Below are 72089 nucleotides of genomic sequence, written 5' to 3'. Positions count from 1 at the left end.
CTTATCATTGAAGGCCTTATAACACCAATGACAAACATACGAACAACCCAAAAAAGCCGTCAAACTCTTTATTCCAAAGTAATGACTATCACTTAGGAAGAGAAACAGTGTCTGTGTATGGGTTTCAGGATGTGTCTGAAATTTCACAAATACTTCCTTTACCTCACAACGGTACCACACAACAATTTTTAAAGACAACAACTCCTCAAACATGGCAATGTCTGAAAAGGCAACCATCTGTTGAGAGTTTAAGCCGGCCCTCTGATGAAGCATTAAAGCCTCTTGCATAGCTTGGGGTTCAGGCATGTCGGGGGTGAGTAGTTTTATTAAACTGTAAGCAAAACAGAGCTTATTGTCACCATTGGAACTCACCACTAATTGCCTGAGCTTGTTCCTAATTATGTCGTTCTTCAAGCATTTCGACAGTCTTCTAAGCGCCCCACCCTCAGGGTTACGAACCACATTCATTACCAGAGACAGACTTTCATCAGCTAAGATGGATGCGTTACTTTGCAATAACGCTTCGATTTTAGCCAGAAATTCATCAACATCTAAATTATCTCCACTCAGCATTACAGATAGGTTGCTAAACAAATCATCCCCTCTGAGTTCTAACTGTACAACATCTCGAGGTCTGACCCTTTCAGCAACCTGTTCAAGCATGTTTTGCAAGGCCTCGTGTATGTTGACAAATATTTCTGCATAATTGTCACAATTTAAAAGTTCTGCAAAATTAAAACGCTGAATCATTTCAAAATTGTTATAGGCCGGTCTATCTATAATCACGGGATCACTGGTACTCTTGGACACATCATCATTTTGAACAAAGCCTTCAACCCCTACATTCTCACAGAGCATGTCATCCACAGCCTTATCAGTCTCAGAACCCTCCACATTCCGAACACCCCCACCGCTGACATCTACAAAACCCCCTTTTTGAGGAGGCTCATTTAAAGCCTGTAAAAGTCCTTCAAAGATATCCACCCGGTTAATGTCAAGACCCTCCTCTATAGTGACGGCTGCTTCTGCCGCCGTACTGTGTTCTAATGGTCTCAAATCATTTATAATAGGGGCAGAATTTGGTCGGGGTAGCGTCTCCAAAGCCTCCACCATTTCAAACAAATCGGGGTGAACTAGGGGTTGAACCTCTATAAGCGCTACCGTTGGGAGGTGGTTATTTAGATCATTGACCATCTGTAACAGGTCGGGGTTCACCGGTAAGTCTGGTAATTCACATTCTATCGGTGGTGATTGGGGGTTATTTAAATCATTTATCATTTGTAATAGTTCCTGGTTCATTGGGACATCAGAGGAGTTCACAACAGGGCCGGGGGTGTTCTCTCGGGAAGGTCTTTTTGGGGCCCTAACTTGTTCATAATCCTTTAGTTTGTGAGTTCTTTTACCAAGTCCGGACATTTTTTTTTATTTTTTATTTTTCCAACAACCCACAATAGTAAGGCGTTTTGTATCTATTAAAACATTAAATACGGTACAATTCGTTAGTAAGGGTATTAATAAGGGTGTTTTGACTCTCTATCACAAGGTTTTGCCCCACTAACACAAGTCTTTGATTTAGTAACAAGGTATGTAGCAACTCATGCCGACCTTCAGGAAGTAGCTCCGGGGGATGGTGTCCTGGCTCAGCTGCAAAGGATGGTCGCTCCGGTAAATCTCGGTCGAAGGAGGCAGGGAGCGAGCGTATACTCACGGACGGAGACCAAGAAGGCCTTTGCGGTGACACCCTGGCCAATCGCGGTGTACTGTTCAGCGTTTCTGTAGCCAAGAAACGGGGCTGGGGGGACGATGTTGAAACCAGTCCGTCGTTGGGTGGTGTGTCAACCCTGACTGACGGCGACCCCTGAGGTTGTTGGTTGCCTGTATTTGTTCCGCCCGACAATGCGGCGGGCTGAATCTGGATTGTTGAATTACCCCCAGAAGGCTGTGGCCTGAGTAGATGTTGGGGGGTCTCCAAGACCACCGTGGGGGATCCTCTCGGTGATCTCTCCGGGGAAGATGTTTGATCCCACTTAGACGGGGTAATTGTCCTCAATAGCTCATCCACAGAATGACTATCCCAAGAGTCTTGGGAAGAATAAAAATATACATTACATTTACATCTTTAAACGGCGACAGAAATCAAACTTAAAACAACATGTCCAGGACCTTCAAAACCTTTAGCTTTTTTAGACCTTTGAAAATAGGCTTAGACATTCACTACAACGCCTTATTATTTACAGACAATATATTTATTAGGACTTGATAATAAATGTAAAACAGAGAAGCCTCTGTAAATAAACTGTTTCTTAAATGTAATATTGTTAATAAAACACTTTTTATACACACACACACCACATTTCATTTTTAAACGAACCTTCCAAGTGTAAACGCTTCCTGATCCCGGGACTTCCTGTTTCACAAACGTTTTCACGATCTGTTTAAATATTAAATACAATGAACACCTTCAAGCCTTTTCCTACAGCCACTTTAAAACAGAAGTATAATTGCGGGAGATAAGCCAAACAACTTACTAAAACCTTTCGGACAGCTTTACTTCCTAACCAGACGGTCGGGCAATCGGTCATTTCTAAACACATGCCCCAGAAACAAGCCTAGACCTGTCCGGACTTCTAAAGATCTTTCCCAGAACCCCCAAGACCTACAGGAAATGGACACCCCTCGCTTAAATATTAGCCCTCAACGGGCAAACAAAACCCTTTTAAAAACATTAAAGTTTGAAAGATCTTACTTACCTCCAAAGAATAATCGTTTCTTATGTTTTTCAGCTGATTTAGCTTTTTGCACTTCTGTGAAGGTAAGAGACATGTTTAACCTTTAACCACCCCTCTTTATAAAAAGCTTTAACCTCTTACAAGCGGCAGATATATACTCACCGCTATCAGATACAGGGGCTGACGGCCTTTCAGATTCTTGAAAGGTTACGGTTCTCGAAGGTAAAACGAAACAATCCCTCGATGTGGAAGGCCTTTCGTTGTCTCGAACCACGTTTCTTAATACTGTTAGAAAGGATATTTTTTTAAATTAACAAAACGGGCCTCAAACATCTTACCGAAACGTTATACAAACAAACAGGGGTTTAGTTCTTACCCGGTCGGCAGACAGCCTGTCTAGGGACAACCACTTCTCTTGGTTGATCCTCGGAGACATTAATCACAGGCCTTTCGATAGTTTCTGTGTAATTAAAGAGACCGCCATTAATATATATTAAAACGTTTTCATAACTCTATTGAGCCGCTTCAAAACACAACCACACACCCATACATAAGAACCCTTGAGCGCAAACACAAAAATCTTACCGTCGTTGTTCCAGATGATCTCCTCAGCGTTGGGAATTAACTCCTGTTGACTGGCTGAAAAATAATTTTACAGAACTTAAAACAGATGTTATAACCTTATTTACAATACATGCCCACGCTCTGAGTCAATGAAAATAATCTGAAGACTTACCTAAAAACTCGTTTAAATCGAAGTCGTTGATGTTGTTTCCGGACATTGTTGATCTTTAGGCTTAAATCGAAAGGTCAGTATGAGTCTGTCGAGCTGAAGACCAGACCTTCATACTTATACTGATGGCCGGATGCCGGATCTGCTTGTAAGGCATTGTTCTGGGCTGGCCTTTGTGCCGTCCTGTTATCAATTAACATATCAAAACCAACCAATAAAATGACCCTGCATCAATTTCAAATAGAAACCAAGATGGCGACGATCTCTCTCCTCTCTACTCTAAACTTTTATTAGAACCTTTTGGTCTCTCAAAAAAACATTTTTAAGCATCAAGACCTATAGTCAATAAACACTAAGAATATTTCAGGCCTTTATACGCGCTAAAAAACAACCTGAGCCAAGAAAATAACTATAAAGATCTAAAATAAGTAGCGCTTTTACAGTGTTTTTTTTTTTTTTTTTTTTTTTTTTAATAGCGATGCTTTGTTTGGTATTAAACAAGTCACAAACTACTCAGAACAGCGTTTATCCCCACAAAAGAGATATTTGGGTTTATTTTACAAAGCTTATAAATTATATAGTTTAAAAGTATTCTGAATGTTTTGAGACCACACGCCATGCCTACGTTTGTCTGAGCCCACCCCCGTCCCCCGTGGTGTGAGTGATTTAGCCTTGAGTGTTGTGATCTATTTAGCATTGAGTGATCAGTTGTTTTTATTTTTTAAATGATTCCTTATCATCAGGGATTGAGCCTGCTAAAATACCTTAAAAACATATCCTTATCTTAAGTCTACCTCTTATGAGCTTTAAGACCCTAGAATGTATTTAAGTAAAACGAATGAACACATTATGTGTGAGATAAAATATAACCACAGCTTTTTTTTTTTTTTTTTTTTTTTTTACAAATACAATTAACCTATACCCACAAACACCCACACACACACACACCCTCTTTTTTTTAATTTTATTTTTAATTAAATTTGAGGGGAGAGACAGAGCCATATACATTGGGGTTAACATAAGTACCCTATGCATAACAGGAATTGTTAGGACCTGTGACCATTACAGACAACAGAACTTGTTGATCTTATAAAATGATTGGGCGAGAGAGAGAGATATAGAGACAGACAGAGACAGAGCCAGTGTGAATATGATAAACGCACTATTCAAAATGGCATTGTTAAGACCTGGGACCATTACAGACAACAGAACTTGTTGATCTTATAAAATGCTTGGGCGAGAGAGACAGAGAGAGAGAGACAGACAGAGACAGAGACAGAGACAGTGTGAATATGATAAACGCACTATTCAAAATGGCATTGTTAAGACCTGGGCCCCTTACATGTATATTTAAAAAAGACCCCCAACCGCTACAGGAAGAGCCGACCCATTCACACTCTACAGTTGACCAACAAGAACAACCGGTTATGGGGGGCCTTGTTGTTCAGGGTTTTAGGGGTGTACACTTTCTGACGGATATGACGTAGGAATAATTAAGGAAATAACTCTAAAATCACGCCCCCCGATTATGACGTAGGAATATTAATAAGCTTAGGGCATACGTCATAACAAAATAGGCCGCGCCCAAAAAAACCTACTATCTACTCACATCAGTCATTCCGCCCTGGGCCGGCCCTGACCAATTTGATGCCCTAGGCAAGATTTTAGCTGGTCCCCTTGCATCGCAGCCAATTCCACCACCGATCATTGTGTTCATACACTTACACAGAAACTGCATAGCTTCATGTCTTAGATTTTCTTTATGTTTGAAACAAGAAAAAAACACACAAAATAAAAACAGTATGCAAGAAACAAGTGACAAAACGAATTATGAATACAATATAAATAAGTATTGCACGAAAAAACTATATTACCGACACCATAGTGCAAGATGCATAATGTAGCAGTGTTCTACAGCCTTACCGCCTTGCCTTTCTTGCAGCAAACAAGTGACATAAAACGAATTATAAATAAGTGGATGTTTCCTGCAGCACACTTGAAAGAAAAGGTATATTTCTCAGAATTAAGTTATAGGTAATGGAGGTTGATGAAAGAGTTAAATAGCTGATCGATCAAAAGGTGTGATCGTTGTGGGGCATCGGTAAGAATGCACAATTCTCATTCATTCCAAACAGTGTCCCTTTACTGCATCACTAGCAATGGGCGTTAGCCTATTTTGGTATTTGTTTTGTGTGTTTTTGATTGCTTTTTGTTTTGTTTTATTAATTCACTTTTAACCTCTTATATTATCACATTATTCCCATTAAAATCACGTTTGTTTACTTTGAATGTCCCGCCCCACTTCACGAAATGCACGAGTTTTATTTACGATTGATTGATTTAAATATACACATGGCTAATCACGCATTCATGAGAGTACCCGCTTATTCGCCAGGTTCTACGAAATTCAATAATTGACCATGAGGAGCACCTGTTAGGCTGGAGATAAAATGCTCCCGGGGTGGAGCTGGGGGGGACGGGATTGCAGAGCAACGGGAACGAAACGTGGAGCCAAAGGCGAACGAAGGACTTGATGGACAAGTAACGGAAAGGGCTAAGAGACCCAGAGGAGAGCTGAGGCGACCTCTGCAACGCTAGCGAGAGTATCCAGAGAAGGGATAGCGTACAGGCTTTTTGAACTACAGTAGTGTTTCAAAGGATAACAACAAACAACCTGTTTTTTTTTTTTTTTACTCGGCCATTGTTTTCTTGGACTGTACATGGACATTGTAATTTCTTTGTATTGCCAAACCCGGACCAGAGCAGAAGCTGAATTTTTGTCGGAGCCCCTCATTACTTTGTACTAGGACACGTGGACTATTGCCTGCCCCATTCCAGCTCCTGGTACTGCCGGAGGAGACCAACAGAACCCTCCACGAATGCATTTTTTAGTTTGAACTTTTTTGTCTTTTTAACATAAAGAGGAAGTCTGATGGATTTTATATTAGAGATTTGTAATCCAGTTAATTGTATACCTGTCTTGTGTGGTCTGTGGTGTGCTCCTGGCTTGAGATTCCCCAATTTAAATAACCTAAATCGAAGGGAGAATTGAGAGGTAGTAAATGCAAAATGGGCATATTTGGGCAATCGACAACCTCCCAATGGGTCCTAGCGGCTGTAGACAACCGCTAGGTGGTGTAGTCGTGCTTCCATAAGTTTTACCCCCCAGTGGTACTGTATAACTTCCACTCTGTGACACATCCTAGATTTTAATAGCGACAAGATGTGAAGTCATAGTGAAGAGCTTGGGAAGGTGCGGTCACGCCTGCTTCATCAATGACGGGAGCTTTGGGGAGACGGGAGGCAGTCACATTACCTTCCTGAGAGCAGTAACTGCCGAACCAACACACATTACTTGTGTGTGCCAAATACTTCTGTTTTATTAGTACCTAATTTTTCAGCACCAGTATTTAACTTTGCAGATTGTTGGAAAAAAACTGTACAGGTATTCCCTGCTAACACACAACATTGCCAATAACATTGTAGCAATATAATTTATATTGCTACAGCATTGAGGCAATGTGCTAGCAGGGTTTTTGTACTTTGGAATCGGTTCATGCTTCACGATTGGTTAATTGCCTATTTTTTTTTTGCCTTCATAAACAATTCGTGGATCGACTTTGCTCCCTTTTTCTTGGGATTGTGCGTCTTGTAGGCAGTCCATAGGTTGTCCCTATATTAATTTATTCATGAAATTCCAACCGAAATAGCGACAGTTCTACAGCTATTTCAAACCGGAAGTTTGAATCGCTCCTGATTTCAGGAAAAAGTTCTTCATTTACACCGTCTCGTTCTGTCCGTCCCTCCCCTCCTCAGCCTTGGATCTCTTCTGTTCTCCGCTCAACCTGATCCAGTCTGCGCACCACTGAGCACAAGTGGAAGAGATCCAAACTCCCAGCGACCCTCGCACTCTACCACTCTCTACTGCCCACATTCCCCTCCTCGCTCACCTCAGTCTTACTTCCAGTCATTCTTTGAATCCACTGTCCACAACCCCTGCAAGCTTTACTCCACCTTCTCTCTCATCTCCCCCCTCCTCCCTCATCTCATCTCACCTCATCATTTTGCCTCATTCTTCTACAAGATCACAGACATCCACAAGCTCTTCAACAGTCTCCTCTCCACTCCCACCCTGCCCAAGTCTCCCACCGATCAAGCTTCCATTTCTTCATTCTCTCCTCTCTCAGACTCTGAACTTTCCTCTCTCCTCCTAGGTCACAAACCCATAATATGTCCCCTGGACCCTCTCTCTACTCGCCTCCTGCAAGCGTCTGCTCCATTTCAACTCCCCTTCTTCTCCTCCCTCCTCAACTCCTCACTCCTCTCTGGCTGTTTCCCCTCTTGCATTTAAACAAGCTGCGGTCATCCCACTCCTCAAGAAACCTACCCTTGACCCCACCTCTCCTCAGAGGCACCTGTCTCTGCCCTGTCGCCCTACTCCCCTTCCTCTCAAAGACCCTCGAGCGTGCGGTCCACTGTCAGCTCTCTGCATTCCTTTCCCATCTCTCACTTCTTGATCCTCTGCAATCTGCCTTCCAAACACCGCTCACACCACTGAGACTGCTGTCCTGGCAGTCACTGACTCCCTCAACTGTGCTCGGGCAGCCTCCCTCTCCTCAATCCTCATCCTCCTTGGTCTCTCCGCAACATTTGACACCGTCGATCACTCCATCCTCCTCTCCTGCCTCGCTGACCTTGGAATCTCTGGGACTGCTCTCACTTGTTTCTCCTCCTACCTCAACGACCGGACCTATCAAGTGGCGAGCTTCCTCATCCACCCCTCAACCTCTCCTCACAGGCATAACCCCCGGGTTTAGCTATCCTCCCGATGGGTCACATTTCGGTAACTACCTTTTTTACTTTCATGGGGCCCTGAAATCCTCGCTGCGCCCCTGGTCATGAAAGCTGTAATGTCTGGTATCAAAATACATTACTGGCTTTCGGCTTACACACGTCATTTCAACCCACTTGCTCAAGCAGACCGAGTAAACGTTTACTCGAGGTATACGGTCACACAGAAGGAGCATCCCAAGAACACCAGTAAATGGCGTAGAAATTTTGAAAACATGCACAATTTTCCACGATCTAAGCCCACAGTTTACGTGCAAAATCTAATGTCTGAGATGATGGTATCCATGTAACATTCCCGAAATGGACGCATTTTAAAAGTGCAAGGTAACGGTCTGGTCCATTTATTGTGGGTTTCAAGGTAAAGTACATTGCTGATGGACGTTTCATGGATAATGCGGATCAGTGGTTTCCTTTATCATTATGCTCTCTAAATTGTTGTGGGTCTGTTGTACACTGTTCAGTACTGTACATCGTGTTTTAATCCTAACTTGATAAAACACTTCGATTCATGGCTTTGTAGCCCCACCAGTGATGTAAAAAACCACTCGGTAAGATCATTAAAACAAAGTATTAAACAAGGCGCAATGCACAAGACAGTCCTTTGCCCTGTGCAGTGCTGCGGGTAAACAACTCGTCTCTAGTGCAATAAACTAAGACCATGTAAACCCGAGAGGGAGAGGGGCATTTAATCTGTGACTCGAGCATATTGTCTCCAGTGAGGTCAATACACGCGTCAGGGATATGTATGCTAAATGTAATGTAAATATGATGGATATAATGTATATTGTGGTGGAGTTTATAAAGATAATGTCAGGGTAACTTTAGTGATGTTCTGTGTTTTCTAAATTCCAAGCAGTGGGACTTTAAGTCATAACTTTGTGAGGAATTTACATGTCTTTATAAATTATATATCATTATAAAGTAATAATCCAGCTCACTTTGCAAGCTAGCCTACTGCCAGTTGCCATCCAAATGATGATAATGATCAGCTAGTAGTTAAGTACTGCAGTAGTTTGCCAGTTGTCAGCTAATGATTTTTGATAGAATTGTATTATTTAAATTCAGTTTTTTGTGCACTATAGTATTTTCAGTATTGAGTATTTTTGGTGTGGATGTTATTTTACCTAAACAGTTTATTAGTTATTGCTCTGATTTCAATATGCATAGTGCACTATTTACATTTGTATTGATTATTACATCAATTTCTTCAACAAGTACAGTGTATGTTAAAGTGCAATACATGTTCTGTGATGTGCATTATTTAAATGTTTGTGTTTATTTTAGTTTTAACTAAACATTCTCTATACGCCATAAACATGGGCACCACTAAAATGTTTTTCATCGAGAGGGGGGATGGTTTTGGGGCTACTATCAAATCTCGCATATGGCCCCCAAATGGCTAGGGCCGGCTCTGGACATCACACATTACATAGGATGGGGCTGACGTTGGATGGTACTTTTCGTGACTTAAATCAAGTAACAAGTTACTAGTACACACATAGCCTCTAAGTGTACTGAGTAATGATACTCTCTCTTTCGTTCATTCGTTCCTTAGTATAATTACCTTTAGTAGTAGTAGTACTGGCCACTACTCGGAAGGTAGCGATGCGCACCAATAGATCACGAAAGCTTTCTCATAGTTTTGTGTTTTAGATAATGGTTCAATACGGACTCAATCCCCTTTCATGGACATGGCAGGGAACTTGCAGTTAGAACTAAGGAGTCTAATAAGACTTGGTGGTACGCAGAACTGAAGTGCCAAGTGACAGGCTATCACTTTCATTGCACACCGCATTGTCTTCTCGCAGGGAGCGAATTGGGGAAATGTTGGATTTACGGCATCATGTAGAAAGACTGAATGGTTTAGTTACAGAAAAAGATAAAAAAGATAGTGACCTTTCTTACTAGCTGAACTAACCTGCATAAAATTAAGAAGATACAGACATTTTCATGCAATTATTTCAAGTTACAGTCTGCTGCTCAGACACAGTTTGGCGCACAGATGCAACTATCATCAACTCAATTATAAACATATATCTAGAGAGACAGAGAGACAGACATGGACTACATATCGTGCACATTGTATGAAATCATGCTGGTATATGTAGGCTTGTAGATGATTGTTAAGAGGCCTATTTGGAAACATACGAAATGAGATATTACCATAATGAAGTCATGATACATGAAGGAAATGTTTTTCATGTTGGCAAAAGTACCCTGTCAAAATGAAAATGAATGAGAGAATACTAAAACAAAGGGCTCGTCCGGGATTTGAACCCTTTGAATCATACCCCTAGACCAACGAGCCACATAGCACAGGTTTCTGTGAAAACTAGTTAACATCAGTGCCACGTAGAGAGTTGTGCGCTCCTCTATTTGAACACTTCCTTCTTCAAACATTGCATGAGTGTCTGACTGCCGCCATCTAGCGGTGCTGACTGACCGATGGCTCGGGTATCTTGGATGTTGTTAAATGACATAACTGTCCGCCCAAGACACTGATGACCAAGGGTCATAGTTTTCCCCTGTAATAATAACAACAATAGTAATTGGAGTGAATGGAAGTGGCATTTCTATTTCTCCTTACTTTAGCCGTCATCGTCGCCAACATTGTTGTTGGTGAGCATGGAGAGGAGTGTATTAGCTTTTAAAGTATATTCAAGCAATGAACACGTCAAATAAATGTAATACCGAATACTTTTGCACGCAAGTGCACATGTATGTTACAGCGCTTCTGGGAGCACGGCCCACGTGAAGCAAGAGGGCGCAGTAAAGGTCTGCGAGTCAAGTGTGATGTGGGTATCCTGCAGCAGGGAGAGGAACCTTTGTTTTTCTACAGACGAAGCTGGTGCTGTGGGATACTAGTGTAAGGCCATTTATTCGTCATCTGTTCATGCGCAACGGTTCACCAGAAGTGTGTTAGTGAAAACAGCGGTAAGTGCAGGCTTAGTAGGGTCGCAATAGCTTGAATGGTGTCGAACTCCCCCGAAGCATCACAAGTGTGATGGCGGAAGCCTAGAAAGAAAACGTTGCGTTGGCCGGGAATCGAACCCGGGTCAACTGCTTGGAAGGCAGCTATGCTCACCACTATACCACCAACGCCCAGAAAGTCTCTCATTCCATGACTTTTGATGCATTTCAGATCATTCATCTGACTAGATACATGCGAATAATCACAGCCTACAGTGTAAAGCTTCTGATTACAGACAGGGCGTGTTGAGTGTGCTAAGTAACTTGCTAAATTCACTAACAAACAGTCGCTGCTCTTACTACAAAACAGGTGCAAGATATATCATTCTTAGCTAAACAAACCACGTAAACAATCAATGTAACTCTTAACTAAACTAGGAAACGCGAGAGAAAAAGGCGATACTTAGCTGCGGCGACTTGAGCGACTTCTCATCTGGCTTGCCCGAGTGTCCAGATGCATATGTGGAAATACTTCTATACAAACCATGAACATAGATTCTCGATAGATGAATACTGTTTATTTAAAGGCCAGTTTTTATTTAGCGCATAGTTTATTGAATTTACCCACCAAGGTGGAACACGGACAATGATGTATTTGATTGACAGTGTAACTTGGACTGTTGGAGTAACTTGGACACCCATTGGAATGGAAAAACAAACTCGAGAAAAAAGTGTGTGTGTGTGTGTGTGTGTGTGTCACCTGCTGGTAGTGATGCATTTACATAACCTACAGACTATTTGGGCTGATTGTTCCTGGTGTATTAATGAAACTTTTCAAAGCGGTGGCTTACGTAGATGACATCACAGTCATTGTTAAGAATGGCAAGGATGTACCTTACCTTAAATGACTGTCAGAAATGAATTGAGTTTCTTCAGTGGTTAATGGCTTTTACTGGGGGAACTAGGTAGAAAGCAAGCCACTGTCTCTAGCCACATTTTGGACAAATGGACAAAACTAGATGGATTTAAAAATAGACGGATAGACAGTCGGATGGCGTCTGTCTACAATATTTTAAATGATAATAGTATATGTAGTATATGCATGTGTATTATCAACTAATCTTTACAGAAAAGGGGTAATACCATAATAAAATGCTGATGAGAGGAGAAGAGATCTTATTCACTGGCCAAATACATGATTTCGACAATTGTCGTACATCTTGACGGCACTTAGCTTTACTTTTCACAATGTATGACTGCACTTACTGTACTTAACTGTATACATTGGAAGTTGTAAAATGTATTATCTTGAATTGCTTTGTTTAATGTAAATTTGAATTTGTAATGTTTGATGCCTTGTACTTAACTGTATTCTTGCACTTATGTTGCAAGTCGCCCTGCATAAGGGCGTCTGCCAAGAAATAAAAATAATAATAATGTTTAATAATAGTATATGTAGTATATGCATGTGTATTATAAACTAATCTTTACAGAAAAGGGGTAATACCATAATAAAATGCTGATGAGAAATTAAGAAAACCGTAAAAGAAAGGCATTTTAAACCAGGACCTCTCGCACTCTAAGAGAGAATCATATCTCGAACAAACTTACATTAGTGACATCTTTACACTAGTGCCACGTAGAAAGCGGTGCGCTCCAACAGCCGGAAACTTTCTCAGTCTCAAGTTCAAGCACCTTGTGTGTGACTGCCATCTAATGTTGCTGACTAATAGCACTATTGGACTAGAGGAGCTGGGGCTGGCAGAAATTCAGCCAGGCTTTTCTACAGGCGCAAACTCAGCTGATGCTGTGTAGGCTACTCCGTGTACGTCAATGAAAGTCTAGTGACTTCAATATACACACCCCGATGCACCCAAAGAGTGATTGTCAAAGTATGAGTGACTCGCTCCACTAGCAGCACCGACCTGCATCTCTCTGTGACACCCGGCGCCTCCGTCTGGATAAGCTGCTGGTAATGCCGAGCACGGCAGCAGATCTTGTACAGTGGAACCCTAATAATATTCCTAATAATATGGCAACATCCTGGGGGGTCGGTGTGCCGCGCCACAGTGCAGCGACCTTAGCGCATCACTAAAAGGCACCTTAGCGAGGCCTCGGAATCGCTCAAACATGAACCGAGAAATGAACATTGAATCCCATCTACTATTATTACCTAGTAGTGTTGATGTTATCTAAAGTATTTCTATACGTTTTTATTAGTGTATGAATTGTGTCGACCAGGGATCAGAAAGTGAGACAGTATAGGGTAGGCGGTAATCGAAAGCACAAGAAATACATAAAAGGGAGCTATACAGCAGGTGAATAAAACACGGATTGTGACAGTCCACTGTTAATAGCCTATAACAAGGCAGATTAAAATATAACAAACGATACGGATTCTTAAAATCAAATATAATTTCAACGTGCAGGAGACCAGACTGACTTTTATGCATCCTCTCGGGTGTAGATGCATGTTACTTAGACTAACAACGTTTGCATTCTAGGATATTAATAACACTCTCCAGAGCAGGAATTATTGAGTGATATTACAGGGAATGTTGAGTAAAAGACTGACCCCGACGTGATTTGAACACACAACCTTCTGATCTGGAGTCAGACGCGCTACCGTTGCGCCACGAGGTCCTTAAACTTCAGTTAACACAGGACGTCAAGGAAAAATATTGGGAACTATGGTGATGTTTTGCTAGTGACCATTAGGTTAATGAATGGGCAACTGAAGCATTGACGTGATGAAGAAGTTAAACAGAATGCTAAAGAGATAGTGACAGTGAGCATGACACAGAACACATGGCATGACGTGAATACCAAGTTAAACTTAAAGCAGAAATTACAGAAAGAAAGAAAAAAAAGAAAACCGGACACTGCACATATGTTTGGTCTTTCCTATATCTTTAATATGATATCTCAGTAGTTTAAATTTGATACAGAAATTATTCTGGAATCCCATGAAATGGAAAATACAGTGAATATAAAACTATATTTGCTGTATTTATAACAAATATATTCCGCTTATACACTCACCTAAAGGATTATTAGGAACACCATACTAATACCCCCTTTCGCCTTCAGAACTGCCTTAATTCTACGTGGCATTGATTCAACAAGGTGCTGAAAGCATTCTTTAGAAATGTTGGCCCATATTGATAGGATAGCATCTTGCAGTTGATCGAGATTTGTGGGATGCACATCCAGGGCACGAAGCTCCCGTTCCACCACATCCCAAAGATGCTCTATTGGGTTGAGATGTGGTGACTGTGGGGGCCAGTTTAGTACAGTGAACTCATTGTCATGTTCAAGAAACCAATTTGAAATGATTCGACCTTTGTGACATGGTGCATTATCCTGCTGAAAGTAGCCATCAGAGGATGGGTACATGGTGGTCATAAAGGGATGGACATGCTCAGAAACAATGCTCAGGTAGGCCGTGGCATTTAAACGATGCCCAATTGGCACTAAGGGGCCTAAAGTGTGCCAAGAAAACATCCCCCACACCATTACACCACCACCACCAGCCTGCACAGTGGTAACAAGGCATGATGGATCCATGTTCTCATTCTGTTTACGCCAAATTCTGACTCTACCATCTGAAGGTCTCAACAGAAATCGAGACTCATCAGACCAGGCAACATTTTTCCAGTCTTCAACTGTCCAATTTTGGTGAGCTTGTGCAAATTGTAGCCTCTTTTTCCTATTTGTAGTGGAGATGAGTGGTACCCGGTGGGGTCTTCTGCTGTTGTAGCCCATCCGCCTCAAGGTTGTACGTGTTGTGGCTTCACAAATGCCTTGCTGCATACCTCGGTTGTAACGAGTGGTTATTTCAGTCAAAGTTGCTCTTCTATCAGCTTGAATCAGTCGGCCCATTCTCCTCTGACCTCTAGCATCAACAAGGCATTTTCGCCCACAGGACTGCCGCATACTGGATGTTTTTCCCTTTTCACACCATTTTTTGTAAACCCTAGAAATGGTTGTGCGTGAAAATCCCAGTAACTGAGCAGATTGTGAAATACTCAGAACGGCCCGTCTGGCACCAACAACCATGCCACGCTCAAAATTGCTTAAATCACCTTTCTTTCCCATTCAGACATCCAGTTTGGAGTTCAGGAGATTGTCTTGACCAGGACCACACCCCTAAATGCATTGAAGCAACTGCCATGTGATTGGTTGGTTAGATATTTGCATTAATGAGAAATTGAACAGGTGTATCTAATAATCCTTTAGGTGAGTGTATTTGCCTTTACTAATATTGTATTTTATTTTACAATAGGTTTAATATAATAAGGTCCAAATAATAAATGTACATATTTGCACATGCTTGCTTTTGGTGAACAGGTAGAATTGGCCATTATCTGAAAAAAACATGCACTCACCTAGTTATTCACAGTTTAAACAGCGCCAGTGAATATTGGGTTTTAAAGTTACAAGAGTGACGATGAAGTTATTGCGTTTAGTTGCTTTAAATAACTACAGTGGTTTGTGGATAACAGGAATATGTGCACATACAGAAAAGTGAAAAGTAACGCTGGGTAAGTACACAATCAAATCAAGTTTCACGAAAGATGATATGCTTCAGATACAACTTAATAGTAAAAATGCATTATGGTAAAGAGTTAATAGCTTTGTTGATAACCTCAACGTATGCTAATCAGTCTCTGTTTCGTGTTTATTATCATAATAATTGTAATTATTATTATTAGTAGTAGTATTCTACAATAAAACTTGCATAAGTTCGAATTGTGCCGATATGTTTTCTGCACAAGGAAAAGTATATATATTATTAAGTTACACAAGCATTGTAAAGAAACCAACAACATATAGGCACCTGGATGTGTTCTTCCTACTTGGATAAGTAGGTTAGCCGGCTAAGTTTCAGGATAACTTGGCATTAACTCGGGATTTTCCATTCTCCGTAGCGAGTTTAAAGTTCAGCCAGCTATGTTTCCAGAGCAGCATGTCCAGCATCTCAAACCTGCTCCCTGTCAGGTTAACTTGAAGTTAGATGGCTAACAATCTCACTGTATTTCATCTGCCCAGTTAAATGACAGCTGACTGTGTCCCCCAACAATGACGGCGCCGTTCCTAACAGATCCAGTTGTGATCCAGACCCAGTAGCTTTTCTGCGAGGAATAATTCATAGAGATTATAGATTTAAATTATACAGATTAATTATTTGAGCGTTACAGGTTCGGTCGGAAAGGAATGATTTACGTAGCCGATTAATTAGGACCGCACATCAGTCATTCCGCCCTGGGCCGGCCCTGACCAATTTGATGCCCTAGGCAAGATTTTAGCTGGTCCCCTTGCATCGCAGCCAATTCCACCACCGATCATTGTGTTCATACACTCACACAGAAACTGCATAGCTTCATGTCTTAGATTTTCTTTATTTTTGAAACAATAAAAAACCACACAAAATAAAAACAGTATGCAAGAAACAAGTGACAAAACGAATTATGAATACAATATAAATAAGTATTGCACGAAAAAACTATATTACCGACACCATAGTGCAAGATGCATAATGTAGCAGTGTTCTACAGCCTTACTCGCCTTGCCTTTCTTGCAGCAAACAAGTGACATAAAACGAATTATAAATAAGTGGATGTTTCCTGCAGCACACTTGAAAGAAAAAGTACATTTCTCAGAATTATGTTATAGGTAATGGAGGTTGATGAAAGAGTTAAATAGCTGATCGATCAAAAGGTGTGATCGTTGTGGGGCATCTGTAAGAATGCACAATTCTCATTCATTCCAAACAGTGTCCCTTTATTGCATCACAAGCAATGGGCGTTAGCCTATTTTGGTATTTGTTTTGTGTGTTTTTTATTGCTTCTTGTTTTGTTTTATTTATTCACTTTCCACTGTCAGCTCTCTGCATTCCTTTCCCATCTCTCACTTCTTGATCCTCTGCAATCCGCCTTCCAAACACCTCTCACACCAGTGAGACTGCTCTCCTGGCAGTCACTGACTCCCTCAACTGTGCTCGGGCAGCCTCCCTCTCCTCAATCCTCATCCTCCTTGGTCTCTCCGCAACATTTGACACCGTCGATCACTCCATCCTCCTCTCCTGCCTCGCTGACCTTGGAATCTCTGGGACTGCTCTCACTTGTTTCTCCTCCTACCTCAACGACCGGACCTATCAAGTGGCGAGCTTCCTCATCCACCCCTCAACCTCTCCTCACAGGCATAACCCCCGGGTTTAGCTATCCTCCCGATGGGTCACACTTCGGTAGCTACCTTTTTTACTTTCATGGGGCCCTGAAATCCTCGCTGCGCCCCTGGTCATGAAAGCTGTAATGTCTGGTATCAAAATACATTACTGGCTTTCGGCTTACACACGTCATTTCAACCCACTTGCTCAAGCAGACCGAGTAAACGTTTACTCGAGGTATACGGTCACACAGAAGGAGCATCCCAAGAACACCAGTTAATGGCGTAGAAATTTTGAAAACACGCACAATTTTCCACGATCTAAGCCCACAGTTTACGTGCAAAATCTAATGTCTGAGATGATGGTATCCATGTAACATTCCCGAAATGGACGCATTTTAAAAGTGCAAGGTAACGGTCTGGTCCATTTATTGTGGGTTTCAAGGTAAAGTACATTGTTGATGGACGTTTCATGGTTAATGCGGATCAGTGGTTTCCTTTATCATTATGCTCTCTAAATTGTTGTGGGTCTGTTGTACACTGTTCAGTACTGTACATCGTGTTTTAATCCTAACTTGATAAAACACTTCGATTCATGGCTTTGTAGCCCCACCAGTGACGTAAAAAACCACTCGGTAAGATCATTAAAACAAAGTATTAAACAAGGCGCAATGCACAAGACAGTCCTTTGCCCTGTGCAGTGCTGCGGGTAAACAACTCGTCTCTAGTGCAATAAACTAAGACCATGTAAACCCGAGAGGGAGAGGGGCATTTAATCTGTGACTCGAGCATATTGTCTCCAGTGAGGTCAATACACGCGTCAGGGATATGTATGCTAAATGTAATGTAAATATGATGGATATAATGTATATTGTGGTGGAGTTCATAAACATAATGTCAGGTGAACTTTAGTGATATTCTGTGTTTTCTAAATTCCAAGCAGTGGGACTTTAAGTCATAACTTTGTGAGGAATTTACATGTCTTTATAAATTATATATCATTATAAAGTAATAATCCAGCTCACTTTGCTAGCTAGCCTACTGCCAGTTGCCATCCAAATGATGATAATGATCAGCTAGTAGTTAAGTACTGCAGTAGTTTGCCAGTTGTCAGCTAATGATTTTTGATAGTATTGTATTATTTAAATTCAGTTTTTTGTGCACTACAGTATTTTCAGTATTGAGTATTTTTGGTGTGGATGTTATTTTACCTAAACAGTTTATTAGTTATTGCTCTGATTTCAATATGCATAGTGCACTATTTACATTTGTATTGATTATTACATCAATTTCTTCAACAAGTACAGTGTATGTTAAAGTGCAATACATGTTCTGTGATGTGCATTATTTAAATGTTTGTGTTTATTTTAGTTTTAACTAAACATTCTCTATACGCCATAAACATGGGCACCACTAAAATGTTTTTCATCGAGAGGGGGGATGGTTCTGGGGCTACTATCAAATCTCGCATATGGCCCCCAAATGGCTAGGGCCGGCTCTGGACATCACACATTACATAGGATGGGACTGACGTTGGATGCGACTTTTCGTGACTTAAATCAAGTAACAAGTTACTAGTACACACATAGCCTCTAAGTGTACTGAGTAATGATACTCTCTCTTTCGTTCATTCGTTCCTTAGTATAATTACCTTTAGTAGTAGTAGTACTGGCCACTACTCGGAAGGTAGCGATGCGCACCAGCTTTCTCATAGTTTTGTGTTTTAGATAATGGTTCAATACGGACTCAATCCCCTTTCATGGACATGGCAGGGAACTTGCAGTTAGAACTAAGGAGTCTAATAAAACTTGGTGGTACGCAGAACTGAAGTGCCAAGTGACAGGCTATCACTTTCATTGCACACCGCATTGTCTTCTCGCAGGGAGCGAATTGGGGAAATGTTGGATTTACGGCATCATGTAGAAAGACTGAATGGTTTAGTTACAGAAAAAGATAAAAAAGATAGTGACCTTTCTTACTAGCTGAACTAACCTGCATAAAATTAAGAAGATACAGACATTTTCATGCAATTATTTCAAGTTACAGTCTGCTGCTCAGACACAGTTTGGCGCACAGATGCAACTATCATCAACTCAATTATAAACATATATCTAGAGAGACAGAGAGACAGACATGGACTACATATCGTGCACATTGTATGAAATCATGCTGGTATATGTAGGCTTGTAGATGATTGTTAAGAGGCCTATTTGGAAACATACGAAATGAGATATTACCATAATGAAGTCATGATACATGAAGGAAATGTTTTTCATGTTGGCAAAAGTACCCTGTCAAAATGAAAATGAATGAGAGAAGACTAAAACAAAGGGCTCGTCCGGGATTTGAACCCTTTGAATCATACCCCTAGACCAACGAGCCACATAGCACAGGTTTCTGTGAAAACTAGTTAACATCGGTGCCACGTAGAGAGTTGTGCGCTCCTCTATTTGAACACTTTCTCCTTCAAACATTGCATGAGTGTCTGACTGCCGCCATCTAGCGGTGCTGACTGACCGATGGCTCGGGTATCTTGGATGTTGTTAAATGACATAACTGTCCGCCCAAGACACTGATGACCAAGGGTCATAGTTTTCCCTTGTAATAATAACAACAATAGTAATTGGAGTGAATGGAAGTGGCATTTCTATTTCTCCTTACTTTAGCCGTCATCGTCGCCAACATTGTTGTTGGTGAGCATGGAGAGGAGTGTATTAGCTTTTAAAGTATATTCAAGCAATGAACACGTCAAATAAATGTAATACCGAATACTTTTGCACGCAAGTGCACATGTATGTTACAGCGCTTCTGGGAGCACGGCCCACGTCAAGCAAGAGGGCGCAGTAAAGGTCTGCGAGTCAAGTGTGATGTGGGTATCCTGCAGCAGGCAGAGGAACCTTTGTTTTTCTACAGACGAAGCTGGTGCTGTGGGATACTAGTGTAAGGCCATTTATTCTTCATCTGTTCATGCGCAACGGTTCACCAGAAGTGTGTTAGTGAAAACAGCGGTAAGTGCAGGCTTAGTAGGGTCGCAATAGCTTGAATGATGGCTATTGGCGGAAGCCTAGAAAGAAAACGTTGCGTTGGCCGGGAATTGAACCCGGGTCAACTGCTTGGAAGGCAGCTATGCTCACCACTATACCACCAACGCCCAGAAAGTCTCTCATTCCATGACTTTTGATGCATTTCAGATCATTCATCTGACTAGATACATGCGAATAATCACAGCCTACAGTGTAAAGCTTCTGATTACAGACAGGGCGTGTTGAGTGTGCTAAGTAACTTGCTAAATTCACTAACAAACAGTCGCTGCTCTTACTACAAAACAGGTGCAAGATATATCATTCTTAGCTAAACAAACCACGTAAACAATCAATGTAACTCTTAACTAAACTAGGAAACGCGAGAGAAAAAGGCGATACTTAGCTGCGGCGACTTGAGCGACTTCTCAGCTGGCTTACCCGAGTGTCCAGATGCATATGTGGAAATACTTCTATACAAACCATGAACATAGATTCTCGATAGATGAATACTGTTTATTTAAAGGTCAGTTTTTATTTAGCGCATAGTTTATTGAATTTACCCCCCGAGGTGGAACACGGACAAACAAAAATCAAACCTGCTCAGTGTCAGGTTAACTTGAAGTTAGATGGCTAAATAAATTATACAGATTATTTATTTGAGCGTTACAGGTTCGGTCGGAAAGGAATGATTTACGTAGCCGATTAATTAGGACCGCACATCAGTAGATAGTAGGGTTTTTTGGGCGCGGCCTATTTTGTTATGACGTATGCCCTAAGCTTATTAATATGCCTACGTCATAATTGGGGGGCGTGATTTTAGAGTTATTTCCTTAATTATTCCTACGTCATATCCGTCAGAAAGTGTACACCCCTAAAACCCTGAACAACAAGGCCACCCATAAAGACCCCCCCCCCCTCTGAAGGCAACGCCCCGAAACTCTCCTCTCTATTTAAGACCCCGCGCTGCTTTTAGGCAATACCTCTTTAATTCTCAGCATCTGAAACATCCCGCTTCTTCAACATGTCCAGCGACATCAACATGAAACCCCGCAAGAAACAATCCCGGGCAAGGGTTCCTGTACTCACCAATTTGAAGATTGAACGCTCCTGGGTGTTGTTCTGGGGGGGTCGACGGGGTTACCGCTTTAAAAGGGATCCCAGCTATGTTGGAGTGGAGCTTTTTGCTTTGGGAGAGAAGGAGGGTACGTTGGAACCTTTTGAGACGGTGATTGAATACTCTTTTGAGGACTGGTTGAAGGTGATGGCATGGAGAGACCTGGGGCTTGTGGATAAGACTCTAGAAGGCTTGCAAGAGGGTCCAAGAGAAGGCGAAACGGAGTCTCCGACTCAGAGTTTTGAAAGGTGTGAATGGGAAAGCTTGCAGAACTACGGTACAGTGGTGAAGAGTCTATCTCTAACTACTGATCGTAAGGTTTTGTTTAGCAGTACCCTGATTACAAACCCTATTGAAGGGGTTGTGGAGGATCCAGAAAAACAGGTTACTGAAATTATGTTTGACGCCGTGGACTGGCCGTTCTTGAAAGAGGTCATAAACTGTATAAATGATGGTTTTGACATCTTGACCAAATGTTCACAACTGGATTCTGTTAGAAGTTGAATATGCTGGATTATGGATTATATATCCCCCTTGAATGACGACGACGATGATAAAACAGACGACCTGTGGGGGGTTGGAGGGGGGTCTGACGGCTCAGGGTCTACTCTCTTCTAAGAGGGCGGTGTGTCGTGACGTAGTGAAGAGATAGGATAAAAGGCGCAACAATTCATTCATGGTTTAAAATTAAAGAGAATGTCTTACCCGAAAGCTGCGGACGTCGACAGGCTCTACAGGCCTCTTCAAACCCGGGATCACCCCTGGTTCTATTCCCCAGATTTTGTATACACTCCGGAACCCTCTGACTGCGGTTACCCTCCAAGACCTCAGACCCCGGTCCCTCAGGACGAAACAACATGCGGAGCGATGGATGTCCAAATGAGTCTCGGGGATCCCCAGCCTCTGGAGCTCATGGAGGGCCTCGATTTTGCCAAACTGTCTACCGTCTGTGCGTCTCAGGAGGGGGTCAGTCCAATGGATGTAGAAACACCCCACAAACCACCAGGCGACCCAATGAGCATCGGACTGTCTCGGGGGCGTGATGAAGACGCAGGATTTATGCCCGGGGTAGGTGTCCAAGTAAGCAGAGTGGTTAAAAGCACCCTGGTGTATATTCTGAGTGCTCTCATCGACCGAGCTCTGAAAGAAGTCTGTCGGGGGTGTGAAGTGAATCACCCCAGTCAGTTGAGACACAGTTGTTTGTTTGAACCAGACCGTTACTATTTCCTGTTCTATTTCAACGTGTTTTACAGAAGACTGAACAAACCGTGGCTGAAACCGGCACTAATCAAGGCTCTGTCTTACTCCCACATACATGTCACTGCTGGACAAGTCCAGAAAATCATAGATGAGATTTTGCTGGAGCTGAAAAAGGAGCCGTTTATAATAGAGAAACTTGGGCAGCTGCTCAATGACCTGGATGAGCCAAGTAGAAAAACCGCTGGCAAGCTAAAAGCTTATTTCTTCCGTAAAGAAGTTAAAGCTGGGGGCAGCGACGAAGAATTCGACATCTACGCCACTGATTCAGACTCTGACCTGAACTAAGGGACTTTGAACATGGGGAATGTTCTGGACTGCTGCTGCAACTGGTTCTGTCATCAACACTCTGCAGCTAACCTGAGAGCGCTATTACACCATGTGCTTGACAGAAAAGTAGCCAACGCGAGCCTTTTCTCTACAGATTTAACCATCGATGAGGATCAACTTTCAAACCTGGAAAAGTTCATGGCTGCTGTAACAAAGACCGGGGGGTACGAACACTGGGATGAAGCGCTCAAGGGGGCCAAGAATGATATTAGGCCATTTCATCAACATCTGTATGACCTTTTACTGAGCATGTTTAATACCCCTCTGTTTACTTTTAAAATAGGTCATATTGTTGTTTTATTTACATATGTAACTGAGGTGTGTGCCTACAAGATAAAGAAACAGGTATTTGTTGATATAGATCAAGTAACCAATCATCTGATTTCTTTTTGTCTGGACCGTAGAAAAAATTGTTGTGTATGTTATACTTTTCTCAAATGTCTAAAAAGGGGTATCTGCTCTCCTGAAGTTGAATAAAAAACCTTGTATAAAAACTTTGCGCATAGTGTGGGTCTGTGTGTTTATTTGGCAGAATGACTCGGCAAGCTCCCCAAATGCATGAACTATACTACAACCCAGCCAAGATTGGGGGTTTGGCGGGTAAGAAGGGTTTTCAAAGGGGACTCGCTGAGGCCGGTGTGAAGGTTAATGATGTGGTTGTTTCAGAATGGTTACGGGAACAAGACGCCTATACCTTACATAAACCTCTCAGGATTAACTTTAAAAGAAACCGTGTATATGCAACTGACATAGACTCACAATGGCAAATGGATCTAGTCGATATGTCAAATTTATCAAAACATAACAATGGTCACGAATTTATGTTGATGTGTATCGATGTGTTATCAAAATATGCCTGGGCTCGCATTCTACATAATAAAACAGGTCGGGCGGTGACAAGGGCCTTTGAGGATATATTGTCCCAGGGACGATGTCCTAAAAAACTGCAGACTGATAAAGGAAAAGAGTTTCTCAACAGAGAATTTCAGAATCTACTGAAGAGACACAAAATACATCATTTCACCACCGGCAATGAGCTTAAGGCATCGGTGGTGGAGAGGTTTAACCGCACCATAAAGACCAAAATGTGGAGATATTTTACAGCGGTCAACACGTTCAAGTATTTTGATAAAGTTCAGGATTTTATCGATGCTTACAACCAAGGGTATCACGCCAGTATTAAAATGAAGCCTATAGATGTTGATCAAAGTAATTCTTTTAAGGTCTATAAAAAATTATACGGCCCATTTATTAAGAAGGGGAAAACTACTTATAAGTTCAACATCGGCGATGTGGTTCGCGTTTCAAAGCTAAGGAGTACTTTTGCCAAAGATTATGAACAAACATTTTCTGACGAATATTTTACAGTTACCGAACAGGTGGCTAGAGACCCCCCCGTGTACCGGTTAAAAGACTATGACGGGGAGGATATAGAAGGAACGTTTTACGAAGCCGAGTTACAAAAAATTATTGTGGGTAAAGACATTGTATACAGAGTTGAAAAGATATTAGCTGAGAAAACCCAGAACCGGAAAAAATATGTGTTGGTGAAATGGCTTGGATGGCCTGAAAAGTTCAATAGTTGGGTCCCTGAACAACAGGTTTGTGATATTCAAGCCTTATAACAACATGCCCGCCGGTGTGAGGGGGTCATTACATTCGATACTCAAGATGGAATCAGGAGGCTTCTACGTGACTCTACCCAGTAACGCCTCTCTCGATATATACCCTAAAAATGAAATATCCAGTTACACGGTACAATTTGGAAAATCTATAGATCTAAGGGGGTCGTGGGAAGTGGGGTTGGCGGAAATACAGTATCCTTACACTTGGGCTGTTTTACAAGATAAGGATGCCACCTTCGGCATTTTTGACGATGTTAAAAAGAGTCAATGGACATTCACGATGCAAGGAGGTTATTATGACAATGTGGATACAATATTAGATGAGATGCATAAACAGTTCTCAGAAGGCACCCCCAACATCAAGCTATATTACAACCCTATTAAAAACAGAGTGTACAAGGTGTCAAAACCTGGTATTAGCATTCAAACCAAAGGACAACTGGGGCGTATATTAGGGTTCTATTCTGACACAGAGAGCAGGTTCTCAGAAGTGGTGGCCCCCTTCCCGGCTGACATCAGGGGCGGCTTTTACACTCTTTATGTGTATACGGATATCATAACACACCAGAGGGTCGGGGATAGCTATGTCCCCCTTTTGAGAAATGTACTTATTAAAGGTAAAAGCAATGACATGGTCACAATTACTTATGACAAGCCACACTACGTACCAGTCTCAAAGACCCACTTTGACAACATCACGATCGAAGTAAAATCGGATCAGAATATCAACGTACCCTTCCGCTTCGGTAAAGTTATTGTCAAACTACATTTTCGACCCCTGAAACAGTGTGTACATTATTAAAATGGCTACCTCGAGGGGTTATGTAGATCCTAGCGCCTATGTGGATTATTACAAGATGCAAGCCGGGAACGGCTTGCCCGGTTTTGTAGGAGCCCCCACAATGTATGGAGCCGGTCTAGGAGGACTCTTTCGTGGTCTCTTTAGAATGGCCGTACCCATGCTTAAGAGAGGCTTTGCTATAGCCAGACCCCACTTGAAATCAGCGGCTAAAAATATTGTTAGTGACGTGTTCACCAATGTTATGAACCGGGCAGCTAGCCATGAGCAGCAGGAGGGTTCGGGTCTCATGGTAATGGCGAGGAGGGGGGGTAAAAGAAGAAACAGTATGTGTCCACCAGGGCGACGAAGATCCGTGGCTAACAAAAAACGAAGAAGCTCTCATTCTCCAACATATCGTGGAAACACTCGGAGAAGGAAGCAGCACAAGAAAAAACCTGCAAAAAGAAAGTCTCAAAGAAAGACAAATAGAGCCTCAGGATACATCTTTTAAAAATGTCTTTTGTCCACAGTCTATCGGAAGAATGCGTCAAATCAGAACTGGATCTGTTTACAGTTCCATACACTCAAACGAGTATAGATAAGAGCATATATGTAGAGATACCCCCTCTTTCCGCAATTTCAGATACGGCCCCTCTGGAGTTTTTTATAGCTGGCAATGGCGAGGATTATATTGATTTGAATAACACATTTATTTTAATGAACTGTAAAGTGACTGATGAGGATGGCGATGCAATCGAGAAGACGGCCAACGCTGGGGTCATCAATTACCCGGTGGCCACCATGTTTTCACAGGTGGATGTGACCCTGGGAGATCGGCTCATTAGTCAAAGCAGCAATACTTACCCCTATAGGGCCATGATGGAGTGTATCCTTAATTATAGTGAGGAGACCCTAAGCAAACAGTTCAGCCCCGGCCTTTTCTTCAAAGACACCCCGGAAGCTATGGACGACCAGGATCCAGAGGGACTCAATAAGGGTTTGCAAAAAAGAACGGCCTTTTCAACAGAAGGGAGGACCTTTGAGCTAATGGGACATATTCATGCAGACATATTTTTCCAAGAAAAACTCATGCTCAACGGGGTAGACATTAAAATTAAAATGATCCGTAGTAAAAGTGCTTTTTGTCTGATGACCCCTGATACTGAAAAATATAAACTGACCATATTATCGGCCTCGCTGTTTGTGAAAAAAGTATCCGTCTCCCCGGCGGTTAAACTAGGACATGCGCAGGCTTTAATGACGGCAAACGCCAAGTACCCGATCGAAAGAGTCTATATGAAAGTCCACAGTATCCCCGCAGGGACACGGGTGATGAACCAGGAAAATCTGTTTCTAGGCCAGCTCCCAAAACAGGTTATTATAGGTCTCGTGGATAATGATGCATTTACCGGGGTTTACAACAAGAACCCCTTTAACTTTAAACATTATAACGCGGAATTTATAGCACTGTACGTCGATGGTGTGCAGGTTCCATCCAGACCTTTTCAACCTGACTTTGAAAACGGCAACGCGGTTCGTGAATATTACAGTCTAGTACTGGCTACGGGTCGCCATCTCAAGGATCAACCTCTGCTGATCGATCGCCGGGAATACTGCAGCGGTTACACCCTGTACGGTTTCAACCTGACCCCTGACGAAGAGTGTGGACAACATTTTTCACTGATGAAGACGGGCAATATGCGTTTGGAGATGCGTTTCAAGCAGCCTCTACCACGCACTGTAAATATGGTCGTGTATGCTGTGTTTGACAACATTATTGAGGTGAATCAGAGGAGAAACGTTCTGTATGATTATTATTAAAATGAACACCAGAGAGCTCAACCACATCATGAATGCCCTGGACGGCTCACGGAAAGTGTTTCAAGGAGTCTACGCCTGCGACCAGCTGCCTAAATTTAAGATCAAGAATTTACCTGCAATGTACATAATCAACACACACCCTAAAAATATGCCCGGAGAACATTGGCTGGCTATTTATCTAAGGGAGGACCGCCGTAAGGGAATTTTTTGATTCCTATGGAAACCCCCCGGATTTCAGACCTTTCCCTCGGAAGATCAATAACTTTCTGCTCAACAACTGTCAAGAAACCATTTACAGCGGTCGTCAAGTACAAAGTCTTCAGACCTTCACTTGTGGTCAACACTGTGTGTTTTTCTTATATCATAGATCTAAAGGAAGGTCATACCCCGATATTATGTCCTTGTACAGTGAGGATTTAGGCCAAAATGATAAAAAAGTGGCAGAGTTTGTCAGGACACTGTGGACCCCCCCTTATAACACAATTACTTACGACCCTAGCCAGCCATGTATACAGATGGGGTGTTCTTGTGAGGATTTTAAAAGATGTCATGTGTGTTAAAGTGAAAAAATAATGAAAACAGCCTTTGAATCATTAGTTTTGTTTTTATTCAGCACAAATCTTATACAAAGCAGGGTTATGTTATAAATAAATGTACAACATTTGAAAATAAAAAATAAAAATAAAAAAATGGTTTGTCGGTTCCTTATTTACAGGGGAGACAAATAAAAACATGAGATTAATAAGCTTCCCAACGATGGATAGATCCTGAGGAGGGTTGCTCAACACGGTCAGAGTAATGAGATATCGGCGTCAGATCAGTCACCACCTCTTTACACAGACGGATTTTTTGTCGCATTTCCTGGTTAGGGACTGTTGATTGGGGTATGTTCAGACAGGCCATCGCCTGTAGGAAAGCATTCCAGTCTACAGGTCGGCGACTATCGGGTACCTTATTAGTGCTAGTGACACTCTTCAACAAATCAAACATGTGTGAACCTTTGAGCAGTTGTCCTTTAAAAACAAATTCACCCTGTTCATTCCAAGTCGTTACCCGCGGTTTCTGAACCATTTTGTGCAGAATATATTCTGCATGTCTTTTGCTTCTGGCCGGCATGTTTCTCAAAACATCCGTTACAACATCTCCCTCTGAACTCTCAACAGGTTCGGGCACCGCAACATCTTTATCAACCGTACCCCCCGCATCAGTCCCAGAACCATTTTCTTGAGAGGCCATGGTTAAAGTTAAAATGTTTTGATCTTTTTCACCCTGTCTAACCAGACGGAGGTAGAGCTGTAACGTGTTGCTATACATCTGGGCTTTGGAATACTGATTTAAATCGGCCCTGGCCAGTATAGCTTTCATTTCAGAGTCCAGGTTGTTTTCGGCCGTTTGTCTAATGGGCTCTGGCCCGACAACATTTTTTCTCAGTTTCTCAAGCTGCTCCTGAGGGATCAAAAACATTTTCTGAGCATATTCCATTATTAACCCACTCTGGAAGCTAGAAGACTGGTTAGGAAAGGCACGGCTATGCTCAACAGCGGTCCTATAAAACCTCCGGTTTGATTAATCTTCTTTCTTTTTCTTTTAATAGAATACTTCTTATTAGCGATGATCTTGATAACCGCTTTTTGTTTTTTGAGTTTAGAATGTTGAGAAGGGGTTAGGGGTATATTACCGCGTAAGATGTTAAAAGCTATTTCACACAGGGTCTCGATCAAATCCGAGGGGGCCCCTGCCAGCACAGCTTTCCTATGGCACGGGCTCCCCTCAAATAACATTTGCAAAAGCGGCAGATTTCTTTTAATCCGAACAGACATTCTTATTTATTTCCTTTTCTTTAGCACATACACTGCCGGCCAATCGGGCGGGCACAAACCTGTTCTGAGGCGAAAGTCTTCTGGGGTTTGTGCTTTTAAGTCCACAATCAAGTACCCGTAGGGTTTTTTGGTGGCATCCTCAAATGCCTCCAAAAAGAATTTGGTCTGGTTAGGGTACATTTGACGAGCCAAGACGGTGACCTGTAGTTTATCTCTGGGGTTTTTAAAAAGAATTATATAATTGGCATTTAAATTAATAGTGCGGCTTTTTTTACCTTGAAAAAATAGATTTTGAACTAAATAAATAATACTTAAATTCCTATGATGAGTGTACTTTTGTAAAGCTTTTTCCACTTCACTGTTGTCACCGGCCTGCTCCATCAGGTCATCAAGGATCACTAGATTAGTTTGTCCGGGCGGGAACAGGTCATCGTCACACAACGAGGCGGGGAGACCTTGCACAAATTTCAGATTATTTTTTTTTGATGCCAAATCATCGTAGAGAGGTTGCCAGCAAGAGTAACACCACACTATGTTGTCAAGAGCTTGGGACACGGTTGCGTCCACATCTTCTATGATGTTCTTTATAAGATAGCTCTTACCCGAATTGGAGGGACCGGCTATAATACAGGAGAAAGGGTGTTGAAGTCTGTTATCAAAACCACCGCTAATATCCATAAGGCAGAGTGGTATAATCAGTCTTCAACACTCTTTTATTGTACACCACCCTGAACCGTTTGTTTAGTGATCTATTTTCCAATGTGTACCCCTTTTTATTGCGATAGATCTGATTTCCGGCTGTAATAATCTCGCGAGGAGGCGCGTCTTTCTCGGTTACAAAACTTTGTACCAGGGTCGTCAGAGACTTGATGTTAATGAGCTTGTTGTTACAATGGTTCAGAGTGAAACCCTTAACTTTCATACAGGTCTTACCCGCAGCCGTTCTGTATGCGTAAGTCTTAGGACCCCCTGAAACAAACTCAACTATGTGGTCCTGAGGATCTAGCTCACTCGTTAACTCCCCAAGGTAGTCCCCGAGGGGAGGGACCCAATCCCCTGGCCTGGTGACAAAGATTACAGAGTCAGTATCATGATAGAGCGTGCGTTCCTGCAGCTGATCCATTAAGTTGTACAGTTCAAGCCGGGCGTAAGCCGTGGTAAAAACCGCTATGAAAACATTAACGTTTCCCTGTTTGGTGGGGAAATCTTTAGGGGCCCTCCACTGGACCTGTGCCACGTGGTCATTTAAGAATTGAAAGTGTGATACTGCATGTTGTTTGGAAAACATAAATTCTATAAACTGTTCAGGGGTTTTAATCAAGGTTGTGTTTAGACGGTTATTTCTTTCCCCAAACTTACCCCACAGACTGTTTAAAATCAGTTTGGACATTTGTCTCTTGGCGGGGTTTACAGTTATGTTCCCCGGCTCTAGACGGATCCCTTCCTTTTCAAAATATTGCTGAACGTACCGCTCTTTGGCAGCGGAGTCAACACACCATGAGGGATAGCCCGATGCCTCCTGTTTCCCTTTCAGATGGGTCATAATGTACTCAGCAAAAAGAGTATCAGATTTTTCAGAAAAATGCCAAACCTCATACACCTTACCGACTCTGTAACCTTTCTCCACCGCCTTGTCAAGCTCAATGCTACACCAGACACCCGTCAGCGCTCTCTCGTCATCACTGTGCAGACAAGAGGTATTTTGATTTTCAGTTTCCACACACGTTCTACACAGAGGGAACATCAATTTTCCCGAACACCTGTAAGGCAACACGGGTAAGAACAGCTCGCGAGGAGGGTACATGCTGACTTTGATCAAACCAAAGTACTGTCCGATTTCGAGAAAGTCACGATAAACAATGGTTGGATGCCCCACCGGGTACATTTTGGTCTTGTTGACATAAGGGTACAGACTGGTGAAATCATAGTAATCTACTCTCTCACCCTCCTTTACCTCATAATGTAAACAGAGGGCGTTGGTACGACCCCCAAATAACGCATCCCTGGGCTCTAGACGTTCAGGAAAGTCCAAGGTTTCCATAAACCGTTGTACCCCCACATCCTGTTGCTTCAGGGTCGTCCACGCGTGTTCCCAAATCACCAGTACATTCAAACCATAGGTGTTTTTTAAAGTTTCAATTCGTTCCTGGAAATCATAGTACATATCACCGCAGAGTTTTTGTGTTACGGGGTTAAAGGTGTTTGGGTCGAAGCACTGAGGACAGCCCTGGTAAATACAAACAGCAAACTCATAAGCGGTACGCCGCCCGGACACGTCGCTAAAACCGTCTAAGTAGTAAGGACCCATTTTGACTTCCCCTTGATTTAAAGCATGTCTGATGAAGATGTTATCCCGGGCACTCAGATATTCCAGCCACTGTATGGAGACAGTCGAAAAGTTCTTTTGTCTAGCACGATAGTTGTCAGAAGTGGTGACCGCTATAGTGTTTTTCTGCAAGAAATTGGATCGATACATTTTCATGCAGAGAGACGCTATGGTCACACTTTGCAAAGGGTCGAGACCCGACGTGTTGATAACCTCGGCGCGGAAACGCAAACAGGCTTCTTTAAGGATCACCACATCATTTTTACAATAAGCGGCCATCTCTTCTCGGAAATCAAAAACACCTCCCTTAACCGTATTGTACCATTTAAAGAATTCCTCCCTCTCATGAGACATCATAGTATCAACCCCATAATAAGAGGCGGGCGGGTAGGACCCTCGATAATTTTGAGTGTCCTTAGTATTAAAAAAATGGCAGAACCAACCTTTCTTCTGAGCCTCAAAACCCAGAGCTTTAGGCAAAGCGCTCAATTTCATGGGGAGGAAATTTAACGAGTCTATGTAACGTTGGTTGAAAGCCTCGTCGGTGAAACACATGATCTTGCTACCCTGAGCTATTATTTTTGGGGTCACCCCATTTTCCACCAGATACTTCATCAATATGTAAGAATCATAACCCTTAGCATTGTGGGCAATAAATGTGTAATTGAGGTATTTTGGACTAGCTAGCTGACCACTCACAATCCAACATGTCAATACAGTGTATATAATTAGCAACATGGACCCCGTTTTCTTGCCGGCATTCAAAATCAAAAAAGACATACCGGTTGTGCGGCGGCTCCTTTTTAACCGGCTGAATAAAGCACTGGTGTTCAGACCCCGGGGTTAAATCCGCATTACAGATCCTACATCTCGGTTCCAGACATTTGTGTGGTTTAACCTCATGAAAACGGTACTGGAGGCAACACTGCGGGCAATATTTAGTTTGATCACAATAACTCCGTTTTTTAACCCCCTCAGCAGCGGCCCTCTGCACCTTATGTTCGGAAAAACAGAACGCGGAGAGACAAATCCTTAAGCAATCTTTACATCGAATGGTAGGGGCCAAACCCTTACGACATTGCGGATTGAAACAGACGTTACAGTAACCGTCACAGCGGTGCTTAAGCTTATCATTGAAGGCCTTATAACACCAATGACAAACATACGAACAACCCAAAAAAGCCGTCAAACTCTTTATTCCAAAGTAATGACTATCACTTAGGAAGAGAAACAGTGTCTGTGTATGGGTTTCAGGATGTGTCTGAAATTTCACAAATACTTCCTTTACCTCACAACGGTACCACACAACAATTTTTAAAGACAACAACTCCTCAAACATGGCAATGTCTGAAAAGGCAACCATCTGTTGAGAGTTTAAGCCGGCCCTCTGATGAAGCATTAAAGCCTCTTGCATAGCTTGGGGTTCAGGCATGTCGGGGGTGAGTAGTTTTATTAAACTGTAAGCAAAACAGAGCTTATTGTCACCATTGGAACTCACCACTAATTGCCTGAGCTTGTTCCTAATTATGTCGTTCTTCAAGCATTTCGACAGTCTTCTAAGCGCCACACCCTCAGGGTTACGAACCACATTCATTACCAGAGACAGACTTTCATCAGCTAAGATGGATGCGTTACTTTGCAATAACGCTTCGATTTTAGCCAGAAATTCATCAACATCTAAATTATCTCCACTCAGCATTACAGATAGGTTGCTAAACAAATCATCCCCTCTGAGTTCTAACTGTACAACATCTCGAGGTCTGACCCTTTCAGCAACCTGTTCAAGCATGTTTTGCAAGGCCTCGTGTATGTTGACAAATATTTCTGCATAATTGTCACAATTTAAAAGTTCTGCAAAATTAAAACGCTGAATCATTTCAAAATTGTTATAGGCCGGTCTATCTATAATCACGGGATCACTGGTACTCTTGGACACATCATCATTTTGAACAAAGCCTTCAACCCCTACATTCTCACAGAGCATGTCATCCACAGCCTTATCAGTCTCAGAACCCTCCACATTCCGAACACCCCCACCGCTGACATCTACAAAACCCCCTTTTTGAGGAGGCTCATTTAAAGCCTGTAAAAGTCCTTCAAAGATATCCACCCGGTTAATGTCAAGACCCTCCTCTATAGTGACGGCTGCTTCTGCCGCCGTACTGTGTTCTAATGGTCTCAAATCATTTATAATAGGGGCAGAATTTGGTCGGGGTAGCGTCTCCAAAGCCTCCACCATTTCAAACAAATCGGGGTGAACTAGGGGTTGAACCTCTATAAGCGCTACCGTTGGGAGGTGGTTATTTAGATCATTGACCATCTGTAACAGGTCGGGGTTCACCGGTAAGTCTGGTAATTCACATTCTATCGGTGGTGATTGGGGGTTATTTAAATCATTTATCATTTGTAATAGTTCCTGGTTCATTGGGACATCAGAGGAGTTCACAACAGGGCCGGGGGTGTTCTCTCGGGAAGGTCTTTTTGGGGCCCTAACTTGTTCATAATCCTTTAGTTTGTGAGTTCTTTTACCAAGTCCGGACATTTTTTTTTATTTTTTATTTTTCCAACAACCCACAATAGTAAGGCGTTTTGTATCTATTAAAACATTAAATACGGTACAATTCGTTAGTAAGGGTATTAATAAGGGTGTTTTGACTCTCTATCACAAGGTTTTGCCCCACTAACACAAGTCTTTGATTTAGTAACAAGGTATGTAGCAACTCATGCCGACCTTCAGGAAGTAGCTCCGGGGGATGGTGTCCTGGCTCAGCTGCAAAGGATGGTCGCTCTGGTAAATCTCGGTCGAAGGAGGCAGGGAGCGAGCGTATACTCACGGACGGAGACCAAGAAGGCCTTTGCGGTGACACCCTGGCCAATCGCGGTGTACTGTTCAGCGTTTCTGTAGCCAAGAAACGGGGCTGGGGGGACGATGTTGAAACCAGTCCGTCGTTGGGTGGTGTGTCAACCCTGACTGACGGCGACCCCTGAGGTTGTTGGTTGCCTGTATTTGTTCCGCCCGACAATGCGGCGGGCTGAATCTGGATTGTTGAATTACCCCCAGAAGGCTGTGGCCTGAGTAGATGTTGGGGGGTCTCCAAGACCACCGTGGGGGATCCTCTCGGTGATCTCTCCAGGGAAGATGTTTGATCCCACTTAGACGGGGTAATTGTCCCCAATAGCTCATCCACAGAATGACTATCCCAAGAGTCTTGGGAAGAATAAAAATATACATTACATTTACATCTTTAAACGGCGACAGAAATCAAACTTAAAACAACATGTCCAGGACCTTCAAAACCTTTAGCTTTTTTAGACCTTTGAAAATAGGCTTAGACATTCACTACAACGCCTTATTATTTACAGACAATATATTTATTAGGACTTGATAATAAATGTAAAACAGAGAAGCCTCTGTAAATAAACTGTTTCTTAAATGTAATATTGTTAATAAAACACTTTTTATACACACACACACCACATTTCATTTTTAAACGAACCTTCCAAGTGTAAACGCTTCCTGATCCCGGGACTTCCTGTTTCACAAACGTTTTCACGATCTGTTTAAATATTAAATACAATGAACACCTTCAAGCCTTTTCCTACAGCCACTTTAAAACAGAAGTATAATTGCGGGAGATAAGCCAAACAACTTACTAAAACCTTTCGGACAGCTTTACTTCCTAACCAGACGGTCGGGCAATCGGTCATTTCTAAACACATGCCCCAGAAACAAGCCTAGACCTGTCCGGACTTCTAAAGATCTTTCCCAGAACCCCCAAGACCTACAGGAAATGGACACCCCTCGCTTAAATATTAGCCCTCAACGGGTAAACAAAACCCTTTTAAAAACATTAAAGTTTGAAAGATCTTACTTACCTCCAAAGAATAATCGTTTCTTATGTTTTTCAGCTGATTTAGCTTTTTGCACTTCTGTGAAGGTAAGAGACATGTTTAACCTTTAACCACCCCTCTTTATAAAAAGCTTTAACCTCTTACAAGCGGCAGATATATACTCACCGCTATCAGATACAGGGGCTGACGGCCTTTCAGATTCTTGAAAGGTTACGGTTCTCGAAGGTAAAACGAAACAATCCCTCGATGTGGAAGGCCTTTCGTTGTCTCGAACCACGTTTCTTAATACTGTTAGAAAGGATATTTTTTTAAATTAACAAAACGGGCCTCAAACATCTTACCGAAACGTTATACAAACAAACAGGGGTTTAGTTCTTACCCGGTCGGCAGACAGCCTGTCTAGGGACAACCACTTCTCTTGGTTGATCCTCGGAGACATTAATCACAGGCCTTTCGATAGTTTCTGTGTAATTAAAGAGACCGCCATTAATATATATTAAAACGTTTTCATAACTCTAATGAGCCGCTTCAAAACACAACCACACACCCATACATAAGAACCCTTGAGCGCAAACACAAAAATCTTACCGTCGTTGTTCCAGATGATCTCCTCAGCGTTGGGAATTAACTCCTGTTGACTGGCTGAAAAATAATTTTACAGAACTTAAAACAGATGTTATAACCTTATTTACAATACATGCCCACGCTCTGAGTCAATGAAAATAATCTGAAGACTTACCTAAAAACTCGTTTAAATCGAAGTCGTTGATGTTGTTTCCGGACATTGTTGATCTTTAGGCTTAAATCGAAAGGTCAGTATGAGTCTGTCGAGCTGAAGACCAGACCTTCATACTTATACTGATGGCCGGATGCCGGATCTGCTTGTAAGGCATTGTTCTGGGCTGGCCTTTGTGCCGTCCTGTTATCAATTAACATATCAAAACCAACCAATAAAATGACCCTGCATCAATTTCAAATAGAAACCAAGATGGCGACGATCTCTCTCCTCTCTACTCTAAACTTTTATTAGAACCTTTTGGTCTCTCAAAAAAACATTTTTAAGCATCAAGACCTATAGTCAATAAACACTAAGAATATTTCAGGCCTTTATACGCGCTAAAAAACAACCTGAGCCAAGAAAATAACTATAAAGATCTAAAATAAGTAGCGCTTTTACAGTGATTTTTTTTTTTTTTTTTTTTTTTAATAGCGATGCTTTGTTTGGTATTAAACAAGTCACAAACTACTCAGAACAGCGTTTATCCCCACAAAAGAGATATTTGGGTTTATTTTACAAAGCTTATAAATTATATAGTTTAAAAGTATTCTGAATGTTTTGAGACCACACGCCATGCCTACGTTTGTCTGAGCCCACCCCCGTCCCCCGTGGTGTGAGTGATTTAGCCTTGAGTGTTGTGATCTATTTAGCATTGAGTGATCAGTTGTTTTTATTTTTTAAATGATTCCTTATCATCAGGGATTGAGCCTGCTAAAATACCTTAAAAACATATCCTTATCTTAAGTCTAACTCTTATGAGCTTTAAGACCCTAGAATGTATTTAAGTAAAACGAATGAACACATTATGTGTGAGATAAAATATAACCACAGCTTTTTTTTTTTTTTTTTTTTTTTTTTTTTACAAATACAATTAACCTATACCCACAAACACCCACACACACACACACCCTCTTTTTTTTAATTTTATTTTTAATTAAATTTGAGGGGAGAGACAGAGCCATATACATTGGGGTTAACATAAGTACCCTATGCATAACAGGAATTGCTAGGACCTGTGACCATTACAGACAACAGAACTTGTTGATCTTATAAAATGATTGGGCGAGAGAGAGAGATATAGAGACAGACAGAGACAGAGCCAGTGTGAATATGATAAACGCACTATTCAAAATGGCATTGTTAAGACCTGGGACCATTACAGACAACAGAACTTGTTGATCTTATAAAATGCTTGGGCGAGAGAGACAGAGAGAGAGAGACAGACAGAGACAGAGACAGAGACAGTGTGAATATGATAAACGCACTATTCAAAATGGCATTGTTAAGACCTGGGCCCCTTACATGTATATTTAAAAAAGACCCCCAACCGCTACAGGAAGAGCCGACCCATTCACACTCTACAGTTGACCAACAAGAACAACAAGAACAACCGGTTATGGGGGGCCTTGTTGTTCAGGGTTTTAGGGGTGTACACTTTCTGACGGATATGACGTAGGAATAATTAAGGAAATAACTCTAAAATCACGCCCCCCGATTATGACGTAGGAATATTAATAAGCTTAGGGCATACGTCATAACAAAATAGGCCGCGCCCAAAAAAACCTACTATCTACTCACATCAGTCATTCCGCCCTGGGCCGGCCCTGACCAATTTGATGCCCTAGGCAAGATTTTAGCTGGTCCCCTTGCATCGCAGCCAATTCCACCACCGATCATTGTGTTCATACACTTACACAGAAACTGCATAGCTTCATGTCTTAGATTTTCTTTATGTTTGAAACAAGAAAAAAACACACAAAATAAAAACAGTATGCAAGAAACAAGTGACAAAACGAATTATGAATACAATATAAATAAGTATTGCACGAAAAAACTATATTACCGACACCATAGTGCAAGATGCATAATGTAGCAGTGTTCTACAGCCTTACCGCCTTGCCTTTCTTGCAGCAAACAAGTGACATAAAACGAATTAGAAGGACTTGATGGACAAGTAACGGAAAGGGCTAAGAGACCCAGAGGAGAGCTGAGGCGACCTCTGCAACGCTAGCGAGAGTATCCAGAGAAGGGATAGCGTACAGGCTTTTTGAACTACAGTAGTGTTTCAAAGGATAACAACAAACAACCTGTTTTTTTTTTTTTTTACTCGGCCATTGTTTTCTTGGACTGTACATGGACATTGTAATTTCTTTGTATTGCCAAACCCGGACCAAAGCAGAAGCTGAATTTTTGTCGGAGCCCCTCATTACTTTGTACTAGGACACGTGGACTATTGCCTGCCCCATTCCAGCTCCTGGTGCTGCCGGAGGAGACCAACAGAACCCTCCACGAATGCATTTTTTAGTTTGAACTTTTGTCTTTTTAACATAAAGAGGAAGTCTGATGGATTTTATATTAGAGATTTGTAATCCAGTTAATTGTATACCTGTCTTGTGTGGTCTGTGGTGTGCTCCTGGCTTGAGATTCCCCAATTTAAATAACCTAAATCGAAGGGAGAATTGAGAGGTAGTAAATGCAAAATGGGCATATTTGGGCAATCGACAACCTCCCAATGGGTCCTAGCGGCTGTAGACAACCGCTAGGTGGTGTAGTCGTGCTTCCATAAGTTTTACCCCCCAGTGGTACTGTATAACTTCCACTCTGTGACACATCCTAGATTTTAATAGCAACAAGATGTGAAGTCATAGTGAAGAGCTTGGGAAGGTGCGGTCACGCCTGCTTCATCAATGACGGGAGCTTTTTTGGAGACGGGAGGCAGTCACATTACCTTCCTGAGAGCAGTAACTGCCGAACCAACACACATTACTTGTGTGTGCCAAATACTTCTGTTTTATTAGTACTTAATTTTTCAGCACCAGTATTTAACTTTTCAGATTGTTGGAAAAAAACTGTACAGGTATTCCCTGCTAACACACAACATTGCCAATAACATTGTAGCAATATAATTTATATTGCTACAGCATTGAGGCAATGTGCTAGCAGGGTTGTTGTACTTTGGAATCGATTCATGCTTCACGATTGGTTAATTGCCTATTTTTTTTTTGCCTTCATAAACAATTCGTGGATCGACTTTGCTCCCTTTTTCTTGGGATTGTGCGTCTTGTAGGCAGTCCATAGGTTGTCCCTATATTAATTTATTCATGAAATTCCAACCGAAATAGCGACAGTTCTACAGCTATTTCAAACCGGAAGTTTGAATCGCTCCTGATTTCAGGAAAAAGTTCTTCATTTACACCGTCTCGTTCTGTCCATCCCTCCCCTCCTCAGCCTTGGATCTCTTCTGTTCTCCGCTCAACCTGATCCAGTCTGCGCACCACTGAGCACAAGTGGAAGAGATCCAAACTCCCAGCGACCCTCGCACTCTACCACTCTCTACTGCCCACATTCCCCTCCTCGCTCACCTCAGTCTTACTTCCAGTCATTCTTTGAATCCACTGTCCACAACCCCTGCAAGCTTTACTCCACCTTCTCTCTCATCTCCCCCCTCCTCCCTCATCTCATCTCACCTCATCATTTTGCCTCATTCTTCTACAAGATCACAGACATCCACAAGCTCTTCAACAGTCTCCTCTCCACTCCCACCCTGCCCAAGTCTCCCACCGATCAAGCTTCCATTTCTTCATTCTCTCCTCTCTCAGACTCTGAACTTTCCTCTCTCCTCCTAGGTCACAAACCCATAATATGTCCCCTGGACCCTCTCTCTACTCGCCTCCTGCAAGCGTCTGCTCCATTTCAACTCCCCTTCTTCTCCTCCCTCCTCAACTCCTCACTCCTCTCTGGCTGTTTCCCCTCTTGCATTTAAACAAGCTGCGGTCATCCCACTCCTCAAGAAACCTACCCTTGACCCCACCTCTCCTCAGAGGCACCTGTCTCTGCCCTGTCGCCCTACTCCCCTTCCTCTCAAAGACCCTCGAGCGTGCGGTCCACTGTCAGCTCTCTGCATTCCTTTCCCATCTCTCACTTCTTGATCCTCTGCAATCCGCCTTCCAAACACCGCTCACACCACTGAGACTGCTGTCCTGGCAGTCACTGACTCCCTCAACTGTGCTCGGGCAGCCTCCCTCTCCTCAATCCTCATCCTCCTTGGTCTCTCCGCAACATTTGACACCGTCGATCACTCCATCCTCCTCTCCTGCCTCGCTGACCTTGGAATCTCTGGGACTGCTCTCACTTGTTTCTCCTCCTACCTCAACGACCGGACCTATCAAGTGGCGAGCTTCCTCATCCATCCCTCAACCTCTCCTCACAGGCATAACCCCCGGGTTTAGCTATCCTCCCGATGGGTCACATTTCGGTAACTACCTTTTTTACTTTCATGGGGCCCTGAAATCCTCGCTGCGCCCCTGGTCATGAAAGCTGTAATGTCTGGTATCAAAATACATTACTGGCTTTCGGCTTACACACGTCATTTCAACCCACTTGCTCAAGCAGACCGAGTAAACGTTTACTCGAGGTATATGGTCACACAGAAGGAGCATCCCAAGAACACCAGTAAATGGCGTAGAAATTTTGAAAACATGCACAATTTTCCACGATCTAAGCCCACAGTTTACGTGCAAAATCTAATGTCTGAGATGATGGTATCCATGTAACATTCCCGAAATGGACGCATTTTAAAAGTGCAAGGTAACGGTCTGGTCCATTTATTGTGGGTTTCAAGGTAAAGTACATTGCTGATGGACGTTTCATGTTTAATGCGGATCAGTGGTTTCCTTTATCATTATGCTCTCTAAATTGTTGTGGGTCTGTTGTACACTGTTCAGTACTGTACATCGTGTTTTAATCCTAACTTGATAAAACACTTCGATTCATGGCTTTGTAGCCCCACCAGTGACGTAAAAAACCACTCGGTAAGATCATTAAAACAAAGTATTAAACAAGGCGCAATGCACAAGACAGTCCTTTGCCCTGTGCAGTGCTGCGGGTAAACAACTCGTCTCTAGTGCAATAAACTAAGACCATGTAAACCCGAGAGGGAGAGGGGCATTTAATCTGTGACTCGAGCATATTGTCTCCAGTGAGGTCAATACACGCGTCAGGGATATGTATGCTAAATGTAATGTAAATATGATGGATATAATGTATATTGTGGTGGAGTTTATAAAGATAATGTCAGGGGAACTTTAGTGATGTTCTGTGTTTTCTAAATTCCAAGCAGTGGGACTTTAAGTCATAACTTTGTGAGGAATTTACATGTCTTTATAAATTATATATCATTATAAAGTAATAATCCAGCTCACTTTGCTAGCTAGCCTACTGCCAGTTGCCATCCAAATGATGATAATGATCAGCTAGTAGTTAAGTACTGCAGTAGTTTGCCAGTTGTCAGCTAATGATTTTTGATAGAATTGTATTATTTAAATTCAGTTTTTTGTGCACTATAGTATTTTCAGTATTGAGTATTTTTGGTGTGGATGTTATTTTACCTAAACAGTTTATTAGTTATTGCTCTGATTTCAATATGCATAGTGCACTATTTACATTTGTATTGATTATTACATCAATTTCTTCAACAAGTACAGTGTATGTTAAAGTGCAATACATGTTCTGTGATGTGCATTATTTAAATGTTTGTGTTTATTTTAGTTTTAACTAAACATTCTCTATACGCCATAAACATGGGCACCACTAAAATTTTTTTCATTGAGAGGGGGGATGGTTTTGGGGCTACTATCAAATCTCGCATATGGCCCCCAAATGGCTAGGGCCGGCTCTGGACATCACACATTACATAGGATGGGGCTGACGTTGGATGCGACTTTTCGTGACTTAAATCAAGTAACAAGTTACTAGTACACACATAGCCTCTAAGTGTACTGAGTAATGATACTCTCTCTTTCGTTCATTCGTTCCTTAGTATAATTACCTTTAGTAGTAGTAGTACTGGCCACTACTCGGAAGGTAGCGATGCGCACCAATAGATCACGAAAGCTTTCTCATAGTTTTGTGTTTTAGATAATGGTTCAATACGGACTCAATCCCCTTTCATGGACATGGCAGGGAACTTGCAGTTAGAACTAAGGAGTCTAATAAGACTTGGTGGTACGCAGAACTGAAGTGCCAAGTGACAGGCTATCACTTTCATTGCACACCGCATTGTCTTCTCACAGGGAGCGAATTGGGGAAATGTTGGATTTACGGCATCATGTAGAAAGACTGAATGGTTTAGTTACAGAAATAGATAAAAAAGATAGTGACCTTTCTTACTAGCTGAACTAACCTGCATAAAATTAAGAAGATACAGACATTTTCATGCAATTATTTCAAGTTACAGTCTGCTGCTCAGACACAGTTTGGCGCACAGATGCAACTATCATCAACTCAATTATAAACATATATCTAGACAGACAGAGAGACAGACATGGACTACATATCGTGCACATTGTATGAAATCATGCTGGTATATGTAGGCTTGTAGATGATTGTTAAGAGGCCTATTTGGAAACATACGAAATGAGATATTACCATAATGAAGTCATGATACATGAAGGAAATGTTTTTCATGTTGGCAAAAGTACCCTGTCAAAATGAAAATGAATGAGAGAAGACTAAAACAAAGGGCTCGTCCGGGATTTGAACCCTTTGAATCATACCCCTAGACCAACGAGCCACATAGCACAGGTTTCTGTGAAAACTAGTTAACATCGGTGCCACGTAGAGAGTTGTGCGCTCCTCTATTTGAACACTTTCTCCTTCAAACATTGCATGAGTGTCTGACTGCCGCCATCTAGCGGTGCTGACTGACCGATGGCTCGGGTATCTTGGATGTTGTTAAATGACATAACTGTCCGCCCAAGACACTGATGACCAAGGGTCATAGTTTTCCCTTGTAATAATAACAACAATAGTAATTGGAGTGAATGGAAGTGGCATTTCTATTTCTCCTTACTTTAGCCGTCATCGTCGCCAACATTGTTGTTGGTGAGCATGGAGAGGAGTGTATTAGCTTTTAAAGTATATTCAAGCAATGAACACGTCAAATAAATGTAATACCGAATACTTTTGCACGCAAGTGCACATGTATGTTACAGCGCTTCTGGGAGCACGGCCCACGTGAAGCAAGAGGGCGCAGTAAAGGTCTGCGAGTCAAGTGTGATGTGGGTATCCTGCAGCAGGGAGAGGAACCTTTGTTTTTCTACAGACGAAGCTGGTGCTGTGGGATACTAGTGTAAGGCCATTTATTCGTCATCTGTTCATGCGCAACGGTTCACCAGAAGTGTGTTAGTGAAAACAGCGGTAAGTGCAGGCTTAGTAGGGTCGCAATAGCTTGAATGGTGTCGAACTCCCCCGAAGCATCACAAGTGTGATGGCGTAAGCCTAGAAAGAAAACGTTGCGTTGGCCGGGAATTGAACCCGGGTCAACTGCTTGGAAGGCAGCTATGCTCACCACTATACCACCAACGCCCAGAAAGTCTCTCATTCCATGACTTTTGATGCATTTCAGATCATTCATCTGACTAGATACATGCGAATAATCACAGCCTACAGTGTAAAGCTTCTGATTACAGACAGGGCGTGTTGAGTGTGCTAAGTAACTTGCTAAATTCACTAACAAAAAGTCGCTGCTCTTACTACAAAACAAGTGCAAGATATATCATTCTTAGCTAAACAAACCACGTAAACAATCAATGTAACTCTTAACTAAACTAGGAAACGCGAGAGAAAAAGGCGATACTTAGCTGCGGCGACTTGAGCGACTTCTCAGCTGGCTTGCCCGAGTGTCCAGATGCATATGTGGAAATACTTCTATACAAACCATGAACATAGATTCTCGATAGATGAATACTGTTTATTTAAAGGTCAGTTTTTATTTAGCGCAAAGTTTATTGAATTTACCCACCAAGGTGGAACACGGACAATGATGTATTTGATTGACAGTGTAACTTGGACTGTTGGAGTAACTTGGACACCCATTGGAATGGAAAAACAAACTCGAGAAAAAAGTGTGTGTGTGTGTGTGTGTGTGTGTGTGTGTGTGTGTGTGTGTGTGTGTGTGTGTGTGTGTGTGTGTGTGTGTGTGTGTGTGTGTCACCTGCTGGTAGTGATGCATTTACATAACCTACAGACTATTTGGGCTGATTGTTCCTGGTGTATTAATGAAACTTTTCAAAGCGGTGGCTTACGTAGATGACATCACAGTCATTGTTAAGAATGGCAAGGATGTACCTTACCTTAAATGACTGTCAGAAATGAATTGAGTTTCTTCAGTGGTTAATGGCTTTTACTGGGGGAACTAGGTAGAAAGCAAGCCACTGTCTCTAGCCACATTTTGGACAAATGGACAAAACTAGATGGATTTAAAAATAGACGGATAGACAGTCGGATGGCGTCTGTCTACAATATTTTAAATGATAATAGTATATGTAGTATATGCATGTGTATTATAAACTAATCTTTACAGAATAGGGGTAATACCATAATAAAATGCTGATGAGAGGAGAAGAGATCTTATTCACTGGCCAAATACATGATTTCGACAATTGTCGTACATCTTGACGGCACTTAGCTTTACTTTTCACAATGTATGACTGCACTTACTGTACTTAACTGTATACATTGGAAGTTGTAAAATGTATTATCTTGAATTGCTTTGTTTAATGTAAATTTGAATTTGTAATGTTTGATGCCTTGTACTTAACTGTATTCTTGCACTTATGTTGCAAGTCGCCCTGCATAAGGGCGTCTGCCAAGAAATAAAAATAATAATAATGTTTAATAATAGTATATGTAGTATATGCATGTGTATTATAAACTAATCTTTACAGAAAAGGGGTAATACCATAATAAAATGCTGATGAGAAATTAAGAAAACCGTAAAAGAAAGGCATTTTAAACCAGGACCTCTCGCACTCTAAGAGAGAATCATATCTCGAACAAACTTACATTAGTGACATCTTTACACTAGTGCCACGTAGAAAGCGGTGCGCTCCAACAGCCGGAAACTTTCTCAGTCTCAAGTTCAAGCACCTTGTGTGTGACTGCCATCTAATGTTGCTGACTAATAGCACTATTGGACTAGAGGAGCTGGGGCTGGCAGAAATTCAGCCAGGCTTTTCTACAGGCGCAAACTCAGGTGATGCTGTGTAGGCTACTCCGTGTACGTCAATGAAAGTCTAGTGACTTCAATATACACACCCCGATGCACCCAAAGAGTGATTGTCAAAGTATGAGTGACTCGCTCCACTAGCAGCACCGACCTGCATCTCTCTGTGACACCCGGCGCCTCCGTCTGGATAAGCTGCTGGTAATGCCGAGCACGGCAGCAGATCTTGTACAGTGGAACCCTAATAATATTCCTAATAATATGGCAACATCCTGGGGGGTCGGTGTGCCGCGCCACAGTGCAGCGACCTTGGCGCATCACTAAAAGGCACCTTAGCGAGGCCTCGGAATCGCTCAAACATGAACCGAGAAATGAACATTGAATCCCATCTACTATTATTACCTAGTAGTGTTGATGTTATCTAAAGTATTTCTATACGTTTTTATTAGTGTATGAATTGTGTCGACCAGGGATCAGAAAGTGAGACAGTATAGGGTAGGCGGTAATCGAAAGCACAAGAAATACATAAAAGGGAGCTATACAGCAGGTGAATAAAACACGGATTGTGACAGTCGACTGTTAATAGCCTATAACAAGGCAGATTAAAATATAACAAACGATACGGATTCTTAAAATCAAATATAATTTCAACGTGCAGGAGACCAGACTGACTTTTATGCATCCCCTCGGGTGTAGATGCATGTTACTTAGACTAACAACGTTTGCATTCTAGGATATTAATAACACTCTCCAGAGCAGGAATTATTGAGTGATATTACAGGGAATGTTGAGTAAAAGACTGACCCCGACGTGATTTGAACACACAACCTTCTGATCTGGAGTCAGACGCGCTACCGTTGCGCCACGAGGTCCTTAAACTTCAGTTAACACAGGACGTCAAGGAAAAATATTGGGAACTATGGTGATGTTTTGCTAGTGACCATTAGGTTAATGAATGGGCAACTGAAGCATTGACGTGATGAAGAAGTTAAACAGAATGCTAAAGAGATAGTGACAGTGAGCATGACACAGAACACATGGCATGACGTGAATACCAAGTTAAACTTAAAGCAGAAATTACAGAAAGAAAGAAAACAAAGAAAACCGGACACTGCACATATGTTTGGTCTTTCCTATATCTTTAATATGATATCTCAGTAGTTTAAATTTGATACAGAAATTATTCTGGAATCCCATGAAATGGAAAATACAGTGAATATAAAACTATATTTGCTGTATTTATAACAAATATATTCCGCTTATACACTCACCTAAAGGATTATTAGGAACACCATACTAATACTGTGTTTTACCCCCTTTCGCCTTCAGAACTGCCTTAATTCTACGTGGCATTGATTCAACAAGGTGCTGAAAGCATTCTTTAGAAATGTTGGCCCATATTGATAGGATAGCATCTTGCAGTTGATCGAGATTTGCGGGATGCACATCCAGGGCACGAAGCTCCTGTTCCACCACATCCCAAAGATGCTCTATTGGGTTGAGATCTGGTGACTGTGGGGGCCAGTTTAGTACAGTGAACTCATTGTCATGTTCAAGAAACAAAATTTGAAATGATTCGACCTTTGTGACATGGTGCATTATCCTGCTGGAAGTAGCCATCAGAGGATGGGTACATGGTGGTCATAAAGGGATGGACATGCTCAGAAACAATGCTCAGGTAGGCCGTGGCATTTAAACGATGCCCAATTGGCACTAAGGGGCCTAAAGTGTGCCAAGAAGACATCCCCCACACCATTACACCACCACCACCAGCCTGCACAGTGGTAACAAGGCATGATGGATCCATGTTCTCATTCTGTTTACGCCAAATTCTGACTCTACCATCTGAATGTCTCAACAGAAATCGAGACTCATCAGACCAGGCAACATTTTTCCAGTCTTCAACTGTCCAATTTTGGTGAGCTTGTGCAAATTGTAGCCTCTTTTTCCTATGTGTAGTGGACATGAGTGGTACCCGGTGGGGTCTTCTGCTGTTGTAGCCCATCCGCCTCAAGGTTGTACGTGTTGTGGCTTCACAAATGCCTTGCTGCATACCTCGATTGTAACGAGTGTTTATTTCAGTCAAAGTTGCTCTTCTATCAGCTTGAAACAGTCGGCCCATTCTCCTCTGACCTCTAGCATCAACAAGGCATTTTCGCCCACAGGACTGCCGCATACTGGATGTTTTTCCCTTTTCACACCATTTTTTGTAAACCCTAGAAATGGTTGTGCGTGAAAATCCCAGTAACTGAGCAGATTGTGAAATACTCAGACGGGCCCGTCTGGCACCAACAACCATGCCACGCTCAAAATTGCTTAAATCACCTTTCTTTCCCATTCAGACATCCAGTTTGGAGTTCAGGAGATTGTCTTGACCAGGACCACACCCCTAAATGCATTGAAGCAACTGCCATGTGATTGGTTGGTTAGATAATTGCATTAATGAGAAATTGAACAGGTGTATCTAATAATCCTTTAGGTGAGTGTATTTGCCTTTACTAATATTGTATTTTATTTTACAATAGGTTTAATATAATAAGGTCCAAATAATAAATGTACATATTTGCACATGCTTGCTTTTGGTGAACAGGTAGAATTGGCCATTGTCTGAAAAAACATGCACTCACCTAGTTATTCACAGTTTAAACAGCGCCAGTGAATATTGGGTTTTAATGTTACAAGAGTGACGATGAAGTTATTGCGTTTAGTTGCTTTAAATAACTACAGTGGTTTGTGGATAACAGGAATATGTGCACATACAGAAAAGTTAAAAGTAACGCTGGGTAAGTACATAATCAAATCAAGTTTCACGAAAGATGATATGCTTCAGATACAACTTAATAGTAAAAATGCATTATGGTAAAGAGTTAATAGCTTTGTTGATAACCTCAACGTATGCTAATCAGTCTCTGTTTCGTGTTTATTTTCATAATAATTGTAATTATTATTATTAGTAGTAGTATTCTACAATAAAACTTGCATAAGTTCGAATTGTGCCGATATGTTTTCTGCACAAGGAAAAGTATATATATTATTAAGTTACACAAGCATTGTAAAGAAACCAACAACATATAGGCACCTGGGTGTGTTCTTCCTACTTGGATAAGTAGGTTAGCCGGCTAAGTTTCAGGATAACTTGGCATTAACTCGGGATTTTCCATTCTCCGTAGCGAGTTTAAAGTTCAGCCAGCTATGTTTCCAGAGCAGCATGTCCAGCATCTCAAACCTGCTCCCTGTCAGGTTAACTTGAAGTTAGATGGCTAACAATCTCACTGTATTTCATCTGCCCAGTTAAATGACAGCTGACTGTGTCCCCCAACAATGACGGCGCCGTTCCTAACAGATCCAGTAGTGATCCAGACCCAGTAGCTTTTCTGCGAGGAATAATTCATAGAGATTATAGATTTAAATTATACAGATTAATTATTTGAGCGTTACAGGTTCGGTCGGAAAGGAATGATTTACGTAGCCGATTAATTAGGACCGCACATCAGTCATTCCGCCCTGGGCCGGCCCTGACCAATTTGATGCCCTAGGCAAGATTTTAGCTGGTGCCCCTGGCATCGCAGCCAATTCCACCACCGATCATTGTGTTCATACACTCACACAGAAACTGCATAGCTTCATGTCTTAGATTTTCTTTATTTTTGAAACAATAAAAAACCACACAAAATAAAAACAGTATGCAAGAAACAAGTGACAAATCGAATTATGAATACAATATAAATTAGTATTGCACGAAAAAACTATATTACAGACACCATAGTGCAAGATGCATAATGTAGCAGTGTTCTACAGCCTTACCGCCTTGCCTTTCTTGCAGCAAACAAGTGACATAAAACGAATTATAAATAAGTGGATGTTTCCTGCAGCACACTTGAAAGAAAAAGTACATTTCTCAAAATTATGTTATAGGTAATGGAGGTTGATGAAAGAGTTAAATAGCTGATCGATCAAAAGGTGTGATCGTTGTGGGGCATCGGTAAGAATGCACAATTCTCATTCATTCCAAACAGTGTCCCTTTATTGCATCACTAGCAATGGGCGTTAGCCTATTTTGGTATTTGTTTTGTGTGTTATTTATTGCTTCTTGTTTTGTTTTATTTATTCACTTTCCACTGTCAGCTCTCTGCATTCCTTTCCCATCTCTCACTTCTTGATCCTCTGCAATCCGCCTTCCAAACACCGCTCACACCACTGAGACTGCTCTCCTGGCAGTCACTGACTCCCTCAACTGTGCTCGGGCAGCCTCCCTCTCCTCAATCCTCATCCTCCTTGGTCTCTCCGCAACATTTGACACCGTCGATCACTCCATCCTACTCTCCTGCCTCGCTGACCTTGGAATCTCTGGGACTGCTCTCACTTGTTTCTCCTCCTACCTCAACGACCTATCATGTGGCGAGCTTCCTCATCCACCCCTCAACCTCTCCTCACAGGAATAACCCCCGGGTTTAGCTATCCTCCCGATGGGTCACACTTCGGTAGCTACCTTTTTTACTTTCATGGGGCCCTGAAATCCTCGCTGCGCCCCTGGTCATGAAAGCTGTAATGTCTGGTATCAAAATACATTACTGGCTTTCGGCTTACACACGTCATTTCAACCCACTTGCTCAAGCAGACCGAGTAAACGTTTACTCGAGGTATACGGTCACACAGAAGGAGCATCCCAAAAACACCAGTAAATGGCGTAGAAATTTTGAAAACATGCACAATTTTCCACGATCTAAGCCCACAGTTTACGTGCAAAATCTAACGTCTGAGATGATGGTATCCATGTAACATTCCCGAAATGGACGCATTTTAAAAGTGCAAGGTAACGGTCTGGTCCATTTATTGTGGGTTTCAAGGTAAAGTACATTGCTGATGGACGTTTCATGGTTAATGCGGATCAGTGGTTTCCTTTATCATTATGCTCTCTAAATTGTTGTGGGTCTGTTGTACACTGTTCAGTACTGTACATCGTGTTTTAATCCTAACTTGATAAAACACTTCGATTCATGGCTTTGTAGCCCCACCAGTGACGTAAAAAACCACTCGGTAAGATCATTAAAACAAAGTATTAAACAAGGCGCAATGCACAAGACAGTCCTTTGCCCTGTGCAGTGCTGCGGGTAAACAACTCGTCTCTAGTGCAATAAACTAAGACCATGTAAACCCGAGAGGGAGAGGGGCATTTAATCTGTGACTCGAGCATATTGTCTCCAGTGAGGTCAATACACGCGTCAGGGATATGTATGCTAAATGTAATGTAAATATGATGGATATAATGTATATTGTGGTGGAGTTTATAAAGATAATGTCAGGGGAACTTTAGTGATGTTCTGTGTTTTCTAAATTCCAAGCAGTGGGACTTTAAGTCATAACTTTGTGAGGAATTTACATGTCTTTATAAATTATATATCATTATAAAGTAATAATCCAGCTCACTTTGCTAGCTAGCCTACTGCCAGTTGCCATCCAAATGATGATAATGATCAGCTAGTAGTTAAGTACTGCAGTAGTTTGCCAGTTGTCAGCTAATGATTTTTCATAGTATTGTATTATTTAAATTCAGTTTTTTGTGCACTATAGTATTTTCAGTATTGAGTATTTTTGGTGTGGATGTTATTTTACCTAAACAGTTTATTAGTTATTGCTCTGATTTCAATATGCATAGTGCACTATTTACATTTGTATTGATTATTACATCAATTTCTTCAACAAGTACAGTGTATGTTAAAGTGCAATACATGTTCTGTGATGTGCATTATTTAAATGTTTGTGTTTATTTTAGTTTTAACTAAACATTCTCTATACGCCATAAACATGGGCACCACTAAAATGTTTTTCATCGAGAGGGGGGATGGTTTTGGGGCTACTATCAAATCTCGCATATGGCCCCCAAATGGCTAGGGCCGGCTCTGGACATCACACATTACATAGGATGGGGCTGACGTTGGATGGTACTTTTCGTGACTTAAATCAAGTAACAAGTTACTAGTACACACATAGCCTCTAAGTGTACTGAGTAATGATACTCTCTCTTTCGTTCATTCGTTCCTTAGTATTTTTACCTTTAGTAGTAGTAGTACTGGCCACTACTCGGAAGGTAGCGATGCGCACCAATAGATCACGAAAGCTTTCTCATAGTTTTGTGTTTTAGATAATGGTTCAATACGGACTCAATCCCCTTTCATGGACATGGCAGGGAACTTGCAGTTAGAACTAAGGAGTCTAATAAGACTTGGTGGTACGCAGAACTGAAGTGCCAAGTGACAGGCTATCACTTTCATTGCACACCGCATTGTCTTCTCGCAGGGAGCGAATTGGGGAAATGTTGGATTTACGGCATCATGTAGAAAGACTGAATGGTTTAGTTACAGAAAAAGATAAAAAAAAGATAGTGACCTTTCTTACTAGCTGAACTAACCTGCATAAAATTAAGAAGATACAGACATTTTCATGCAATTATTTCAAGTTACAGTCTGCTGCTCAGACACAGTTTGGCGCACAGATGCAACTATCATCAACTCAATTATAAACATATATCTAGACAGACAGAGAGACAGACATGGACTACATATCGTGCACATTGTATGAAATCATGCTGGTATATGTAGGCTTGTAGATGATTGTTAAGAGGCCTATTTGGAAACATACGAAATGAGATATTACCATAATGAAGTCATGATACATGAAGGAAATGTTTTTCATGTTGGCAAAAGTACCCTGTCAAAATGAAAATGAATGAGAGAAGACTAAAACAAAGGGCTCGTCCGGGATTTGAACCCTTTGAATCATACCCCTAGACCAACGAGCCACATAGCACAGGTTTCTGTGAAAACTAGTTAACATCGGTGCCACGTAGAGAGTTGTGCGCTCCTCTATTTGAACACTTTCTCCTTCAAACATTGCATGAGTGTCTGACTGCCGCCATCTAGCGGTGCTGACTGACCGATGGCTCGGGTATCTTGGATGTTGTTAAATGACATAACTGTCCGCCCAAGACACTGATGAACAAGGGTCATAGTTTTCCCTTGTAATAATAACAACAATAGTAATTGGAGTGAATGGAAGTGGCATTTCTATTTCACTTTACTTTAGCCGTCATCGTCGCCAACATTGTTGTTGGTGAGCATGGAGAGGAGTGTATTAGCTTTTAAAGTATATTCAAGCAAAGAACACGTCAAATAAATGTAATACCGAATACTTTTGCACGCAAGTGCACATGTATGTTACAGCGCTACTGGGAGCACGGCCCACGTGAAGCAAGAGGGCGCAGTAAAGGTCTGCGAGTCAAGTGTGATGTGGGTATCCTGCAGCAGGGAGAGGAACCTTTGTTTTTCTACAGACGAAGCTGGTGCTGTGGGATACTAGTGTAAGGCCATTTATTCGTCATCTGTTCATGCGCAACGGTTCACCAGAAGTGTGTTAGTGAAAACAGCGGTAAGTGCAGGCTTAGTAGGGTCGCAATAGCTTGAATGGTGTCGAACTCCCCCGAAGCATCACAAGTGTGATGGCGGAAGCCTAGAAAGAAAACGTTGCGTTGGCCGGGAATCGAACCCGGGTCAACTGCTTGGAAGGCAGCTATGCTCACCACTATACCACCAACGCCCAGAAAGTCTCTCATTCCATGACTTTTGATGCATTTCAGATCATTCATCTGACTAGATACATGCGAATAATTACAGCCTACAGTGTAAAGCTTCTGATTACAGACAGGGCGTGTTGAGTGTGCTAAGTAACTTGCTAAATTCACTAACAAACAGTCGCTGCTCTTACTACAAAACAGGTGCAAGATATATCATTCTTAGCTAAACAAACCACGTAAACAATCAATGTAACTCTTAACTAAACTAGGAAACGCGAGAGAAAAAGGCGATACTTAGCTGCGGCGACTTGAGCGACTTCTCAGCTGGCTTGCCCGAGTGTCCAGATGCATATGTGGAAATACTTCTATACAATCCATGAACATAGATTCTCGATAGATGAATACTGTTTATTTAAAGGTCAGTTTTTATTTAGCGCATAGTTTATTGAATTTACCCACCAAGGTGGAACACGGACAATGATGTATTTGATTGACAGTGTAACTTGGACTGTTGGAGTAACTTGGACACCCATTGGAATGGAAAAACAAACTCGAGAGAAAAGTGTGTGTGTGTGTGTGTGTGTGTGTGTCACCTGCTGGTAGTGATGCATTTACATAACCTACAGACTATTTGGGCTGATTGTTCCTGGTGTATTAATGAAACTTTTCAAAGCGGTGGCTTACGTAGATGACATCACAGTCATTGTTAAGAATGGCAAGGATGTACCTTACCTTAAATGACTGTCAGAAATGAATTGAGTTTCTTCAGTGGTTAATGGCTTTTACTGGGGGAACTAGGTAGAAAGCAAGCCACTGTCTCTAGCCACATTTTGGACAAATGGACAAAACTAGATGGATTTAAAAATAGACGGATAGACAGTCGGATGGCGTCTGTCTACAATATTTTAAATGATAATAGTATATGTAGTATATGCATGTGCATTATAAACTAATCTTTACATAAAAGGGGTAATACCATAATAAAATGCTGATGAGAGGAGAAGAGATCTTATTCACTGGCCAAATACATGATTTCGACAATTGTCGTACATCTTGACGGCACTTAGCTTTACTTTTCACAATGTATGACTGCACTTACTGTACTTAACTGTATACATTGGAAGTTGTAAAATGTATTATCTTGAATTGCTTTGTTTAATGTAAATTTGAATTTGTAATGTTTGATGCCTTGTACTTAACTGTATTCTTGCACTTATGTTGCAAGTCGCCCTGCATAAGGGCGTCTGCCAAGAAATAAAAATAATAATAATGTGTTTTATACAATGAGAAATTAAGAAAACCGTAAAAGAAAGGCATTTTAAACCAGGACCTCTCGCACTCTAAGAGAGAATCATATCTCGAACAAACTTACATTAGTGACATCTTTACACTAGTGCCACGTAGAAAGCGGTGCGCTCCAACAGCTGGAAACTTTCTCAGTCTCAAGTTCAAGCACCTTGTGTGTGACTGCCATCTAATGTTGCTGACTAATAGCACTATTGGACTAGAGGAGCTGGGGCTGGCAGAAATTCAGCCAGGCTTTTCTACAGGCGCAAACTCAGCTGATGCTGTGTAGGCTACTCCGTGTACGTCAATGAAAGTCTAGTGACTTCAATATACACACCCCGATGCACCCAAAGAGTGATTGTCAAAGTATGAGTGACTCGCTCCACTAGCAGCACCGACCTGCATCTCTCTGTGACACCCGGCGCCTCCGTCTGGATAAGCTGCTGGTAATGCCGAGCACGGCAGCAGATCTTGTACAGTGGAACCCTAATAATATTCCTAATAATATGGCAACATCCTGGGGGGTCGGTGTGCCGCGCCACAGTGCAGCGACCTTAGCGCATCACTAAAAGGCACCTTAGCGAGGCCTCGGAATCGCTCAAACATGAACCGAGAAATGAACATTGAATCCCATCTACTATTATTACCTAGTAGTGTTGATGTTATCTAAAGTATTTCTATACGTTTTTATTAGTGTATGAATTGTGTCGACCAGGGATCAGAAAGTGAGACAGTATTGGGTAGGCGGTAATCGAAAGCACAAGAAATACATAAAAGGGAGCTATACAGCAGGTGAATAAAACACGGATTGTGACAGTCTACTGTTAATAGCCTATAACAAGGCAGATTAAAATATAACAAACGATACGGATTCTTAAAATCAAATATAATTTCAACGTGCAGGAGACCAGACTGACTTTTATGCATCCTCTCGGGTGTAGATGCATGTTACTTAGACTAACAACGTTTGCATTCTAGGATATTAATAACACTCTCCACAGCAGGAATTATTGAGTGATATTACAGGGAATGTAGAGTAAAAGACTGACCCCGACGTGATTTGAACACACAACCTTCTGATCTGGAGTCAGACGCGCTACCGTTGCGCCACGAGGTCCTTAAACTTCAGTTAACACAGGACGTCAAGGAAAAATATTGGGAACTATGGTGATGTTTTGCTAGTGACCATTTAGGTTAATGAATGGGCAACTGAAGCATTGACGTGATGAAGAAGTTAAACAGAATGCTAAAGAGATAGTGACAGTGAGCATGACACAGAACACATGGCATGACGTGAATACCAAGTTAAACTTAAAGCAGAAATTACAGAAAGAAAGAAAAAAAAACGGATACTGCACATGTGTTTGGTCTTTCCTATATCTTTAATATGATATCTCAGTAGTTTAAATTTGATACAGAAATTATTCTGGAATCCCATGAAATGGAAAATACAGTGAATATAAAACTATATTTGCTGTATTTATAACAAATATATTCCGCTTATACACTCACCTAAAGGATTATTAGGAACACCATACTAATACTGTGTTTTACCCCCTTTCGCCTTCAGAACTGCCTTAATTCTACGTGGCATTGATTCAACAAGGTGCTGAAAGCATTCTTTAGAAATGTTGGCCCATATTGATAGGATAGCATCTTGCAGTTGATCGAGATTTGTGGGATGCACATCCAGGGCACGAAGCTCCCGTTCCACCACATCCCAAAGATGCTCAATTGGGTCGAGATCTGGTGACTGTGGGGGCCAGTTTAGTACAGTGAACTCATTGTCATGTTCAAGAAACCAATTTGAAATGATTCGACCTTTGTGACATGGTGCATTATCCTGCTGGAAGTAGCCATCAGAGGATGGGTACATGGTGGTCATAAAGGGATGGACATGGTCAGAAACAATGCTCAGGTAGGCCGTGGCATTTAAACGATGCCCAATTGGCACTAAGGGGCCTAAAGTGTGCCAAGAAAACATCCCCCACACCATTACACCACCACCACCAGCCTGCACAGTGGTAACAAGGCATGATGGATCCATGTTCTCATTCTGTTTACGCCAAATTCTGACTCTACCATCTGAATGTCTCAACAGAAATCGAGACTCATCAGACCAGGCAACATTTTTCCAGTCTTCAACTGTCCAATTTTGGTGAGCTTGTGCAAATTGTAGCCTCTTTTTCCTATCTGTAGTGGAGATGAGTGGTACCCGGTGGGGTCTTCTGCTGTTGTAGCCCATCCGCCTCAAGGTTGTACGTGTTGTGGCTTCACAAATGCCTTGCTGCATACCTCGGTTGTAACGAGTGTTTATTTCAGTCAAAGTTGCTCTTCTATCAGCTTGAATCAGTCGGCCCATTCTCCTCTGACCTCTAGCATCAACAAGGCATTTTCGCCCACAGGACTGCTGCATACTGGATGTTTTTCCCTTTTCACACCATTTTTTGTAAACCCTAGAAATGGTTGTGCGTGAAAATCCCAGTAACTGAGCAGATTGTGAAATACTCAGACCGGCCCGTCTGGCACCAACAACCATGCCACGCTCAAAATTGCTTAAATCACCTTTCTTTCCCATTCAGACATCCAGTTTGGAGTTCAGGAGATTGTCTTGACCAGGACCACACCCCTAAATGCATTGAAGCAACTGCCATGTGATTGGTTGGTTAGATAATTGCATTAATGAGAAATTGAACAGGTGTATCTAATAATCCTTTAGGTGAGTGTATTTGCCTTTACTAATATTGTATTTTATTTTACAATAGGTTTAATATAATAAGGTCCAAATAATAAATGTACATATTTGCACATGCTTGCTTTTGGTGAACAGGTAGAATTGGCCATTGTCTGAAAAAACATGCACTCACCTAGTTATTCACAGTTTAAACAGCGCCAGTGAATATTGGGTTTTAATGTTACAAGAGTGACGATGAAGTTATTGCGTTTAGTTGCTTTAAATAACTACAGTGGTTTGTGGATAACAGGAATATGTGCACATACAGAAAAGTTAAAAGTAACGCTGGGTAAGTACATAATCAAATCAAGTTTCACGAAAGATGATATGCTTCAGATACAACTTAATAGTAAAAATGCATTATGGTAAAGAGTTAATAGCTTTGTTGATAACCTCAACGTATGCTAATCAGTCTCTGTTTCGTGTTTATTATCATAATAATTGTAATTATTATTAGTAGTAGTAGTATTCTACAATAAAACTTGCATAAGTTCGAATTGTGCCGATATGTTTTCTGTACAAGGAAAAGTATATATATTATTAAGTTACACAAGCATTGTAAAGAAACCAACAACATATAGGCACCTGGGTGTGTTCTTCCTACTTGGATAAGTAGGTTAGCCGGCTAAGTTTCAGGATAACTTGGCATTAACTCGGGATTTTCCATTCTCCGTAGCGAGTTTAAAGTTCAGCCAGCTATGTTTCCAGAGCAGCATGTCCAGCATCTCAAACCTGCTCCCTGTCAGGTTAACTTGAAGTTAGATGGCTAACAATCTCACTGTATTTCATCTGCCCAGTTAAATGACAGCTGACTGTGTCCCCCAACAATGACGGCGCCGTTCCTAACAGATCCAGTAGTGATCCAGACCCAGTAGCTTTTCTGCGAGGAATAATTCATAGAGATTATAGATTTAAATTATACAGATTATTTATTTGAGCGTTACAGGTTCGGTCGGAAAGGAATGATTTACGTAGCCGATTAATTAGGACCGCACATCAGTCATTCCGCCCTGGGCCGGCCCTGACCAATTTGATGCCCTAGGCAAGATTTTAGCTGGTCCCCTTGCATCGCAGCCAATTCCACCACCGATCATTGTGTTCATACACTTACACAGAAACTGCATAGCTTCATGTCTTAGATTTTCTTTATTTTTGAAACAAGAAAAAAACACACAAAATAAAAACAGTATGCAAGAAACAAGTGACAAAACGAATTATGAATACAATATAAATAAGTATTGCACGAAAAAACTATATTACCGACACCATAGTGCAAGATGCATAATGTAGCAGTGTTCTACAGCCTTACCGCCTTGCCTTTCTTGCAGCAAACAAGTGACATAAAACGAATTATAAATAAGTGGATGTTTCCTGCAGCACACTTGAAAGAAAAGGTATATTTCTCAGAATTATGTTATAGGTAATGGAGGTTGATGAAAGAGTTAAATAGCTGATCGATCAAAAGGTGTGATCGTTGTGGGGCATCGGTAAGAATGCACAATTCTCATTCATTCCAAACAGTGTCCCTTTACTGCATCACTAGCAATGGGCGTTAGCCTATTTTGGTATTTGTTTTGTGTGTTTTTTATTGCTTTTTGTTTTGTTTTATTAATTCACTTTAAACCTCTTATATTATCACATTATTCCCATTAAAATCACGTTTGTTTACTTTGAATGTCCCGCCCCACTTCACGGAAATGCACGAGTTTTATTTACGATTGATTGATTTAAATATACACATGGCTAATCACGCATTCATGAGAGTACCCGCTTATTCGCCAGGTTCTACGAAATTCAATAATTGACCATGAGGAGCACCTGTTAGGCTGGAGATAAAATGCTCCCGGGGTGGAGCTGGGGGGGACGGGATTGCAGAGCAACGGGAACGAAACGTGGAGCCAAAGGCGAACGAAGGACTTGATGGACAAGTAACGGAAAGGGCTAAGAGACCCAGAGGAGAGCTGAGGCGACCTCTGCAACGCTAGCGAGAGTATCCAGAGAAGGGATAGCGTACAGGCTTTTTGAACTACAGTAGTGTTTCAAAGGATAAGAACGAACAACCTGTTTTTTTTTTTTTTCAACTCGGCCATTGTTTTCTTGGACTGTACATGGACATTGTAATTTCTTTGTATTGCCAAACCCGGACCAGAGCAGAAGCTGAATTTTTGTCGGAGCCCCTCATTACTTTTTACTAGGACACGTGGACTATTGCCTGCCCCATTCCAGCTCCTGGTGCTGCCGGAGGAGACCAACAGAACCCTCCACGAATGCATTTTTTAGTTTGAACTTTTTTGTCTTTTTAACATAAAGAGGAAGTCTGATGGATTTTATATTAGAGATTTGTAATCCAGTTAATTGTATACCTGTCTTGTGTGGTCTGTGGTGTGCTCCTGGCTTGAGATTCCCCAATTTAAATAACCTAAATCGAAGGGAGAATTGAGGTAGTAAATGCAAAATGGGCATATTTGGGCAATCGACAACCTCCCAATGGGTCCTAGCGGCTGTAGACAACCGCTAGGTGGTGTAGTCGTGCTTCCATAAGTTTTACCCCCCAGTGGTACTGTATAACTTCCACTCTGTGACACATCCTAGATTTTAATAGCGACAAGATGTGAAGTCATAGTGAAGAGCTTGGGAAGGTGCGGTCACGCCTGCTTCATCAATGACGGGAGCTTTGGGGAGACGGGAGGCAGTCACATTACCTTCCTGTGAGCAGTAACTGCCGAACCAACACACATTACTTGTGTGTGCCAAATACTTCTGTTTTATTAGTACCTAATTTTTCAGCACCAGTATTTAACTTTTCAGATTGTTGGAATAAAACTGTACAGGTATTCCCTGCTAACACACAACATTGCCAATAACATTGTAGCAATATAATTTATATTGCTACAGCATTGAGGCAATGTGCTAGCAGGGTTGTTGTACTTTGGAATCGGTTCATGCTTCACGATTGGTTAATTGCCTATTTTTTTTTTTTGCCTTCATAAACAATTCGTGTATCGACTTTGCTCCCTTTTTCTTGGGATTGTGCGTCTTGTAGGCAGTCCATAGGTTGTCCCTATATTAATTTATTCATGAAATTCCAACCGAAATAGCGACAGTTCTACAGCTATTTCAAACCAGAAGTTTGAATCGCTCCTGATTTCAGGAAAAGGTGTAAATAAAGAACTGTCTCGTTCTGTCCGTCCCTCCCCTCCTCAGCCTTGGATCTCTTCTGTTCTCTGCTCAACCAGTCTGCGCACCACTGAGCACAAGTGGAAGAGATCCAAACTCCCAGCTACCCTCGCACTCTACCACTCTCTACTGCCCACATTCCCCTCCTCGCTCACCTCAGTCTTACTTCCAGTCATTCTTTGAATCCACTGTCCACAACCCCCGCAAGCTTTACTCCACCTTCTCTCTCTTCTCCCCCCTCCTCCCTCATCTCATCTCACCTCATCATTTTGCCTCATTCTTCTACAAGATCACAGACATCCACAAGCTCTTCAACAGTCTCCTCTCCACTCCCACCCTGCCCAAGTCTCCCACCGATCAAGCTTCCATTTCTTCATTCTCTCCTCTCTCAGACTCTGAACTTTCCTCTCTCCTCCTAGGTCACAAACCCATAATATGTCCCCTGGACCCTCTCTCTACTCGCCTCCTGCAAGCGTCTGCTCCATTTCAACTCCCCTTCTTCTCCTCCCTCCTCAACTCCTCACTCCTCTCTGGCTGTTTCCCCTCTTGCATTTAAACAAGCTGCGGTCATCCCACTCCTCAAGAAACCTACCCTTGACCCCACCTCTCCTCAGAGGCACCTGTCTCTGCCCTGTCGCCCTACTCCCCTTCCTCTCAAAGACCCTCGAGCGTGCGGTCCACTGTCAGCTCTCTGCATTCCTTTCCCATCTCTCACTTCTTGATCCTCTGCAATCCGCCTTCCAAACACCGCTCACACCACTGAGACTGCTGTCCTGGCAGTCACTGACTCCCTCAACTGTGCTCGGGCAGCCTCCCTCTCCTCAATCCTCATCCTCCTTGGTCTCTCCGCAACATTTGACACCGTCGATCACTCCATCCTCCTCTCCTGCCTCGCTGACCTTGGAATCTCTGGGACTGCTCTCACTTGTTTCTCCTCCTACCTCAACGACCGGACCTATCAAGTGGCGAGCTTCCTCATCCACCCCTCAACCTCTCCTCACAGGCATAACCCCCGGGTTTAGCTATCCTCCCGATGGGTCACACTTCGGTAACTACCTTTTTTACTTTCATGGGGCCCTGAAATCCTCGCTGCGCCCCTGGTCATGAAAGCTGTAATGTCTGTTATCAAAATACATTACTGGCTTTCGGCTTACACACGTCATTTCAACCCACTTGCTCAAGCAGACCGAGTAAACGTTTACTCGAGGTATACGGTCACACAGAAGGAGCATCCCAAGAACACCAGTAAATGGCGTAGAAATTTTGAAAACACGCACAATTTTCCACGATCTAAGCCCACAGTTTACGTGCAAATTCTAATGTCTGAGATGATGGTATCCATGTAACATTCCGGAAATGGACGCATTTTAAAAGTGCAAGGTAACGGTCTGGTCCATTTATTGTGGGTTTCAAGGTAAAGTACATTGCTGATGGACGTTTCATGGTTAATGCGGATCAGTGGTTTCCTTTATCATTATGCTCTCTAAATTGTTGTGGGTCTGTTGTACACTGTTCAGTTTTGTACATCGTGTTTTAATCCTAACTTGATAAAACACTTCGATTCATGGCTTTGTAGCCCCACCAGTGACGTAAAAAACCACTCGGTAAGATCATTAAAACAAAGTATTAAACAAGGCGCAATGCACAAGACAGTCCTTTGCCCTGTGCAGGGCTGCGGGTAAACAACTCGTCTCTAGTGCAATAAACTAAGACCATGTAAACCCGAGAGGGAGAGGGGCATTTAATCTGTGACTCGAGCATATTGTCTCCAGTGAGGTCAATACACGCGTCAGGGATATGTATGCTAAATGTAATGTAAATATGATGGATATAATGTATATTGTGGTGGAGTTTATAAAGATAATGTCAGGGGAACTTTAGTGATGTTCTGTGTTTTCTAAATTCCAAGCAGTGGGACTTTAAGTCATAACTTTGTGAGGAATTTACATGTCTTTATAAATTATATATCATTATAAAGTAATAATCCAGCTCACTTTGCTAGCTAGCCTACTGCCAGTTGCCATCCAAATGATGATAATGATCAGCTAGTAGTTAAGTACTGCAGTAGTTTGCCAGTTGTCAGCTAATGATTTTTGATAGTATTGTATTATTTAAATTCAGTTTTTTGTGCACTACAGTATTTTCAATATTGAGTATTTTTGGTGTGGATGTTATTTTACCTAAACAGTTTATTAGTTATTGCTCTGATTTCAATATGCATAGTGCACTATTTACATTTGTATTGATTATTACATCAATTTCTTCAACAAGTACAGTGTATGTTAAAGTGCAATACATGTTCTGTGATGTGCATTATTTAAATGTTTGTGTTTATTTTAGTTTTAACTAAACATTCTCTATACGCCATAAACATGGGCACCACTAAAATGTTTTTCATCGAGAGGGGGGATGGTTCTGGGGCTACTATCAAATCTCGCATATGGCCCCCAAATGGCTAGGGCCGGCTCTGGACATCACACATTACATAGGATGGGACTGACGTTGGATGCGACTTTTCGTGACTTAAATCAAGTAACAAGTTACTAGTACACACATAGCCTCTAAGTGTACTGAGTAATGATACTCTCTCTTTCGTTCATTCGTTCCTTAGTATAATTACCTTTAGTAGTAGTAGTACTGGCCACTACTCGGAAGGTAGCGATGCGCACCAGCTTTCTCATAGTTTTGTGTTTTAGATAATGGTTCAATACGGACTCAATCCCCTTTCATGGACATGGCAGGGAACTTGCAGTTAGAACTAAGGAGTCTAATAAGACTTGGTGGTACGCAGAACTGAAGTGCCAAGTGACAGGCTATCACTTTCATTGCACACCGCATTGTCTTCTCGCAGGGAGCGAATTGGGGAAATGTTGGATTTACGGCATCATGTAGAAAGACTGAATGGTTTAGTTACAGAAAAAGATAAAAAAGATAGTGACCTTTCTTACTAGCTGAACTAACCTGCATAAAATTAAGAAGATACAGACATTTTCATGCAATTATTTCAAGTTACAGTCTGCTGCTCAGACACAGTTTGGCGCACAGATGCAACTATCATCAACTCAATTATAAACATATATCTAGAGAGACAGAGAGACAGACATGGACTACATATCGTGCACATTGTATGAAATCATGCTGGTATATGTAGGCTTGTAGATGATTGTTAAGAGGCCTATTTGGAAACATACGAAATGAGATATTACCATAATGAAGTCATGATACATGAAGGAAATGTTTTTCATGTTGGCAAAAGTACCCTGTCAAAATGAAAATGAATGAGAGAAGACTAAAACAAAGGGCTCGTCCGGGATTTGAACCCTTTGAATCATACCCCTAGACCAACGAGCCACATAGCACAGGTTTCTGTGAAAACTAGTTAACATCGGTGCCACGTAGAGAGTTGTGCGCTCCTCTATTTGAACACTTTCTCCTTCAAACATTGCATGAGTGTCTGACTGCCGCCATCTAGCGGTGCTGACTGACCGATGGCTCGGGTATCTTGGATGTTGTTAAATGACATAACTGTCCGCCCAAGACACTGATGACCAAGGGTCATAGTTTTCCCTTGTAATAATAACAACAATAGTAATTGGAGTGAATGGAAGTGGCATTTCTATTTCTCCTTACTTTAGCCGTCATCGTCGCCAACATTGTTGTTGGTGAGCATGGAGAGGAGTGTATTAGCTTTTAAAGTATATTCAAGCAATGAACACGTCAAATAAATGTAATACCGAATACTTTTGCACGCAAGTGCACATGTATGTTACAGCGCTTCTGGGAGCACGGCCCACGTCAAGCAAGAGGGCGCAGTAAAGGTCTGCGAGTCAAGTGTGATGTGGGTATCCTGCAGCAGGCAGAGGAACCTTTGTTTTTCTACAGACGAAGCTGGTGCTGTGGGATACTAGTGTAAGGCCATTTATTCGTCATCTGTTCATGCGCAACGGTTCACCAGAAGTGTGTTAGTGAAAACAGCGGTAAGTGCAGGCTTAGTAGGGTCGCAATAGCTTGAATGGTGTCGAACTCCCCCGAAGCATCACAAGTGTGATGGCGGAAGCCTAGAAAGAAAACGTTGCGTTGGCCGGGAATCGAACCCGGGTCAACTGCTTGGAAGGCAGCTATGCTCACCACTATACCACCAACGCCCGGAAAGTCTCTCATTCCATGACTTTTGATGCATTTCAGATCATTCATCTGACTAGATACATGCGAATAATCACAGCCTACAGTGTAAAGCTTCTGATTGAGTGTGCTAAGTAACTTGCTAAATTCACTAACAAACAGTCGCTGCTCTTACTACAAAACAGGTGCAAGATATATCATTCTTAGCTAAACAAACCACGTAAACAATCAATGTAACTCTTAACTAAACTAGGAAACGCGAGAGAAAAAGGCGATACTTAGCTGCGGCGACTTGAGCGACTTCTCAGCTGGCTTGCCCGAGTGTCCAGATGCATATGTGGAAATACTTCTATACAAACCATGAACATAGATTCTCGATAGATGAATACTGTTTATTTAAAGGTCAGTTTTTATTTAGCGCATAGTTTATTGAATTTACCCCCCGAGGTGGAACACGGACAAACAAAAATCAAACCTGCTCAGTGTCAGGTTAACTTGAAGTTAGATGGCTAAATAAATTATACAGATTATTTATTTGAGCGTTACAGGTTCGGTCGGAAAGGAATGATTTACGTAGCCGATTAATTAGGACCGCACATCAGTAGATAGTAGGGTTTTTTGGGCGCGGCCTATTTTGTTATGACGTATGCCCTAAGCTTATTAATATTCCTACGTCATAATTGGGGGGCGTGATTTTAGAGTTATTTCCTTAATTATTCCTACGTCATATCCGTCAGAAAGTGTACACCCCTAAAACCCTGAACAACAAGGCCACCCATAAAGACCCCCCCCCCCCTCTGAAGGCAACGCCCCGAAACTCTCCTCTCTATTTAAGACCCCGCACTGCTTTTAGGCAATACCTCTTTAATTCTCAGCATCTGAAACATCCCGCTTCTTCAACATGTCCAGCGACATCAACATGAAACCCCGCAAGAAACAATCCCGGGCAAGGGTTCCTGTACTCACCAATTTGAAGATTGAACGCTCCTGGGTGTTGTTCTGGGGGGGTCGACGGGGTTACCGCTTTAAAAGGGATCCCAGCTATGTTGGAGTGGAGCTTTTTGCTTTGGGAGAGAAGGAGGGTACGTTGGAACCTTTTGAGACGGTGATTGAATACTCTTTTGAGGACTGGTTGAAGGTGATGGCATGGAGAGACCTGGGGCTTGTGGATAAGACTCTAGAAGGCTTGCAAGAGGGTCCAAGAGAAGGCGAAACGGAGTCTCCGACTCAGAGTTTTGAAAGGTGTGAATGGGAAAGCTTGCAGAACTACGGTACAGTGGTGAAGAGTCTATCTCTAACTACTGATCGTAAGGTTTTGTTTAGCAGTACCCTGATTACAAACCCTATTGAAGGGGTTGTGGAGGATCCAGAAAAACAGGTTACTGAAATTATGTTTGACGCCGTGGACTGGCCGTTCTTGAAAGAGGTCATAAACTGTATAAATGATGGTTTTGACATCTTGACCAAATGTTCACAACTGGATTCTGTTAGAAGTTGAATATGCTGGATTATGGATTATATATCCCCCTTGAATGACGACGACGATGATAAAACAGACGACCTGTGGGGGGTTGGAGGGGGGTCTGACGGCTCAGGGTCTACTCTCTTCTAAGAGGGCGGTGTGTCGTGACGTAGTGAAGAGATAGGATAAAAGGCGCAACAATTCATTCATGGTTTAAAATTAAAGAGAATGTCTTACCCGAAAGCTGCAGACGTCGACAGGCTCTACAGGCCTCTTCAAACCCGGGATCACCCCTGGTTCTATTCCCCAGATTTTGTATACACTCCGGAACCCTCTGACTGCGGTTACCCTCCAAGACCTCAGACCCCGGTCCCTCAGGACGAAACAACATGCGGAGCGATGGATGTCCAAATGAGTCTCGGGGATCCCCAGCCTCTGGAGCTCATGGAGGGCCTCGATTTTGCCGAACTGTCTACCGTCTGTGCGTCTCAGGAGGGGGTCAGTCCAATGGATGTAGAAACACCCCACAAACCACCAGGCGACCCAATGAGCATCGGACTGTCTCGGGGGCGTGATGAAGACGCAGGATTTATGCCCGGGGTAGGTGTCCAAGTAAGCAGAGTGGTTAAAAGCACCCTGGTGTATATTCTGAGTGCTCTCATCGACCGAGCTCTGAAAGAAGTCTGTCGGGGGTGTGAAGTGAATCACCCCAGTCAGTTGAGACACAGTTGTTTGTTTGAACCAGACCGTTACTATTTCCTGTTCTATTTCAACGTGTTTTACAGAAGACTGAACAAACCGTGGCTGAAACCGGCACTAATCAAGGCTCTGTCTTACTCCCACATACATGTCACTGCTGGACAAGTCCAGAAAATCATAGATGAGATTTTGCTGGAGCTGAAAAAGGAGCCGTTTATAATAGAGAAACTTGGGCAGCTGCTCAATGACCTGGATGAGCCAAGTAGAAAAACCGCTGGCAAGCTAAAAGCTTATTTCTTCCGTAAAGAAGTTAAAGCTGGGGGCAGCGACGAAGAATTCGACATCTACGCCACTGATTCAGACTCTGACCTGAACTAAGGGACTTTGAACATGGGGAATGTTCTGGACTGCTGCTGCAACTGGTTCTGTCATCAACACTCTGCAGCTAACCTGAGAGCGCTATTACACCATGTGCTTGACAGAAAAGTAGCCAACGCGAGCCTTTTCTCTACAGATTTAACCATCGATGAGGATCAACTTTCAAACCTGGAAAAGTTAATGGTTGCTGTAACAAAGACCGGGGGGTATGAACACTGGGATGAAGCGCTCAAGGGGGCCAAGAATGATATTAGGCCATTTCATCAACATCTGTATGACCTTTTACTGAGCATGTTTAATACCCCTCTGTTTACTTTTAAAATAGGTCATATTGTTGTTTTATTTACATATGTAACTGAGGTGTGTGCCTACAAGATAAAGAAACAGGTATTTGTTGATATAGATCAAGTAACCAATCATCTGATTTCTTTTTGTCTGGACCGTAGAAAAAATTGTTGTGTATGTTATACTTTTCTCAAATGTCTAAAAAGGGGTATCTGCTCTCCTGAAGTTGAATAAAAAACCTTGTATAAAAACTTTGCGCATAGTGTGGGTCTGTGTGTTTATTTGGCAGAATGACTCGGCAAGCTCCCCAAATGCATGAACTATACTACAACCCAGCCACGATTGGGGGTTTGGCGGGTAAGAAGGGTTTTCAAAGGGGACTCGCTGAGGCCGGTGTGAAGGTTAATGATGTGGTTGTTTCAGAATGGTTACGGGAACAAGACGCCTATACCTTACATAAACCTCTCAGGATTAACTTTAAAAGAAACCGTGTATATGCAACTGACATAGACTCACAATGGCAAATGGATCTAGTCGATATGTCAAATTTATCAAAACATAACAATGGTCACAAATTTATATTGATGTGTATCGATGTGTTATCAAAATATGCCTGGGCTCGCATTCTACATAATAAAACAGGTCGGGCGGTGACAAGGGCCTTTGAGGATATATTGTCCCAGGGACGATGTCCTAAAAAACTGCAGACTGATAAAGGAAAAGAGTTTCTCAACAGAGAATTTCAGAATCTACTGAAGAGACACAAAATACATCATTTCACCACCGGTAATGAGCTTAAGGCATCGGTGGTGGAGAGGTTTAACCGCACCATAAAGACCAAAATGTGGAGATATTTTACAGCGGTCAACACGTTCAAGTATTTTGATAAAGTTCAGGATTTTATCGATGCTTACAACCAAGGGTATCACGCCAGTATTAAAATGAAGCCTATAGATGTTGATCAAAGTAATTCTTTTAAGGTCTATAAAAAATTATACGGCCCATTTATTAAGAAGGGGAAAACTACTTATAAGTTCAACATCGGCGATGTGGTTCGCGTTTCAAAGCTAAGGAGTACTTTTGCCAAAGATTATGAACAAACATTTTCTGACGAATATTTTACAGTTACCGAACAGGTGGCTAGAGACCCCCCCGTGTACCGGTTAAAAGACTATGACGGGGAGGATATAGAAGGAACGTTTTACGAAGCCGAGTTACAAAAAATTATTGTGGGTAAAGACATTGTATACAGAGTTGAAAAGATATTAGCTGAGAAAACCCAGAACCGGAAAAAATATGTGTTGGTGAAATGGCTTGGATGGCCTGAAAAGTTCAATAGTTGGGTCCCTGAACAACAGGTTTGTGATATTCAAGCCTTATAACAACATGCCCGCCGGTGTGAGGGGGTCATTACATTCGATACTCAAGATGGAATCAGGAGGCTTCTACGTGACTCTACCCAGTAACGCCTCTCTCGATATATACCCTAAAAATGAAATATCCAGTTACACGGTACAATTTGGAAAATCTATAGATCTAAGGGGGTCGTGGGAAGTGGGGTTGGCGGAAATACAGTATCCTTACACTTGGGCTGTTTTACAAGATAAGGATGCCACCTTCGCCATTTTTGACGATGTTAAAAAGAGTCAATGGACATTCACGATGCAAGGAGGTTATTATGACAATGTGGATACAATATTAGATGAGATGCATAAACAGTTCTCAGAAGGCACCCCCAACATCAAGCTATATTACAACCCTATTAAAAACAGAGTGTACAAGGTGTCAAAACCTGGTATTAGCATTCAAACCAAAGGACAACTGGGGCGTATATTAGGGTTCTATTCTGACACAGAGAGCAGGTTCTCAGAAGTGGTGGCCCCCTTCCCGGCTGACATCAGGGGCGGCTTTTACACTCTTTATGTGTATACGGATATCATAACACACCAGAGGGTCGGGGATAGCTATGTCCCCCTTTTGAGAAATGTACTTATTAAAGGTAAAAGCAATGACATGGTCACAATTACTTATGACAAGCCACACTACGTACCAGTCTCAAAGACCCACTTTGACAACATCACGATCGAAGTAAAATCGGATCAGAATATCAACGTACCCTTCCGCTTCGGTAAAGTTATTGTCAAACTACATTTTCGACCCCTGAAACAGTGTGTACATTATTAAAATGGCTACCTCGAGGGGTTATGTAGATCCTAGCGCCTATGTGGATTATTACAAGATGCAAGCCGGGAACGGCTTGCCCGGTTTTGTAGGAGCCCCCACAATGTATGGAGCCGGTCTAGGAGGACTCTTTCGTGGTCTCTTTAGAATGGCCGTACCCCTGCTTAAGAGAGGCTTTGCTATAGCCAGACCCCACTTGAAATCAGCGGCTAAAAATATTGTTAGTGACGTGTTCACCAATGTTATGAACCGGGCAGCTAGCCATGAGCAGCAGGAGGGTTCGGGTCTCATGGTAATGGCGAGGAGGGGGGGTAAAAGAAGAAACAGTATGTGTCCACCAGGGCGACGAAGATCCGTGGCTAACAAAAAACGAAGAAGCTCTCATTCTCCAACATATCGTGGAAACACTCGGAGAAGGAAGCAGCACAAGAAAAAACCTGCAAAAAGAAAATCTCAAAGAAAGACAAATAGAGCCTCAGGATACATCTTTTAAAAATGTCTTTTGTCCACAGTCTATCGGAAGAATGCGTCAAATCAGAACTGGATCTGTTTACAGTTCCATACACTCAAACGAGTATAGATAAGAGCATATATGTAGAGATACCCCCTCTTTCCGCAATTTCAGATACGGCCCCTCTGGAGTTTTTTATAGCTGGCAATGGCGAGGATTATATTGATTTGAATAACACATTTATTTTAATGAACTGTAAAGTGACTGATGAGGATGGCGATGCAATCGAGAAGACGGCCAACGCTGGGGTCATCAATTACCCGGTGGCCACCATGTTTTCACAGGTGGATGTGACCCTGGGAGATCGGCTCATTAGTCAAAGCAGCAATACTTACCCCTATAGGGCCATGATGGAGTGTATCCTTAATTATAGTGAGGAGACCCTAAGCAAACAGTTCAGCCCCGGCCTTTTCTTCAAAGACACCCCGGAAGCTATGGACGACCAGGATCCAGAGGGACTCAATAAGGGTTTGCAAAAAAGAACGGCCTTTTCAACAGAAGGGAGGACCTTTGAGCTAATGGGACATATTCATGCACACATATTTTTCCAAGAAAAACTCATGCTCAACGGGGTAGACATTAAAATTAAAATGATCCGTAGTAAAAGTGCTTTTTGTCTGATGACCCCTGATACTGAAAAATATAAACTGACCATATTATCGGCCTCGCTGTTTGTGAAAAAAGTATCCGTCTCCCCGGCGGTTAAACTAGGACATGCGCAGGCTTTAATGACGGCAAACGCCAAGTACCCGATCGAAAGAGTCTATATGAAAGTCCACAGTATCCCCGCAGGGACACGGGTGATGAACCAGGAAAATCTGTTTCTAGGCCAGCTCCCAAAACAGGTTATTATAGGTCTCGTGGATAATGATGCATTTACCGGGGTTTACAACAAGAACCCCTTTAACTTTAAACATTATAACGCGGAATTTATAGCACTGTACGTCGATGGTGTGCAGGTTCCATCCAGACCTTTTCAACCTGACTTTGAAAACGGCAACGCGGTTCGTGAATATTACAGTCTAGTACTGGCTACGGGTCGCCATCTCAAGGATCAACCTCTGCTGATCGATCGCCGGGAATACTGCAGCGGTTACACCCTGTACGGTTTCAACCTGACCCCTGACGAAGAGTGTGGACAACATTTTTCACTGATGAAGACGGGCAATATGCGTTTGGAGATGCGTTTCAAGCAGCCTCTACCACGCACTGTAAATATGGTCGTGTATGCTGTGTTTGACAACATTATTGAGGTGAATCAGAGGAGAAACGTTCCGTATGATTATTATTAAAATGAACACCAGAGAGCTCAACCACATCATGAATGCCCTGGACGGCTCACGGAAAGTGTTTCAAGGAGTCTACGCCTGCGACCAGCTGCCTAAATTTAAGATCAAGAATTTACCTGCAATGTACATAATCAACACACACCCTAAAAATATGCCTGGAGAACATTGGCTGGCTATTTATCTAAGGGAGGACCGCCGTGGGGAATTTTTTGATTCCTATGGAAACCCCCCGGATTTCAGACCTTTCCCTCGGAAGATCAATAACTTTCTGCTCAACAACTGTCAAGAAACCATTTACAGCGGTCGTCAAGTACAAAGTCTTCAGACCTTCACTTGTGGTCAACACTGTGTGTTTTTCTTATATCATAGATCTAAAGGAAGGTCATACCCCGATATTATGTCCTTGTACAGTGAGGATTTAGGCCAAAATGATAAAAAAGTGGCAGAGTTTGTCAGGACACTGTGGACCCCCCCTTATAACACAATTACTTACGACCCTAGCCAGCCATGTATACAGATGGGGTGTTCTTGTGAGGATTTTAAAAGATGTCATGCGTGTTAAAGTGAAAAAATAATGAAAACAGCCTTTGAATCATTAGTTTTGTTTTTATTCAGCACAAATCTTATACAAAGCAGGGTTATGTTATAAATAAATGTACAACATTTGAAAATAAAAAATAAAAATAAAAAAATGGTTTGTCGGTTCCTTATTTACAGGGGAGACAAATAAAAACATGAGACTAATAAGCTTCCCAACGATGGATAGATCCTGAGGAGGGTTGCTCAACACGGTCAGAGTAATGAGATATCGGCGTCAGATCAGTCACCACCTCTTTACACAGACGGATTTTTTGTCGCGTTTCCTGGTTAGGGACTGTTGATTGGGGTATGTTCAGACAGGCCATCGCCTGTAGGAAAGCATTCCAGCCTACAGGTCGGCGACTATCGGGTACCTTATTAGTGCTAGTGACACTCTTCAACAAATCAAACATGTGTGAACCTTTGAGCAGTTGTCCTTTAAAAACAAATTCACCCTGTTCATTCCAAGTCGTTACCCGCGGTTTCTGAACCATTTTGTGCAGAATATATTCTGCATGTCTTTTGCTTCTGGCCGGCATGTTTCTCAAAACATCCGTTACAACATCTCCCTCTGAACTCTCAACAGGTTCGGGCACCGCAACATCTTTATCAACCGTACCCCCCGCATCAGTCCCAGAACCATTTTCTTGAGAGGCCATGGTTAAAGTTAAAATGTTTTGATCTTTTTCACCC

The 72089-nt window shown here is 42.1% G+C and overlaps 8 non-coding genes across 8 annotated transcripts; all 8 read right to left on the bottom strand.

Annotated features, from left to right (window-relative positions):
- Positions 1–11343: 11343 nt before the first annotated feature.
- On the bottom strand, positions 11344–11415 carry trnag-ucc (transfer RNA glycine (anticodon UCC)). Its single transcript has one exon. It is a non-coding gene; the product is annotated as a tRNA-Gly (tRNA).
- A 2379-nt stretch (positions 11416–13794) lies between these two features.
- trnaw-cca (transfer RNA tryptophan (anticodon CCA)) lies at positions 13795–13866 on the bottom strand. The gene has a single exon. It is a non-coding gene; the product is annotated as a tRNA-Trp (tRNA).
- Positions 13867–20470: 6604 nt separating this feature from the next.
- On the bottom strand, positions 20471–20542 carry trnag-ucc (transfer RNA glycine (anticodon UCC)). Its single transcript has one exon. It is a non-coding gene; the product is annotated as a tRNA-Gly (tRNA).
- A 22869-nt stretch (positions 20543–43411) lies between these two features.
- trnag-ucc (transfer RNA glycine (anticodon UCC)) lies at positions 43412–43483 on the bottom strand. Its single transcript has one exon. It is a non-coding gene; the product is annotated as a tRNA-Gly (tRNA).
- A 2439-nt stretch (positions 43484–45922) lies between these two features.
- trnaw-cca (transfer RNA tryptophan (anticodon CCA)) lies at positions 45923–45994 on the bottom strand. Its single transcript has one exon. It is a non-coding gene; the product is annotated as a tRNA-Trp (tRNA).
- Positions 45995–52643: 6649 nt separating this feature from the next.
- On the bottom strand, positions 52644–52715 carry trnag-ucc (transfer RNA glycine (anticodon UCC)). The gene has a single exon. It is a non-coding gene; the product is annotated as a tRNA-Gly (tRNA).
- A 2309-nt stretch (positions 52716–55024) lies between these two features.
- On the bottom strand, positions 55025–55096 carry trnaw-cca (transfer RNA tryptophan (anticodon CCA)). The gene has a single exon. It is a non-coding gene; the product is annotated as a tRNA-Trp (tRNA).
- An 8867-nt stretch (positions 55097–63963) lies between these two features.
- On the bottom strand, positions 63964–64035 carry trnag-ucc (transfer RNA glycine (anticodon UCC)). Its single transcript has one exon. It is a non-coding gene; the product is annotated as a tRNA-Gly (tRNA).
- Between the last annotated feature and the right edge of the window lie 8054 nt (positions 64036–72089).

This window comes from Amia ocellicauda, unplaced genomic scaffold, assembly GCF_036373705.1.
Source record: "Amia ocellicauda isolate fAmiCal2 unplaced genomic scaffold, fAmiCal2.hap1 HAP1_SCAFFOLD_112, whole genome shotgun sequence".
Classification (NCBI taxonomy): Eukaryota; Metazoa; Chordata; class Actinopteri; order Amiiformes; family Amiidae; genus Amia; species Amia ocellicauda.
This window is presented reverse-complemented; position numbering and strand designations above follow the sequence as displayed.